The 70858-nt window shown below is 47.4% G+C and overlaps 2 protein-coding genes across 3 annotated transcripts; one reads left to right on the forward strand and one right to left on the reverse strand.

The window, feature by feature from the left end:
- Positions 1-18975: 18975 nt before the first annotated feature.
- On the forward strand, positions 18976-34437 carry Dnaja4 (DnaJ heat shock protein family (Hsp40) member A4). Its single transcript, XM_038322771.1, has 8 exons — positions 18976-19430; positions 19753-19891; positions 26036-26216; positions 28744-28848; positions 29439-29666; positions 30683-30913; positions 33314-33414; positions 33504-34437. Exons 1-8 carry the CDS (start codon positions 18976-18978, stop codon positions 33717-33719), a joined length of 1656 nt encoding a protein of 551 aa, XP_038178699.1. The 3' UTR covers positions 33720-34437.
- Positions 34438-36185: 1748 nt separating this feature from the next.
- Positions 36186-52557, reverse strand: Wdr61 (WD repeat domain 61). 2 transcript variants are annotated; one of them, XM_038322516.1, is made up of 11 exons: positions 52479-52557; positions 49780-49830; positions 48939-48966; positions 46602-46707; positions 46064-46236; positions 42704-42852; positions 42424-42517; positions 41199-41292; positions 39222-39314; positions 38359-38437; positions 36186-36478 (listed from the first exon to the last, which is right to left on the reverse strand). In XM_038322516.1, the coding sequence occupies exons 2-11, from the start codon at positions 49789-49791 to the stop codon at positions 36389-36391; spliced, it is 918 nt and encodes a 305-aa protein (XP_038178444.1). In that variant the 5' UTR covers positions 49792-49830; positions 52479-52557; the 3' UTR covers positions 36186-36388. The 2 variants fall into 2 exon arrangements, with proteins under 2 accessions (XP_038178444.1, XP_038178445.1); XM_038322517.1 differs by lacking the exon at positions 52479-52557 and adding an exon at positions 52376-52476.
- Between the last annotated feature and the right edge of the window lie 18301 nt (positions 52558-70858).

Below are 70858 nucleotides of genomic sequence, written 5' to 3' on the forward strand. Positions count from 1 at the left end.
AAGCCTATTCCCCATTTGGGCCAGGCTCAATAGAGATAGCAAAGCTTTCCTCCCAGATCTGAGTGTGTGGGAGGAGTCACTGTGTGTGGGAGTGGTCAATGTGCGCAGAAACTAGCAATTGCAGCTTTCTCCTTCCCACCCTCAGACATTTACAGCCTAAGAATGCTCACCTACAGAAGCCTTCTACTGAGACTAGCTAGGCCTACCCTTATGCTCCTCTGTCAGTGAGTACAACCCCACCTGATTCCGGCTTTCCTGTATACATGTCTCTGTGTCTGTTCTTTCTTTATTCTCTCACTGCTCCCATTGAGGGTTCCAGGACCAAGCTGCAAGACACAAGGCAGAAGCCTCTGATACAATGGAAATGGTGGTGGTGGTGTGTGTGTATGTGTGTGTGTGTGTGTGTGTGTGTTACTGGGGATGAACCAAGGGTCTCCTGCATTTTGGGCAGTCATTTTACCATTGAGCTATATTCCCAGCTCCAGACAATGCTGTTTTAAACTCCTGCTTTTCCTGTACATAGGACTCTGTGCTACAACATTTAAAAAATTATTTTTATGGGTTATGCATGTTTTGTATCTGTGTATGTTTCTGCACTGAGTACTTGCCAGTAGAGGCCAGAAGAAGGCATCAGATTCCTTGGAATTGGAGTTACAGAAAGTTGTAAGCTGCCATATGGGTGCTGGGAATTGAACCCAGGTCCTCTGCAAAAGCAGTAAGCACTCTTAACCACTGAGCCATCTCTCTAGTCCTGTGCTATAGCACTTTATGCACATTCTTTCACCTTACACACACCCACGTGGCCTTACACAATTTTATCCAATCACTATTATTACAGCTTTGTAGAGGAAGACAGGACAACACAGGCACCAGTTTGTCTAAAACTTTGCATGGGCTGCACACAACAGATTCAGACAGTTGACAGGGACATCTGTCAGAGCCACCAGTCACACGTGAGACAAGAGAGGAGGCCACTTTCATGTGGGGGCAAGAGTGGCTTCCTGGTGCAGGCGACTTTTCAGGGAACTTTGAAGGAAGTGCATGATTGAAGGCACCGAATGTGGGGAAAGTGTAATGGATAAATAAAAACGCTGCAGGTCCGCAAGTGGTGCCAGTGGGCAGCGGGTCATGTGGCGGCAAGCAGTGGGCAGCGGGTCATGTGGCGGCAAGCAGTGGGCAGCGGGTCATGTGGCGGCAAGCAGTGGGCAGCGGGTCATGTGGCGGCAAGCAGTGGGCAGCGGGTCATGTGGCGGCAAGCAGTGGGCAGCGGGTCATGTGGCGGCAAGCAGTGGGCAGCGGGTCATGTGGCGGCAAGCAGTGGGCAGCGGGTCATGTGGCGGCAAGCAGTGGGCAGCGGGTCATGTGGCGGCAAGCAGTGGGCAGCGGGTCTTGAGAGCAGCCAGTCCCAGGCAGGGACAGCACAGTTCCTTGAGTGGCTGCAGCAGGCTATGAGGAGACACAGACAGATGGGCACGCCGCGAGACCACGCCACTGGTCTCTGAAGGTGGCTGGTCCTGGGCAGGGAGCCTGCAGCAGGGGAGAGACAGACAGATAGGCACACCATGCAGAGTGAGGTTGGATATTTTTTATTTAGTGGGTTATAGAGGGGAAAGAAGAGAAGGGGAGAGAGAGGGGAGGAGAAGGGAAGAAGGAAGAAGTGGGGAGAGGCAGAAGCTGCCTCTTCGAGAGGGAGACAGAAAAGGAAGGAACTCAGGCTGCAAGCTGGAAGGAAGAGCTGCCTGTCTCAGCAGACTGGGGGGGAGGGAGTGGGCAAGGCTTGTCTCTTAAAGGGACAGGACAGATCGTTACATTCCCATCTCTTTTTTTATAATAAAAAGGAGGGAGGTTAGGCACCACAGGTTAAAGGAATTGGGGTGACGGATTCTCAAGACTGCTTCCTGCTTATTTGTAGGTGTCATCTTTTTGGGGGGAACCTGAGAAAGCTGGGTGTTGGTCACATCCTGGGGTAGCTGATCTCTTTGCTCCTGTCCCGTGTCTGTGGTATGAAAATGTCTGGTGTCTCTTACACTTGTTTAAGGTGTTGACAGAACAGAGGACAAAGTTAAGTAAAAAAAAAATTAGGACCAGGCGGGTGGTGGTGGCACACGCCTTTAATCCCAGCACTCAGGAGGCAGAGGCAGGTGGATCTCTGTGAGTTCGAGGCCACCCTGGTCTACAAGAGCTAGTTCCAGGATAGGCTCCAAAGCCACAGAGAAACCCTGTCTCGAAAAATCAAAAAAAAAAAAAATTAGGACCAGGGAATTGAGAGAGGTATATCTCACCTGTTTAAGGTGGATCCTTCAATTCAGCTCCCTGGAACTCACAAGAATTTTGGGGTTTGTGAAAACAGAAATTTTAGACATATACATTGTACAAACAGTAGCACATTTATGTCAGAATGACTGTGGCAGATGTTTTTGCACAATGAAAAGTATCTTTAAGACTATGAAAGGCAGTGGGAGAGAGAAATTTGATAACTTGCATTTGTCCTCACACCTTTATAACTTGAAGGTACACACCTTAATAACTTGTATTTGTATTTTACTGAAATTTGTTTGGTGAGGCTGCCCTTTTAAACTGACAAAACATCTCAGCTGTCAAACTGCATCAGAGATCTTTGAGGAGAACAAAATTTTACTTGAGTTATTGATTAAAAACGACAGAGAACTTACTTGGTTGGCACCTAGAGCTACTCTTCGGGGCCCTCCATGGTCACTGAAGGTCGTATTTGCCTTTTTCTGTTTAGCTCTGGGCCTGCCAGTCTCCAGAAGGTCTAAGAAATCTGTGGGATAAGAAATCTGTAGGAAGACAAGCCTACCTTGACCTAAGCAGCTAGGCTGTCGATTACAGCAATTCTTTCCATTGTCTGGAGATCTTCAGTTTAGATGAAAGGCAGTTTTTCCCAGTGGTCAGCGCTTGGCAGTTGAAGCAAATTGCAGATGGATGTTGTTCTGTGCCCATCTGTCTTCCATCTTCTTTGGAGGAAGTAGAGAGCTTCTCTTTTTGTTATGAAAAGTTTTTAATAATTAAAATATTTAAATGCCATATTCCCCAGATCTCTGAGCAGTTGAGGGCTGCTTATCAGGTACAGCTACAGTATCTGAATCTGCCTGGAGTGCTGGGTCCAAGCTTGACTGTACTGGCTCTCAACAGGTAAAGAAGGGTTGGATTAAATATAAAATATTTTTGTAAGAGACTTAAAAGTACATACCAGTTTAAAACATGAGACTTATTGATTTGTAGTCTGGAATGAGATACAATGAACAGACAATTACAACATTTAACAGTAAACATAGGTGCATTTAAGTTACATGTATGAATACACACACACAGAGTGAACAGGAATTGGGTGAAGTGGATGCTCTTGGTGGGCCCTACCAAAGGCATGCCACTGCACAAAACACACATGCAACAGAGTTAACAAGAGGAATTTAGAGACAAAAAAGGAAGTAAATCGGGGGACCAGTATACCTCAGTAAAGATGGCAGGACTTGACCTGGCTCTCAGTTAAGATGATGGTAAAGTCACCTGACCTCAGTTAAAGTGGCAGTAAGGTCACCCATGTAACAGGGTTAACACTGGGGAACCAGGCAGGAAATACCTCAGTAAAGATGGTAGAACTTGGTCACCTGACCTAGTTCTCAGCCAAGATGACAGTGAAGTCACACCACCTCAGTTAAGGTGGTAGTAAGGTCAACTGACCTCAGTCAAAATGGCAGTGGTCACATGTTGTATGGAAAAGTAATAATTTTTGAGCAGCAGGGGAGAAGTGGGGAGAAACAGAAACTGCCTTTTCAAGGGGGAGACAAAAAAGGAAGGAACTTAGGCTGCAAGCAGGAAGAAAGATCTGCCTGCCTCAGCAGATGGGGGAGTGAGTAGGCGGGGCTTGTCTCTTAAAGGGACAGGACAGACCATTACAGAAAGAAATTCTAAAAACAAGGTATAAAAGTACAAGGGTAGCCAAGAAGCCATGTGTTGGTTGGGGGAAGGCAGAATGAGTATGGAATGACAAGAGCAAGGGACAGACTCGTGGATGTCTTAGTTACTTTTCTATCACTGTGAGAAAATACCATGACCAAAACAACTCCTAAAAGGAAGGGTTTGTTTTGTGCTTACAGTTCCAGAGGGACAGGAGTCCCTCACGATCATGGCAGGGAACACAGCAGCAGGCTGGAGGGCATGGCACTGGAGCAGCAGCTGAGAGCTGGCATCCTGACCCACAAATGGGAAGAGAGAGTGCACTGGGGATGGTGGGAGGCTTCTAAAAACTTAAACTTTCCTTGAAAGACAGCCTCCTCCAACAATGTTACACTTCCTAATCCTTCCCAAAAGCCACCAGCTGGAGACCAAATATTCAAATGCCTGAGATTTAGGAGGGACAGATATGTCAGTCAAACCACTGCGATAAGTCTGAAGCCTTTCAGTCAGTCTAATGCTTCCAGAGGGTGGTAGATGTGACTGTAGTCTGTAAAGATGTCCCAGAGTGTGGGAAGATATTAGTCTGTTTCTCAAAGTAGACTTTGCATGTAGTATTAAGGATTTTAATCACTGTGACATTGCAAGGCAGAGGCAGGAGGATCAGAATGAGACTTGGGATTTGAGACTTAAAGACGTGACTCTGCCAGTTCTGCAAATAGCGGAGGGGCCATGAGTCAAGGAATGCAAATGCAGGAGGCTTCTAGTTGCTGAAAAAGATACAGTTTTCATAATCCTTGTACCCTCCAGAAGGGCACAGACTGTGAACACCTTGATTTGGACCCAGTGAGATTTAGTTTGGGTTTCTTTTGCTTTTTTAAAAAAAAAAACATCTATTTATTCAGTCTCTACCCCATCCCCTATCGTGTGTGTGTGTGTGTGTGTGTGTGTGTGTGTGTTTGGGGAGGCATGCACAGAATTCATATGAAGGTCAAGGAACAACAGCAGGAGTTGGTTCTCTCCTACCAAGTAGGTCTTGGGGATTAAACTCAGCTCATAAGGCTTGGGAAACACCTTTACCCACTGAGCTATCTCACCAACCCTTTCCTTAGGCTTCTGACATCTAGAACAGTGTGACTGTCGGTCCAGCCTTGATGGGTTTGGACATTCCAGGGTGGGGCGTGTGGATTAGAAATATTAGTCAGACAAAACAGAGATACAGAAGAAATACATAGAGACACAGACTAGAGTTGGGAGGGCAACCAAGTGAATTCTGAATTTACCCATATTTATCTTCCATATTCTTATCTACCCCAATACAAAAGGGGGAAGAAGGCAAAAGGCAGATTTACCATGATACAAAGAGCAAACAGAGCAATTACCTCTTCAATACCTGAAACATCAAGTAACTATATCCTGAGTTTAGTATTCTGATGTTTAGGCAGGACTTGTAGTCACCACACATTGGGCCAAGCATCTGTAGGCAGCCATACCCTGGATCAAACCTCTTGTCATACCCTAAAGGAGCAGGAATAGGCCTGAATTCTCAGACCCTTTGGTCAAGGTGGAATGAATCCACATCCATGGGGCCTGACATGTCATAACCAGGATATATCAGGTTAAGTGTTGTAGGAAACCAGCTTCAACAAAATACCACTTACCAGGGTAGGGGCATGAAGATTAGAAAAATAATAAAGAGAATGAGGACACATGTAAAAGTAATAACACAGAAAACAGGATAGTACCAGGAGGGAGTGCCAGTGAATACTGAAATTACCTGCATTTAATTTTCCATACACTTTTATACCCCAATACAAAAAGGGGAAGAAGACAAAAGACTGCTTTAACATGATACAAAGGACAATTAGAACAGTTATTTGCTTCAATACTTTGAGACACCAATTCATTAGCATTCTGTTGTTGAGGTAGTGAACCCACCCTAGACCAAGTATCCTGAAGGCAGCCACTCCCAAGGTCAAACCTCCTATTTCAAAAGAAGGAGTAGAAGTACGCTTGACTATGCTGACCATTGGTCAGAGTGGACCTATAAGGGCCATCTGAATGTCAAAAAGACCAAGTAACCACACCCTAGGTCAGGATGTGTAGCCACACTTGTCAACAACTTTGAACAAGCTAAAACTTTCTGACCTTCAGACAAGGTGGAAACAGGCTCACAGTTTTGGGCTTCCACAAGGTGTGTATGACTGTTAACAATAGTCACAAGAAACTGATACATGTAGGCACTGGGGCTTCAAGCAGCATTCTCCAATTGGCATTTCAGAATGCTAGGTTTACTCTACAAATATTTACCAAGCACCTTCTATATATCAGGCTAGAGGTTAGGCCAGGGGAATATGTGGCAAGAAAAGATGCAGTTCTTCCTCTAGGAGGGATCACGGTGTCATTGTGGGCATGCCAGCTGCCACAGAGGACTAGGGCTGTAAGCTGGGAGACTAGCAGTGACTAGCAGCCTGAACAGAGCTTGGGCCCTCCCAGCAGCACAGGGCCTTATGTAGTCCGAAGGCGGCTTATCTGACACAAACAGAGGGAAGCACTTCACAGATGTGCCAGAGTCTGTTAGCAGCCATTTACTGTGACAAATTTGTGTCCTGGCTGTCCTCTGCCCTTTCTCAACTGGACAGTCTGAGAGCTTCTGGACAGCATAGGGCAGGGAGCTGGGGATTTCCTCAAGGCTCCAAGCAGGGGGCTTCACTGCTAAGGGGAAGTACACTGGAAGAGAACAAGAAGAGCATTGAAGTGTCATCCCCAAACCATCCAGCAGTTTCAGTCCTGGGGCAGGCATCCAGGAGAAGACATACAAGCATTGGCTGTTCTTTCAGAGGATCCAGGTTCAATTTCCAGCACCCATATGGCATCTCAGAAGCATTTGTAACTCCAGTCCTAGGGAATCTGATGCCCTCCAGGCACTGGGCATGCATGCAGTGCACAGACATACATGTAGGCAAAACACTCAGGCACATAAAATAAAATTAAAATCCCCAATGTCACATACACAGAAAAGAGTCAGCATCCAAGTCCCTTGGGGTGAGTGGAGAGAACAGTGGTCAAGAGGAGCACAGGAGATCTGTGGCACTGGCAATGTCCTCTTCCCATCTCATGGTGGAGTTAAATAGGAGCAGTCATTCCTTGATGGTTTGCTACAATGTATGCCTACAATCTGTGTGTTTCCTTTGTGTACCGCATATAACGTACATCATCTACTGAGAACATTTTCTCTTTCTGCAGGGGGAGAGATTGAACCTAGGGCTTGTACTTGCTTAGTAGGTGCTCTACTACTACCAGGACCCCCGAGTGCCCACAAAGTGCTACTGAAGGTACTTGGGCATTTTTAGGTGTCTGTGTGATGTGGGTGACATTGTCTTGGAGTTAGGAAGCCCAGGTTTGTTGTGTTAATCTGTCGAGGCTAAGATGCTGGGTGACACCAGGCAAACTCTCATTCCCCTTTAGATCCCAGTTTCTTGTGCATATTGAGAATGAACATTCGCTAAAGAGGCTGTGTCTGTGGGCCTGGGGATGTCGTTCAGTGGTAGAATGCTTACCTGGCATGCATGAAGCCCTGGGTTCCATCCCAGTGGTGAAGGTAAACAGAGAGGAACTTCATTTGCATCAAAGATTCTCGAGCAGCTGGCCCTTGACTGACTAGGACATCATGGTTACAGAGAGAGGACAGGCTCCAGAGCCAGAACCAAAATTATCTTGGGCCATTTAACAGCTATTAATTTTTGTGTCTGATTAAGACCATGACTACTAGGTAAATGTCCCAGAACGCATCACAAAAGCAGACCTCTGGTCTCTACCTACCTAAAGCTGCATGGTAGCGTCTGAAACCTGGGAAGAGATTTGTCTACCTTGCTGTATCTGCCCCATATTCCCCCTCACCCCCATCACCAATGTAACTGATAGGTGGATTGATCTGTTTTTGTTCTGTTGCTATGGAAATTCATGTGACCACTCCCACAGCAGACATGCTACTCAGGATAACCTGAATGTGCTTGCCGGCCATGATTACTCATATTTTGCCAAGAACAAACTGATTTTAAATTTTTCTTTTAAAACAGAATGAGAGCCGGGCAGTGGTGGCGCACGCCTTTAATCCCAGCACTTGGGAGGCAGAGGCAGGCGGATCTCTGTGAGTTTGAGACCAGCCTGGTCTACAAGAGCTAGTTCCAGGACAGGCTCCAAAGCCACAGAGAAACCCTGTCTCGAAAAACAAAAACAAAAACAAACAAACAAACAAACAAACAAAAAAAAACAGAATGAGAGGCTGGTGAGGCTGCCACCAAGCCAGACGATCTGTTTGCTATCTGGGACCCAACTCCCGAAGGCTACCCTCTGACTTCCCTGAGCAGTATCATCTGGGTACCTAAGTAAGCATGCACACACACGTCATGAAATATTTTTTCAAATATTTATTTATTTATTATGTATACAATATTCTGTCTGTATGCCTGCAGGCCAGAAGAGGGCACCAGACCCCATTACAGATGGTTGTAAGCCACCATGTGGTTGCTGGGAATTGAACTCAGGACCTTTGGAAGATCAGGCAATGCTCTTAACCTCTGAGCCATCTCTCCAGCCCCATGAAATATTTTTTTAAGAAATATTTTACACTGCATATGGATCGTAGGACTTTTGCAGAAGTTCAACAAAATGCTGATGCTATGGCTAACTTGACTAAAGAAAAGGAAGGGGGAGAAAGGAGGGATGGAGGGAGAGCGCTGTTGGAGCAGGAACTGCTTTCCTGCTTCCCCGTTAAAGGGGTCACAGGGCAAATTGGCTCCATTACTGTTGACTGGACGCCTGGCCCTTGGCCATGGAGACAGGTGTGTGGTGAAGTGGAAAGAACAGGGTGGGCTTTAGGATCCTTTTGTCTGCGTTAGAAGTCTGGTGGGGTCTCATTTCAACTGTGTGTGAACTTGGGCAAGTTTCTGTCTCCTAATAACTCAACTGTCGTGACCATGGCCACGGTACTGGCAGGCATGCTAGTTACCAGAAAAGTGACCAGACACCTTCATGGTGAGGCCTCTGAGCTATGTGACTTCCCTGCTGGGAGAGGGGCAATGAATACGTTTGATCTCTGTCCAAACTAAACAAAGATGCTGCCTACTGCCTCTTCTGAGGCTGGAGGACCTCCAGAGAGCAGATGTCTCCTTTATAGTCACCAAGACTTTGCTCCAGCGGTCCAGTCCCACCCTACTGTGGGAGACTCTGTCCCACCCTACTGTGGGAGCCTGCCACCGCTGCCAGTCTCTGGAGGGCAGGAACAGAGGCCTCACAGGGTGAAAAGCTGCTCTGAAAACCAGGAAAGGCCTGGGCAGTACTCTGGGAGCCTGTCTTCCAGTCCAGTGTCTGCTGACACACAGCGGGATGGTCTGAGTGGGAGCAGGGCAGCTCAGAGGAGACTCAAGACTCCTGGGACACTGCTTTTCACAAATCCAATTGATTCTGAGTTTCTTGGCCTTTTATATAGCATCTAATGTTTCTCTGATCCTGACTCTCAAAATATCCAAAGCTGTTATAATTTGTGTAGTACAAAATGTTATGTATACTAATTGTGACATATATATATATATACATATATATATGCAAAAAACCTGAAGCCCATGAAAAAGCAGAATCAGAATATTCAATGCATCATTCCTCTAATGTTTCTGTGTGTGTCCTCCAGATTCACAGACATTGGTCACCATGCAGATTTGGTTCTTCCGGTCTTGACTGAAGGCACAATAAACTGGCTCTAGCTGACTATCACTTAAGGCATAATTAGCTGCTCTATTGGGAAAACCCTCAAATGATGACAGTTTTTTGTTTTGTTTTGTTTTTCGAGACAGGGTTTCTCTGCAGCTTTTTTAGAGCCTGGCCTGGAACTAGCTCTTGTAGACCAGGCTGGCCTCAAACTCACAGAGATCCGCCTGCCTCTGCCTCCCGAGTGCTGGGATTAAAGGCGTGCGCCACCACCGCCCGGCTAAATGATGACAGTTTTATGCCACGCAAATGTATTTCTTGCTCATGTGATGCTCATAACAGTCATCATTGCTGGGAAGCGAGATGAGCTGTGGTGTATAGGTTCCCCCCAAAAGTGCACATGATGGAAACTGAATCCCCCAATTCCCATGTTAGTAGTTTGTGGAGGTGGGGCCTTCGGGGCGTACTTAGTACCAGATGAAAAGTTATAAGAGTAGGCCCCCAAGATGACATTAACTCCAGCCCCACCTCCTGATTGCCAGGAAGAGGTCTAAAGGCAAGTTCATTGCCAATGATGGAATCAATACTGCCCACTTATCAAAGCCTCCATGAGACCCAAGAACAAGATTCTGAGTGTTCCTGGAGAGCCAAGCCTGTGAAGGACCTGGAAGGTGACACTCCCAGAGGGCACATTAGCTTGTTGCCTTCCCCAGATGTGGGGCCCAGCCAATCTCTTCCATCTATGGATTCAGCTGCGTCCTTTGCACTGCCCATCTTACTGAATTGCATGAGCAGCTCTCAGCAACTCGTGGGCCAACCCAAGGAAGGTATCCTCTGCTTACAGCCAGTGGGTCAGATGTACTGCTCATAAACCCATGCCTGGAACCTCAAGTGAAGGGTGGTCTCATGGGACTGAGTCCCTCCCCTGTAGGGTATTAGCTGTCTCCAAGTGGACAGGGTCAGGGCATGAAACAGGGCACTCAGTAGCACCACTGCTTGCTAGGCTGTTGGTAGGGAGAACGCCCCTCCACACACATGCACACACCACCATCACAGTTGTAAGCACTCAGCCGATGAACCATTAAGTTCACAGGCAGGTGGGGGACCTGATAACTCAGGCCTGTAATCCCAGTTACTCCAGAGGCTGAGACTGGAGGATCAAAATGTCAAGGCTAAGTTGGGCAATGTAGTGAGACCTTGTCAAAAAACAACCAAAAACCAAAACCAAAACCAAAAAAAAAAAAAAAAAATGTTTAGTGGTAGAGTGTTTGCCTAGCAGACATGCAGACATGATCCCTAACATCAAGTGGAACTGTTCTATACCAGACTCATCTGACCACATGGCTATGTATATACATGTGCAAAAAGCCACCAAGTTTTGTGTATTTTACCCTTATGCTGTAATCAAGCGCTGAGAAATTTAAAAGTTAAAAAAGTATGTTCCCCCGGTCAGAGGAGCTACACCAAGTCCTTGGGCAATGTTCACCTCCATGTCATTCACTAGCTTCTAGGGATGTGGAGAATTTCCTCCTCCTTGCTAGATGCTGGACCCATGGTGCCTGTTGTCCAGTGCGCTCAAGCCCTGAGGACTTCCTCCTTGAGAACTGTGGTGGGCAGGCATTCTCTCTACTGCGCAGGAGCTGACTGACCCAATTTCTCATTATTCCTTACTGACAAAACCAAATCTCAAAAACCAAACAAAAGCCCTCAGCATCTCATCACTTAACATGTATTTCTCATAGTGTTATGAACCTTTTCAATTTCTTTGTTCAGAGTCTGACATTCGCTTGGAGACAGCTAATACCCTACAGGGGAGGGACTCAGTCCCATGAGACCACCCTTCACTTGAGGTTCCAGGCATGGGTTTATGAGCAGTACATCTGACCCACTGGCTGTAAGCAGAGGATACCTTCCTTGGGTTGGCCCACGAGTTGCTGAGAGCTGCTCATGCAATTCAGTAAGATGGGCAGTGCAAAGGACGCCAGCTGATCAGGAGGGAGAATGTAACTTTTGTCATTGCTATGACAAGAGGTTACGTCACAAGGAGAGCTTATTTGGCTCATAATTTGAAGGCACAGTCCAGCAGGGGCCAGGAAGGCATCTCAACAGGAGCACAAGGCAGCTAGCTGCTCACAGGGCCCACTACCTGGGAGCATAGGAGAGGCGAACAAAGATGCTCAAATGGCTCTTTTCCTCTCTTATTCAGCCCAGGATCCCAGTTCACTCAGGGGAGCCTTCCCTCTCTGGAAGCACCCTCAGAGATCTGTGCAGAGGTGTCTCAAGTGACTGACAAGATGACCAACCATCTGGACATACACATTTCCCATCCTAGGACAGTGGGAGAATGTAGGTGATAAGAGGTTGATTCCCCTGGAGAAGGGAGTGGTTTTCCAAACTTCTGTCCTATTTGGTTTTGTGTAAGTGTACATGTATGTGTATGCACACACATTCCTGTGGGCAAATGTGGGTGTGCACATGTCACAGCATGTGTGTGGGGTTGTCTTGGTTCTTACCTTCTACCTTTTTTGTTTCGAGACAGGGTTTCTCTGTGTAATCCTGGCTGTCCAGGAACTTACCTCTATACACAAGGCTGGCCTCGATCTCAGAGATCCACCTGCCTCTGCCTCTGCCTCTGCCTCTGCCTCTGCCTCTGCCTACTGCAACTAAAGGCATGAGCCACCATGTCAAGCCTTACCTTCTCCATCTTTGTTGTTCCTTTCTTCCACCAGGCTGGCTAGTCTTTGAGCTTCCAGCGACAGACTCCTGTGTTTGCTTCTCATCTTCCCAGACATTACACATGCTTTTGCCACACCTCTGGCTTTTAGGAGAATCCTCGGGACTTAGAGCAGCAAACACTTTTACCTACTGAACTACCTATTACTTGCACCCCATCCCCCCCATATGGCTTTTTTACATCTAGGTCCAGTGCTTTGTAGCGAGTAACAATGGACAGCTTTGGCTGGCTTTATTATCTACCGGCATTTCTTACAACCCTGTGAGGCAGGTACTTTTTCACAGATCAAAACAAAACAACCCAGCAATGAAGTAACTTGGTTACCCAGCCAGGAGCTGACAGAGTCAACACAGCACCCCAAGTACCGAGGGATTTATTCTTCAAAGACTAAAACAGGGTGTGGCTCCAGTTCAGTGACAAGTTCGGGCAGACCATCTTGAAACCACACAGGAGGAGATTTTGGAAGTTGTGACTATGTTCACTATCTCACTTAAAGGGATGGTTTAATGGGGGGTATTTAAGGATATCCAAATGTATTAGGTGGTGTATTTTATGTGCAACTTGTTGTGTGCCAATTATTCCTCAATAAAGGCATTTTAAAAATAAAATCACAAGTGTATAACAGAAGAAAAATATTTGTAGTTTTTCTATAGTGACTGTCATTTTTTTGTATGTGATTTTATTACAATGCAAGTCCGTTGCATAAAATCCATGGTCATTTTGAATCTAATGTTTCCTTGGACAATTGAAAAATCTTGCTACATTTTGGAAGAACAAACTGTCTCCAAATTAGAAACTAAAAGACACAATGACTCAAAAAATGTTTTATAGTTGGGCAGTGGTGGCACAGCCTTGCTGTAGGACAATGGTCTTATACCCTGTAAAGATTTCTCATTTGTACTGTTTTAATAAAACACTGATTGGCCAGTAGCCAGGCAGCAAGTATAGGCAGGGGAACCAGAATAGGAGAACTCTGGGAAGAGGAAAGGCTCAATCTGCAGTCATCACCCAGACACAGAGAGTGCAAGATGAGAATGCCTCACTGATAAAAGGTACCAAGCCACGTGGCTAACACAGATAGAATTAAGGACTAGTTTAAGATGTAAGAGTTAGTTAATAAGAAAGCCTGAGCTAATAGACCAACCAGTTTATAATTAATATAGACCTCTGTGTGTTTCTTTGGGACTGAAAGAAACCATGTGGGACAAAAACCTCTGTCAGTAAAGCCTTGTCTATGAAGTGAGTTCCAGGATAGCCAGGACTGTTTCACAGAGAAACCCTGTCTTGGGAAAAAGCAAACAAAACAATCATACTCCTTGCCAGGTGATGGTGGTATACACCTTTAATCCCAGTACTTGGGAGGTGGAAGCAGGCATCTCTCCATGAGTTCTAGGCCAGTCAGGTCTATAGAGTGAGTTCCAGGACTGTCAGGGCTACCCACAGAAACCCTGTCTTGTGGGGAAAAACAAAACAAAACAAAACAAAACAAAAACAAGAATAAAATGTTTTATAATTTCTCATTTCTAAAATTAGAACAAAGAATGAAAAGATGATGCTTATGACAACATGGTGAGTTTCCTGAAGTTAAAATTTAACCTAGAAGTAAAACGTGGCTCACACCTTTAATTTCAGTACTTTGGAGACAGAGGTGGGTGGATGGCTGAGGCCAGTCTGGTTGACATAGTGAGTTCCAGACAAAGATACATAATGAAAACCTGTCTCTAAAAAAAATAAAATAAATTTTATAAACTAAATATGAAACAATCTCATCCTTGAAACCTTTTAGAGGCATCTCAGTTCCCCAAAACACACAACCTCTCAACAAAGGTCCATATCCCTAATTTATCTGTTCCAGACACAATGGTCTATTTCTGTTTCTTTGAAACCAAGTTCTTCCCACCTAGGGCCTTCACTCTTTTTTGGCACTTCCCTCCCCAGCCCTGCAGGACCCACCACAAAGCCCACCAATGCCAGGACACCTCTTGACCACCCAGAGTCCTAGAGAAAACGTTTTCTTCCCTACCCTTATCACAGCACACAGTAGAAACTTTATTTCTGACTTATTCTTGCCCAATGTGAGGGTGAGAACAGTACCTGATTCCCACTGTGTCCTATACCTTCTTTAGCTAGGACACAAAATGTGTCACAAACACTTGGGTGTCACATCACTTCAATAGTCTGTATCCCCAAATAAAGATGACATCAACTCTGGGTGAAGGCCACCTTCCAGAAGGAAGTATCTATCCTCTCAGAGACCAGGCTCTATAACTCACAGAAACATCAGAGGACTCTTGGGCTATGCTTGTTCAAGCAAGATGACAGTGGGCAATGAGCTCTTCCAATGAGGTCTTTTAAATTTCTATGGTGTGAGCGCTCCACAGGTTACCCAGATACTCAGGCATTGTGAGCCTGTGAGCTACTCAAGGACCCAGGTGTCACCACAGAGCAAGAACACACAACTATGGCACGGTCACCTGCTCCACCTACTGTGTATGCTGAGCCCTTTATACACTCTCTTCAATTCATAACAGCCATGGAGACAGCCGCCTCTGGCCTTCCCCTTCACCCTTTCAGTCTTCCCTCTTCCTCCCCTTTCTCTTCTTTCTCCTTCCTCTTCTATTCATTCCCCCATTCTTCCTTCCCTTCCTTCCATACTTAATGCTGAGGATTGAACCTAGGGCATCACAAATGCTAGCCAAACACTTTGCCACCCTTGCAGCTCTTTTTATGCTGGTTGGAGGTGGACATAAAGGGTCTTCCTCAATCGCTCTCCATCTCATTTTTTGAGACAAGGCGTCTTTTGAACCTGGAAGCTCACTGGTTAGTGTTTGGCCAGCATGCCCCAGGGATCCTCCTATCTGTGTCTTTCTTGCGCTAGAATCACTGGCTGGTGTTGACATGCCCAGCTTTCATGTGGGTGCTGGGAGTCAAACTCAGGTCTTCACGCTTGCATAGAAGGATGTTGCAGTCCAAGCCCTCTTCTTACTTTTGGAGACAGGGATGCACCAAGTTGTCCAGGTCGGCCTTGGACGTACTCTGTAGAGCCGTAGGCAGGATTCTCAGCCTCTGGAGTAGGAGTCTGCCATCAGGCCTGGCTGAAGGAGGTGCTCCTAAACTAGGGGCTCTTCTTATTTGGTTAGGGAGAGAAAGGAGTGGCCCAGGCAGAGATGAGTTCATTGCTTGCCCAGAGTCACATGCTAACACAAGTTCCTTGTGATAGTGAGACAATGGTGTGGATGACGACTACTGTGTAAGTCGATGAGTGAACACCCCCGTCGTTGGAAAGGCCCTGGTCTTTCCCTGCCAAGTACCAGCCCTGCTGCCCTAGGTTCTGGAGGACCAAGCGGCCCTCTCTGCCCTTCTCACTGCACCTCAGCTGCTTTCCATTTTCTGGTGTGTGAGTGTGTGTGTGTGTGTGTGTGTGTGTGTGTGTGTGTGTGTGTGTGTGTTCCTGCCTCACAATGGCTATTCATCCTCTTTTCGTCATCTCCTCCAGGGAAGTGCTCCCCAAGGCCTTTCCTTGACCCACACTTTCTCTGAGCCAGCCACTCAAACCTGTTTGCCAAGCTCAGCCTTCTCCAGGAGGGGGCACACCCAGCTCTCATGGCTGCTGCTTGTTGTTACTCCACCCAGAATGTAACCCTTCTTCCCCAGGGCCCATCAGGGGAGAAGTGATGAGCTCCCTAAGACACCTAGGGATCTGTTTTCTCTGAGCTCTGGGCTGCCTTTGTAAAGCATGGCTCCTTCCTTCCCACCTCTCTTCAAGATACTTCCTACTCCTTGGTGTCTGACCTTTGCCCCTTCTCCACCAAGTCCTTCTTGCCCCTTTCCCTACCAGACATGGCTCTTCCTTGTCAGTCTATAGAAAACTCAGGCCAGATTCCCTGGATGAGAAAGCTACCATGCTTGACTCCCCTCCTGCCTGGTCAGATACCCCAGCATCAGGAGTGGGGAGCAAGGCTCATCCTGTGCCTTCCGCTTGGACCTGTTTAAAAATTTCCTCATTTGGAAGAGAAGGTAGTAGAACTGGGCCCACATTTCCCAAATTGTACTGCTTTATGTACCACCAGGCTCACTTTATTCTTGCAAGTCAGTACTATCATCCTTATTATCGCTAAGGAAACTATTTTCCCTGAGACTGGGAAACCAATGCCATTGGCAATAGTTTGGGGTGGGGCAGGGGGAGAAACCATGAAGATAAACATGTAACTGATAAAAGTTTGCATCTGTAGCCTCAAATCCTCATAGGTGGAATTCTAGGAAACAGTTCAGATCATCAAAGTCTTTGTCAAAGACAAAAGCAGAGGCAGAAGGATCAGGGTGTTCAATGTCATTTCTGGTATTACAGCCAGTTTCGGCTGGACTCCATGAGACCTCGTCTCAAAAGACAAAGGCCAAAATAAACAAAGCTAACGTTCAAAGAAGTGCTAAGGACAGATTTTGGTCAGTAATAATTTTTGCAAGAATCCTGTGGGAATAGATTTCAACTTCTATTTGCATGAAAGTACCTGGACTTTTACAGAAAGGATGAGGGTGGAGGGAGAGGGATGAGAAGGGCTTCTACAGGGCCAGGGAGTAAGAGATTTTAAAGGGTTGGATGGTGTAAAGGAGCCTGGGTGGCTGTGTGCACAGGGACCAGTCAGGAGTCCACCCTCTAATGGACACTGGGAGTCCCTAATTGCAGATGTGGGCTAATGCTTCTCTGCCAGCCTGAGTTTTTCAGGAAGGAATTTTAAGGGAGGCTGGGGTCATCTTAGAGACACAGCCTTTTCAGATCAGAGGAAAGTCTAGAGGTTCGTAAAGAACATTTTTATCTGCATTTAGCTTAGATTTAAAAAAAAAAGTCCAAGTTTTAAACGAAAAACCTTGTCAAAAAAAAAAAAAAAAGGAGCATCAGCACGTAATGGCTGAAGCAGGTGGGTGGTAAGCTCAGAAAGACTCACCTGCTAAGAACACAGTTGGGAAGGTGCTGGACAGCCAGCAAGGCAGCACACACCTGTAACCTCAACACTTGGAAGCTTAAGAACATAAGTTTGGGGGCTGGAGAGATGGCTCAGTGGTTAAGAGTACCGCCTGCTCTTCCAAAGGTCCTGAGTTCAATTCCCAGCAACCACATGGTGGCTCACAACCATCTGTAATGAGATCTGGTGCCCTCTTCTGCCCTGTAGGCATACACACAGACAGAATATTGTATACATAATAAATAAATAAGTTTAAAAACTTCTAAAAAAAAAGAACATAAGTTTGAGGTCAGTCCGGGCTATAAACTAAGATTAACTAAGACCCTGTCTTAAAAAAGACAAAAAAAGTAGTGCTGGATTTGTAACCAGGCCTCCCTGCTACCCGAATTCACAGTCCAGTTCCGTGCCCAAGTTCTGCTCAGTAAGACACCTTCCACCCATGCCCATCCTACCAGCGCCATTCGTCCACACTAGAATGGGAGGCTGTCTGTTCTCAGCTCTGGCATCAACCCTGGGCCCACCTGACAGGGCACCTGCACTCTGCCTGGAAGCTCTGCAATGTCTGGGATGTAGGTTAGAGTTTTAGAAGTTTTCAGATGAGCTAACATAATGCCTCATGCCTGTAATCCCAGCACTGGAGACTGAGGATGGAGGATCCTGAGTTTAAGGGTGGTCTAGGCTATGTTGTAAGACCCTGTCTCAAAAGCAACAGCAGTAACAAAAAACAGGAAAAAAGACAAGAGGAAAAAAGTTTCCAAGTGATCCCTATGAGCAAGGCAGGTTCTGGCTAGCTCTATAGACATCATCCTCTTTGATCCTGTAGATGTCCTTGAGGGATTTGAGTACTCCACAATGAACACGTCTCGGTAGTGGAGAACTAAGCCCAGAGGCAGAGGTTCGTGTAGGAGAGAAGATATGGGACTGGGTCCCCACATTCCTGACCTCCAGCTCTGAGTCTGGCCAAGGCTACTGCTTTCCAGGAGCAAGATCGAGAGGGAGAAAAGCCATGTTCCTGGGAACAGAAGCTAGAGTCCTGGCTTAATTTCTCATGGGTATTAAGTCATTTGTATTCCTATGGCACGCATGAGAGAGGAGCTTCAGCCGCCCGATCAAAACCTAGGTCAGAGGATTCCAGGGAACTGGCAGGGCGGCTTCCTCTCCTAAGTAGTGTCGCACCAACAGAACCCTAGGTAGTTTAGGCCAGAGGGGCCTGCAGTCTTCTGATAGCGCTGCAACGGCCTTTCCACGCCCACAAATTTCAGTAGTTACGATCATGACACCCGTTGAGAGCAGCCTAGAGAAGTTGAAGATTGGACCGCCTGGCCTTCCTGTCCGCTTCGGCACACGTTAGATCCGCACTACTAGACCCACTAAGTGTGGTTCTACCTCGGTTGTTTTGTGCACGGATATGTTGGGGAGGGGGAATACCCACTCCTGAGAAAAGAAGGATCACTGCCCATCCTTGAGAGACTTGGCAGATGTCATTGCTCACACGTGACAGACGTCAACACTGCTCACAGCTGGGAGACGTCACTCCTCACCCTTGGGGTACTTATGAGGTTTCCAGCTGTGGGCAGTAGAAAGACCAGTGCCCAAACTCAGGCCACTTGAAGACCACTGTTCACACCTGCAAAGGCTAAAAGTCATCCAGCCTTCAAGATGCCTAGGGGGAAACAGCAACCGCAGGATCTCGACACCACCACAGAGGGCAGCCATTCCCAACCCCCTCAAAAATGCAACAATCCGAGGCAGACCCCAGAGCACACCCCTGCAGTGACCGAACAGAAGGCAGCCACACCCCGGGGCAGAGGCCGGGTGGGGCCGGCGGCACTCTCACATCCCTTCGAGCCCAAGCTCCCCGCCCAGGGTTCGCGCACACGAGGTCCTCCTGCGGGCCAGCGGATCCCAGAGCGGGTCAACCCCGCGGACCCACGCAAGGGCAAGGGGCCGGCCTCGGGGCGGCGTGACAGTCGGCAGCGGGCACCCTCCACCCCGAAACCGGAGCCCTCCGCCACGAAGCCCGAGACCCCCACCATGGCCCGCGGCGGCAGTCAGAACTGGAGCTCCGGGGAGTCGGACGGCCAGCCGGAGGAGCAGACATCCGAGGAGAGCGGGTGAGCGCGCGCGCGCCGGGCTGGCCCGAGAACCGAGCCCAGGAGCCGCCGGAACCTCCGCGAAGGTTCTGGGTCTTTGTGGCGTCACGCCTCCTAGCGGAACCTTCCGCCGGCGCCGAATAAAAGCCCGCGGCGGAGGCGCCGGCGGCTCGAGTGCGGCTGTGCCGGGCGCGCAAGTGGGTCCCGGGCGCACGCTCGGGACAGAGCCCCGGGAGCGGCGGCGACCGAGACGGTGACGCGCAGGCCGGCGGCGGGGGCGCGGGCCGGGGGCCCCGGGGGCGTCGGGGACGCGCTGACCCGCCTCGCCCGCCCCACCCCGCAGAAACAAGATGGTGAAGGAAACCGAGTACTATGACATCCTGGGGGTGAAGCCCAGCGCGTCCCCGGAGGAGATCAAGAAGGCCTATAGGAAGCTGGCGCTCAAGTACCACCCGGACAAGAACCCGGATGAGGGCGAGAAGGTGCGGGGCTGCGCGGGGCGCCGGGGTCACGGGAGGACCCGGGCTGTGAATTATTGACGGCGGCGCGGAGGCTGTCTGCAGGCGCCGCGCCAGTCCGAGGGAGGCCGCGGGGCGCGGTCAGTGGGGGACACCTAGCCGGGTGCGACTGATGCGGGCTGCGAGCCCCAGCAGCCACTCTACAAGTGTTTTTGGAGCCTCTGCCTCCCGGCTTTGAGGACCCTGGTGGGCTCCGGCACCGACCTGTGCAAGCCCAGCTCTCACAGCTCCTGCTGGCATTCCTGTGGGAGAGGACGCCAGCAAACCAGAAACCCGGCATGAGTGAACAGAAGCTGCGTGCTTGGTGGGCACCGCTGGCAGCGAACTACTTTTGTGTTTATATTCCATTTGTTGCCTAAGCCCTAGGGATGTTTCTGTGATCTCAGTTGTACCCTAGACAAACGCAGTGTCCCTTTTGAGAGGAAATGAGTGGATGTGATCTGTGAGGCCACCTCCTGCCTGTATCCAGTTTTAGGACACTGAATTGTCACTTTTTTGGTTGTTTTAAACAGGGGTGCAGAAGTCTGAAACCTGACACATCTGTTTATAGTGAGAACTCCGGGTTTCCTGTGACAAATGACCCGCAGTTGACCATAAGTACCTACAGATAATAGGCTGAAAAGCTCTGCGTATTAGTGACCTAAATTAAACCTTTCATCCTGTTTACAGAAATAAAACATTCATTTTGTTCCCAAAGAGGACATGCCCCACCTGAATAGGCGACTAAGTGTACCAGCCATTGTAAGGAGAGCTGGCTAGCTATCCCGTTTTTCCCCCCTTCATGTCTGCCATTTAAAAAACAAAACAAACCAAAAGGGGGAGCAAAAAACTTTTGGATGTCCCAGATGAGTTTGGGGGTGAGTGCCGTGGTAGAAGCTGATAGCAGTGGCGTCTGGACCGCTTTTGGGGCCACTGATCATCCATCCCATCCAGCATTTAGACCTGTGGAAATGACACTTGGATCAAAATGCCTGTCTGTCTTTGTAATTCCAAGCTGGAGCAGGCAAGCTACTTAAGGAAGGCTGGCTGGTGGCGGCAATGATAGAATATTTATATTTAGCCACATGTGCCGAATGTGGCTGTCACAAGTTTCAAGCACTTCGCTGTAAGCCCGCTCTACCCGTTTGTGTGCTTTGGTCTATATTTAGGTGGCTTACTGTAGCTTTTAACATCACCGGCTTCTGCATTGTGTCGGTGATTCGCACATGTATTCCCTCAGTTCCTGGTCTGTCGCTGACATTCTGTTTTTGATATTTCTGTGTGTATGGGTGCTTTGCCTGAGTGTGTATTTGTGCACCATGTGCCTGCCTGTGGTGCCCTTGGAGGTCAGAAGGTGTTAGGTCCTCTGGAACTGGAATTATAGACGGTTGTGAGCTACCATATTGGTGCTGGGAATTGAACCCTAGTTCTCTGCAAGAGTAGCCAGTGCTCTTAACTATTGAACCATCTCTCCAGCCCTGCTGGCATTCTCCTTTAAGGAGAGCTTCTAGGCTTCTGACATCATGTTCAGCAGGCAGCTTGGGGGCTCCACTCTGGGCTCCAGTCACATCATGTTCACCAAGCAGTTCCCCATTTGCGTACTGTTTGAGATGTGGGTGAATTGGGTGTGGTTACATTTGCCCTCTTCACATAGTACCTACCTGCCTGGGCAGGTCATTTGCCCTTTGTTTGAAACGAATATTTGTTTATAGCCAGGTATCCAAGTTAGTATTAAATAAATCTTTTACACAGTGAGATGGGGCAGGTCCCTCTTTTTTGCGGAGAGTGGGGCAGTGTGTTCCCACTTTTGGAAATGCATCTCCCTCTCTATTTCCCACGAGGGGGTGATCCATTTCTTTGGCTTCTTTTCTAAGACATCTTGGCAGAGGTTGCTCCTGACCCCAGACTGGCGGACCAACCCTCATCCCTATCCTACTGTGATGGACCTTATTAGTCTAGTGCCTGTTCCACATGAGTGGGTGGGTGGGGGGTCTATTCATGCCTGAGGTCAGGAGAAGAAACAGACTTTAATTCTGTAATTCCACATGTATGCAGGAGCGTTTCCAGAAGTGTGGGGAGAGCCAGAATGGAGGAGGACTGGGGGAACTGTGGATTGCAGAGCAGCGGGGGTGGGGAGACTGGGGACGCCATCTGTAGAAAGTGCTAGAGAGATCCCCAGAAGGCTCCTTCACTCCGTCACTCATCACACAGCTTCTCCTGTCCTGGGATGTGCTGGGCACACCATGCCGACTTTTCCAGGTTTTTTTTTTTTTTTCCCAAGTTTTTGTGAGGATTTGTGTGTAGTTTTGGACTACTTTATATGCTGTGGGTGGGGATTTGCTGGGTTTTTTTCACCTAAGATTGTCACTGGATTACTAAGGTTGTCCTCACAACTAGACAGAGTCTGTGCTTCCCCACCTTGTCCTGGGACAGTTGGGAAGCCCTCAGTGTTGGTCTTTGTTTTCTGCTCTGTTGTCCTGTGTTGCTAAGCAGTGGGCAGCCTGTGTTTGTCGTCACTCTGCCCTGCATAGAGTCTGTGCTTGTTCTAGCTGCAGTTGGTTTTCTGCAAGACCCAGAGGGGCAGGCCAGCAATAGTCCCTTTCAGGGATGGCGAGAGAACATCATTTATTGAGATGTGTCTGGTCCTTTGGCCAGTTCCATTGTAAATTTTAGTTTGAGTGACAGGTTTTCAAGATAAAGCTCTTGGCAGACTGTAACAGTACAGAGTTTCAGAGTATGAGCTGGACCTATAGCTCAGTTGGTAAAGTGCTTACCCAGCATGCACAGGGCCCCAGGATTTGGTCCCCAGTGCCACATAGCCAGGTGTCATGGTATGTGCCTGCAATCCTAGTATTTGGGAGATAAAAGCAAGTGGATCTGAAGTTCAAGGCTATTTTTTGCTATATAGTAAGTTCTTGGGCAACCTGGGATTTGTTAGACCCTGTCTTAAAGAAAAAGGAAAAGCTAGAAAGTTTCAGAGTATAGAAGAAAAGCCACTCAAAGCATGCCTGGTCTGACCATGTGTCTCTCCAGTCACTCCCACCCACCTTTCCTTCCTTCTGTTTCTGTTTTCACGTTGTTACAGTCTTATCCAGTAGTGCAGGTGCCTCAGCCTCCTCGGGTGCAGGGACTATAGGATGAGCTAATATACCTGGCTTTCCTTTTTCTTCACTTAATAACTTATCATAAGCTATGTGGCTCTCAGAGCCATTTCTTAGCTGAATTCCACGAAGGGTCTATGGTAAAGATCAGAGAACCCTAATCCCAACTGGGAAGAAAGGAGATCTTCATAGGATGTAAATTTGACCCTGGAGTATGGGGTCCCCAGAGGTAGGAGGACCTGTTACCAACATTTGGGGCCTCTGTCCCATCAGGTCTGGCCTACAGTTGAGTCCACCAAGTGACAGGGCAGTTCTGTTCATTCTTCAGTCTGTCTGTTAGGTCCAAGCCTCTTTGGGGCATTCTGGGTGTTTGAGTGTTTTTGTAGGCCCTCTCCTGGAGCATCCTTACTTTCAAAGAGACCAGAAGCCCCAGGGGCAGGTGTTTCAGGTTGGTATGTTTTTATGGTTTTGTTTTGCTGAAGAAAGCAATGGTAGTGGGTGATACTCTCTTCCTTGAAAAAAAATTATAGGAACTTTTCAAAAGATCTAATAACTGCCAGGTGTATGATGCTGATGGCTTTGTGTGTGTTAGCATGGAGGTGCAAGCATGCCACAGCCTCTGGTGGAGGGGAGACAACTTTTGGAGTCTGCCTTGCTTTTGAAGCCGCATCTTTCTTGTTTCTGCTACTCCACAGAGTACTCCAGGCTAGTTGGGCCTAGAGCAACCCCTGTCTCCTCCCATCGCCCTGGAGGATTACAGATGCACACCACAACAGCTTTTGTGTGTGTTCTGGGGATCTGAACTTGGGTGATCAGGTTTGCATGGTAAGCACTCCCTCCTGGGGGCTGCAGAAATGGCTGGGAGGTTAAGAGTGTGCTCACCATGCACGGGTCCCTGGCACCCAGGTCAGGTGGCTCACGGCCCCCTGTAACTCCAGCGCCAGGGGGATCCTTATGTCCCCTTCTGTCCTCCAGGGGAACCTACATGCACATATGGATATGTACACACACACACAGAGTAAAAATCAGCCTCAGGAGGGCCAAGAGCCAACCTCATTTATTCATATCTGAACATCCAGAATTGAGCTCTTCATTTATAATATCATCCAAATGGCAGACACAGTTGTAGGCTTAGGGATGCCCTTAGTACTCCAAGTTGACAGAAACCCTGTCTTCATGGGGCTTCTCTCACAGTGGGCCATAGCACGAGTAGTAGATGGTACAGCGAGGCTGGGCGGTGGTGGCGCACGCCTTTAATCCCAGCACTCAGGAGGCAGAGGCAGTGGATCTCTGTGAGTTAGAGGCCAGCCTGGTCTACAAAGAGAGTTCCAGGATATTCAGAACTGTTACACCGAGAAACCCAGTCTCAAAAAAAACCAAATCAAAATAAAACAAAACAAAAAATAGATGGTACAGCTTGATAGAAAATATTGTCCTTGGGCTTGCAGTTTAAAAGCTGGGACTTGTGGGGTTGAGCTGGGAAAGGAGGTTTCCAGCAGAGACAGGAAGACCTGCGCTTGTCACAGGGACCCCTGGGGCACATGGTACAGTTTCAGAAAGAGCAATGAGGCTGTGGACTAGAGCCAGAATTGGGATCAGGAACTTGGAAGATGGAGGCAGGAAGACTTGTGAGTTTGAAGTCAACCTGGGTGACATAGTGAGTTCTAGGCCAGCCTGTGCTACAAAGTGAGACCATATATAAAAACAAAACAAAAACATCAGAGGCCAGAGAGGAGAGGAAGGCAGAGTTGGGTTGTAGATGTCAGCAAGGATGGTGGCCTGGGAGGGTCACAGTTCACAGGCTTGGTGCGGAACAGCTGAAAGGAGCGAGGTTACTGGAGTGAGCCAGGCCACAAGGTGGCAGAGGACAGGACTGCATGTTTTAGCGTATGTCTTATTTTAGGAAGGTGCGTATACTTAAGAGAAGAGCGTGACAGGAAACATGCCCTCCACAACAACAAATAGATGGTCACAAAGTCGTCCTATTTGCTAGAGCTTTTGTGAATAACATGCAGTTAAATACCGCATGCAGCATGCTCTCCCTGGGAGAAAGGGACACCATAGTAATTAGCAAAGTATGATTTTCACATGGTGACATATTTACTATTTCCCCATTTGTTCCAATAGCATCCTTTATAACCATTTTTTCCTGTGCATAATACACCCCAGAATGAACCTCTGTGTTTGGTTTATTTAGTTGTCCTGTCTTCTAGACAATGTCTCTCCCTCAATTTGGGTTTCCTAGTTCTTTTTGTTATTTTTGGGGTTTTGAGACAGGGTTTCTCTGTGTAGCCCTGGCTGTCCTGGAACTCACTCTGTAGACCAGGTTGGCCTCAAACTTAGAGATCCGCCTGCCTCTGCCTCCCTAGTGCTGGGATTAAAGGCGTGTGCCACCACTGCCCAGCTACTAGTTCTTTTCTACAATTGGCTTCTGGTGATAAATTTTTGGCAGGTGTGCCACACATGGGGTACTATGTCACCGAGTTCAGGAGTGGCGGCTGGGGGAATAGCGCCAGAGAATTTGTTGACAGGTAAGGCAGGTGGACATTGCCCCCATGCCCGCCAGGATGGTCAGGCAGGACCGCGAGGGGCAGTGCAGGTCTGCACGCAGCAGCTGGCATGCCAGCAGGTGTTCACAGATGGCTGTGGTTGAATTTCACACCTGTAAACTAGTAACGTGGTCCCTCTAGCTGGAAACTCTGGGGGCACCTGGAGCCCTGGGCTGCAGCCGTTTATAGGTGAAGCCTTGCTGGGTCTCCTATCTCCAGGGGGACCCCATGTCTTCTAGCTGGTTTTGCCTGCGTGGAGATAAGCCTTTTTCCCCTTCCTATTTCTAGAGCTGTTCTCAGAACAAATTTCTTTATGATGTTTGTCCCTTATGTCCCACTTAAAAATGCCAGCAAATATGTAGACTACTGGCTGGAAGGACTGGCTTTTGTGATTACATTTGGAGGTAAGCTTGCATATAGGAAAATATCTCAAACCTTTCTGGGACTCATTTTAAATCTCTCATTTTTTTCCCCCAAAGTTTAAACTTATATCCCAGGCATATGAAGTACTTTCAGATCCAAAGAAAAGAGACATCTATGACCAAGGTGGAGAACAGGCAATTAAAGAAGGGGGCTCGGGTAGCCCCAGCTTCTCTTCACCCATGGACATCTTTGACATGTTCTTTGGTGGTGGAGGACGGATGACTAGAGAGAGAAGAGGTAAATGGTTTTAACTTAATTTTTCTCATTTATTTGTGTGTGTGTGTTTGTGCGTGCGTGCGTGCATGCACGAGCAGCGGTGTGTGTAAAACAGACAACTTGCAACAGTTGCTTCTCTCCTTCGGAACTCAGGTTCTCAGGCTTGGTGGTGAATGCCCTTACCCTCTGAGCTATCTTCCCAGCCTGTAATGTTTGTAAAAAATGTAAGAAAGCTTTCTATTGTACATGTTGCAGGAGTCGAGATGTATGCTCTAAAAGGGTGTGGTTGTGGTATTTGGGTTTTTTTTTTAATAGTTCTGAATTTTAGTATTCAGGCTGCTGGAAGCTCTTGTGTGTACCATTCTAGTGTTCCACATAAAAAGAGCGGATGGGATTATAGACAGAATAGAGGAACATGCGTACTACTAGCATCCAGGAGGCCGGGGTAGGAGTTTTACTGAGTTCTAGGCCAGCTGGAGTTGCATAGTGATACCCTTGGAAGGTCAAGCCAGTTTGTTTTGGATCAGGCACCAAAGTGTCCAAAGGGACATAATTGACACCTCAGTGCTTAGCAAATGTATCAAGAGTGTGCCTCTACCCTCTACCCACCCTCCCCCCATCACTTCACACCAACTCTTGAGCCCCATCTGGGCCAGGGCCTGTAGGCTCTCTCATTACTGTGATGGGGACACTGCCGTGTTCAGAATGGCCTCATCCCCAGCCAATATCAGATTTTCTAAGAGACAGAGTTGACCTCTGTTTTAAAATCTATGTAAAATAAATAGCCTTTTTAAAATCCATTCTGGCTAACAGCTTCAACCCCAGGAGGTAAATGAGCCCAACCCCCTGCTGCCTTGGGTTCATCTTCCCCTTACCCTCTTCCTCCCCACCTTCTTTTTTTTGAGTTAGGGTTCCATGTGTCCTAGGCTGCCCTCAAATTCCCTATGTAGCTGGGGGATGATCTTGAACTTGTGATCCTCCTGCTTCTGCCTGCCAGAGCTTGGTGCACGCTAGATAAATCACCCTGCCCACTGTGCTCCATCCTCAGGCTCATTCTCTCCTCCTCACCCGCTGCCTGCCAGTGGTGACTGCTGTTACCGAATTCTCCCTGGCCCACAGCCCCTCCCCTGCCAGCTCACTGCTGATAATCCACTTTGGATCCTAAAGCCATATAGGCAGCCAGGCTGACTACACTGCTAGATAAAATCAGGAGAAATGTGTCCTTCATTAGTTTTAAGATGTGTGACTTTGGTCCGTGAGAAACCCTGGGTGAGTGTATTTGTTCTCACATTATAATTGGCCTTGAACTTTAAAAAGCATGGGTGTTGATTCTGTGCACACAGTGTTCTGAAAATCACAGTGTTTATGAGGGAAAATCTGTCCCGCTTCTGGGTGTTCTGCCTGCTCATGTAATTGACATTGTGGACATGATTAAAACTCCAGGCATTCTCTCGCCCAGCTCTCTAGCTGTCCTGAAATAAAAAGCTTCACGCCCTTAATTAAGTCATCTCTCAAAGTTGGCAGCTAATAAACCAGGACACCTTGTGCTGGTGACGCCCAGAACACCTGGGCAGCAGGGAAGGTGTTGCTGTGTTGGTCCCCAGGAGCTGGGAGCTGGTGTACTGCACCCTATGGGCTAGACCCCCTCCCCATCCTGCATGCAGGTAGAAGATTTGGTCAGAGAAAGCGTTGCTGCTGGCCATGTATGCAGAAGGGCTTGGGGAGTAAGCGGCCTGCTGCCCATGCAAGAGTCAGTGGAGGAGACTCAGACCTTCATCTGAGGAAAGGGCTTGTGTCCTGTGGAGGACTTCATGACTCCCTGCCCTCAGAGGTGCTCTCAGAAAATAGGTGGAGCTTTTTGACAGGTTGAATTTCTCCACCTTGGCAGGGCACCTGCAGGATGGGTTGGTTTGTAGCCTTACTTCAGAGGAGGGGCTTGGCCCCAGCTCTGAGTATTAGGGACTTGGTTTTACTCTCTGGGCTCTCTTCGGGCCTACCACCCAGGTCCCAAATAAATCACACACACAGTCTGTTTCTTTCTTATGAATGCCTGGCCTTAGCTTGGTTTGTTTCTAGCCAGCTTTTTTTTTTCTTTTTTTTTTTAACTTAAATTATCCCATCTACCTTTTTGCCTCCGGACTTTTCCTTTCCTCTATTTCTGTTTATCCTGTTTTACTTCTTACTCCGAGGCTGGCTGGGTAGCCGACCTCCTCTTTTCTTGCTCCTTGATCTTCTCTTCTCATAGTTCTTCTATTTATTTCTCTGCCCACTAGCCCCGCCTATCCTTTCTCCTGCCTCACTATTGGCCATTCAGCTCTTTATTAGACCAATCAGTGTTAGGCAAAATAACACAGCTTCACTGAGTTAAACAAATACAGCATAAAGAATGCAACACATCTTTGCATCATTAAACAAATGTTCCACAGCATAAACAAGTATAAGACATATTTAACTAATATTGTACAATAGGGACTCCGCAAGGGTCATGATGTATAGTGTACGGCAGTGGTCGGATCAGTCCGGTAACTAGCTCTCTTTCCCTCGGCAGGCAAGAATGTCGTACACCAGCTGTCAGTCACTCTGGAAGACTTATATAATGGAATCACTAAGAAACTGGCCCTCCAGAAAAATATAATCTGTGAGAAATGTGAAGGTAAAAACTAATTTTGGAACCACTCTCATGCTCAGATCTCTTGTTTCTACTTGTTTCCTAGCTCAGAGAAAAATAATCGATCTTTTCAAATGTGGGGGCCACGCAGGGTTTGGAAACAGGGAACCCTGCAGTCCCACCTGTTTGAATGTTTCTATTTTTCTGGGTTGAACAGCTACTCAGTGTGTTGATATTTTTCCTAAAAGTTTCAAAATCTGGACATTTCTCCTAATGTGGGGGTTGTCGCTTTCCCTGTGAAGGGTGCAGCAGCAAACATCGTCAGCTTTCTTCTGCCATCACAGCGTGTGAGGGAATGTGCCTGTGTCCCAGTAAAGCCTTATTTAGGTCAATATAAATCACACAAATGTCGTCCCACAGAGAGCTCATCCAACTGTGACAGCCAGCACTGATGACTTGGGTCCTGTAGTTCCCAGCATGCCATGCACCTGTGGCGTGGGTGTGAGCGCCCTGGGGTTTAGACGTTAACATCTGGAGAGGCTCTGCCTGCCTGTTCCCTTCCACACAGCCCCCGGTGGCACCCCCCTGAAAGGAGCGCAGATCTCCCACTTGTTGTCTCCCACCTCCCTCCGCAGGCATTGGCGGGAAGAAGGGGTCCGTGGAGAAGTGTCCTCTGTGCAAGGGGCGGGGGATGCAGATCCATATTCAGCAGATTGGGCCGGGCATGGTGCAGCAGATCCAGACTGTGTGCATCGAGTGCAAGGGCCAGGGCGAGCGCATCAACCCCAAGGACCGTTGCGAGAACTGCAGCGGTGCCAAAGTTGTCCGTGAGAAGAAGATTATCGAGGTACACGTGGAGAAAGGTGAGGCTGCGCGCTTAGCGCTGATCATGGCATCCATGGGGTGTCAGGGATGCGGCTCTGTGGCAGCATGTTTATCACACAGGACTGCCAGGGGTCCCTTTTCAGGTCATCTTCCTATGACCTTTCCTGGCCTGAGGAAGGACCAACGAGGTCACAGAAAAACTTTAAAGTTTTCCCAATGAAGCCTTGATTTCAGGGCTGTCAAACTACCCTCACCTGTCCTTCTCAGTGTTCTTTGGAACATTTTGAAGTATTCTTCCCAACAGTTTTTATTGCTCACTACGTGCCAGAGCTTTTTAAAGGTTTCTGGACCTGTCTCCCCCTACACACACACACACACACACCTTCCCTCTGCTGCTCCAGATTCTCGCTAATGCAGTGCCTCTCCTTGCTGTCTTTTTTTTTTTTTTTTGGTTTTTTCGAGACAGGGTTTCCCTGTAGTTACTAGAGCCTGTCCTGGAACTAGCTCTTGTAGACCAGGCTGGCCTCGAACTCAGAGATCCGCCTGCCTCTGCCTCCCGAGTGCTGGGATTAAAGGCGTGCGCCACCACCGCCCGGCTTCCTTGCTGTCTTATCTGGTACCATCACCTTAAGGCACATTTCAGACCCTTCTGTTTCCCCAAAGATCCTGATTCTGAATTTCTGATCCAACAAATACGTCATATATCAGATGAGATCAAAAGTCAAGCCATGAGCCGCTACAAGACCTTAAACCTGCCTTGACCTTGTGTCTGTAACCAGAATTCTCTTGGCTTCAGGCCACAGAGCCTGAAGTGGGTTGTGACCTCCACACCCTTGTGTGCATGTGGCGTAGGAGTGTGATCTGGTCAGATGTGGGATCAGCCAGTGGTGGAAGTAAAACCTTTGCTAGGCAGTTATCCCAGCTACTCCTCCAACACTGTGCCCACGGGAGCTGAGAGGTTTAATGGGTTAGGAGCCCCCAAAGATCTCAGTCCCTTCAACAGCGCTGAGCTCTGCTGTGAGAAGTGGCTAATCCAAAGGGTGATGTTTCATAGGTATGAAGGATGGGCAAAAGATACTGTTTCATGGAGAAGGAGATCAGGAGCCTGAGCTGGAGCCTGGTGATGTCATAATTGTGCTTGATCAGAAGGATCATAGTGTCTTTCAGAGACGAGGCCATGATTTGATCATGAAAATGAAAATTCAGCTTTCTGAAGCTCTTTGTGGCTTCAAGAAGACAATAAAAACGCTGGATGATCGAGTCCTTGTTATCACATCCAGGTCAGGTAGGTACCGCCCTCCCCATACTCTAAATATTTTAAAATAATGAAGTCACCTTATTCTTTTAAAGATATATTTTATTTTTAACTATGCATACGTGTATATGTCCTTGTGTGGGTGTGTGCGCTAGTGTAAATGTACCCGTGGAGGCCAGAGGATCTTCCTGGAGCTGGCGTTACACAAGCAGTCACCTGCCATGGGCCTGAACTCTGCTTCTGAGCTATAAGAACAGAACCTATTCTTAATTGCTAAACCATCTTTCAAGCCCCTAAATTTAATTTCTTACAATATACTGTATGTGTGTGTGTAGGTCAGAGGTCAACTTTGGGGAGTCGATCTGTCCTCTGCTGTGGGTTCTGGGGGTCCCAATCGGGTCGTCGTCTGTGCAGCCAGAGCCTTTACCTGCTGCGCATCTCGTTGGCCTCACGCTATGAAGTTACCACGCATGACTGGAGAATGTGACGAATTTCTTTACTATTCTCCTGCAGTAGGAAGGAGGCTCTTAAGTAAGAATCTTCTGAGCCTGAAATTTTATCTAGACTCTTCCAGATACACTTATCTGTACACATTTGGTAGCTGACCACAAGCCTTTTCTGTCAAGTAGGGTCTGTGCTGATTCTTGTATGTTCCTCTGGTTTCTGAGCTGCTACATATGAGAATGTTTTCAAATAGCATTTTCCTGGGGAGTGGGGAGACATTAGCTGTGGGCATATCTTCAGAGGCTTCCACAGGAACTGACCGCACACACCCATGGGAGCTGTCTCTGGGCTGAAAAGGGGTCCCAGGACCCCAGGCTCTCAGCATCCAGGAAGGCTGATTTACACACGTCATGGATCCATGCAGGCTCTAGAGCACCTGCCTAGAAGGGACTGAGGTTGAGGCTGGGTGAGTGGCAAAGGCAGCTCTGCACAGCCAAGGTGTCTGCATAATATGGAGGAAGCTGAGCAATCTAGGTGCTCTGGAGTCTTGGCACAGGCAGGGTTTTCCAGTAAGGAGGCTGGGGTTTGTAACTGGCTGATAAGCCTGCAGCACAGGCGGTGGGAGCTGGCGATAAGATTGACGTCTGTGGGGGCAGGCGAGCACCTGCGTCTGTGGCCAGCCTCCAGGACCGCTCCTACCTCTGCCCATTTCCCTTCCTGCCTTCCCTTCTTCCCTGTCTTGTCCGCTGCCCACCTCTGACTCCTCCTTTGCTGGAGATGATGGGAAATGAGATTGCATTTCTAAACTCATCAATTTATGGTGACTTTTAACTTATATGCATGATGGTATATGCACATAATCCTAGTACTCAGTATGCTGGAGCCAGAGATTGCAAGACTGAAGCCAGCCTGGGCTGAGTCTGAAAGATGCTGTTTCGCTGGAGACGATGTGTGTATGTGTGGGGATGTAGCTCAGTGGATAGAGTAAAGCTCTAGGTTCAGTCCCCAGCTCCACACAGACCAGGTATGCCGGTGTAGGCTCGTAAGCTCAGCAGGTAGAGCTTGAACAAAGGATCAGACTTAGAAAAAGCTGTAAGAATGAAGCTGTCTCAAAAACAAAACGTTTCTCAAGCTTACAAAAAGGTGTAGAGATAAAAACATACATGGTCCACCAGTATGAGATTTGTCACTAACCTTTTACCCCATTTGCTCTTGGGTTTGTGGTGCGCATGCATACGTGCATGTACTTACATATACTTAACCAAGGGTCAGTGGGAAGCACTGCACTGTGATGCAGTCTGTACAGTTTTAAAAGCTGATGCCTTTCTACAGGCTCCGCGCCACAACCCTCCCAGCTGCCCAGTCCCTCCTGCCACTTGAAGTAGAAAGTTTAAAGACTGTGGTTCATACAAGGCCTTAGGTCATTGCTATGAACAGAACCAGCCTGGTTGTGTGTCTCAGACCCCAAACGTTGTCTCAACCTAGACTGTAGCCATTCTTAGAGCCAGGGCTTGCAGCATTTGAATGGTTTCTTTGGAAAAGTCTGTTCTTGACCAAGGGTGGAGAATATGACGAGTTCAGGGCATCCTGGCAGAATTCCCTGAGGCAGGGCCTCATTACAGGGGGAGCACTCCCTCTGCCTTTCCTGCCCCCAGCCTGGGGAAGGTGGGAGTCAAGGATAGAAGTAGGGTTTTGGGGAAGGAATCCCAAAGGGAGGGAACACAAGCCCTTAGAAATCCATTTCCTTGCTCAGGTAGGAAAAAGGGAGGACATCTAAAAAACCTGATAGGGATTTCTTTGGGGGATTTTGTGTGTGCATGTGTGTGTCTTGCTCTTTTCCTTTCCCCTTTGGTACTGGTTTCTCTCTCATCTTCTCTCCCCTTCCTTCACTGTTGAACCTCTTGAGGACTCACCGTCACTGTCCTGAGGAATTAACCTCTCCAGGCTCCTGTCTTCCCTTCTCATAAAAGAATCTTCTCTGTGCAGGTGAGGTGGTAAAGCATGGAGACCTCAAGTGTGTGCGCAACGAGGGAATGCCCATCTACAAGGCCCCACTGGAGAAAGGGATGCTGATCATACAGTTTTTAGTAAGTGCAGCCTTTTCTCTGAGTCATACCATCAACTGCCTTGACGGAAAGCCAAGAAACCCCATGTCCCTGTGTGCTCACCTCCGCAGGTCGTCTTCCCTGAAAAACACTGGCTTCCTCAGGAGAAGCTTTCTCAGCTGGAGGCTCTGCTCCCTGCGCGGCAGAAGGTGAGGATCACGGAGGACATGGATCAGGTGGAGCTGAAGGAGTTCAATCCCAATGAGCAGAGCTGGCGCCAGCACAGGGAGGCCTATGAGGAGGATGACGACGGGCCACGCGCTGGTGTGCAGTGCCAGACGGCATGATGGCGCAGTGTGGCATGGCCTGCTCGGACTAGTACACGATGAATGTAAACGTGGCACAATGAAAATGGCATCGCTTTAATAGCCTCGTGTTTGGGGTGTCCTGTGTATGTGTTCAGCAGTCTTCATTGCTGAGTTGTCTTTGGGTTTTCTTGTTTCTCTTCTAGTTGTAACTTAAGTTATAGCTTGATTTATATTTAAATGTTTTAAGTTCAATCATGTCTAGTCTGCCTATGGAATCTGTTCATTTGTACTTTCAGGACATACTCTGGAGATGCTAGTACCACATTGACCCTTTGTGCTTCTTAGTGGCTTTGCCATGGTTCAGTTCCACAGTCGGCCCAGATAGCAACCCTTGGCCCCTAACAGGCCAAGAAGGTCTGGTCCATCTCTAATCTGTGGTTTTTGTCCCTTTCCTCCCTTGGCAAAGTCACCAAAGTATGAGCTCAGGACTGCTAATATTTCTGAATCTAGACTCTAGAACTCTTAGACAATAAAAAGCACATACATGGCTTGCACTTGGCCCAGCATGCCTGTTCATACTGAGTAGGCTGCACTCAAAAGCTGCAGGGCCAGTCTAGCTCCCACTGTCTGTCCCATGAGTGGTTAAAAAGGGGTTTGTCTAACCATCTGTCTGGGAAGTTTTCTGAACTTTCCAAGCCTTGTGATGACAAACCCATTTTAAATGATAAGCCAATAAAGCCATCTGCCTGTGACCCCACACCTTGTTCGTTGTGGTTTTAGTGAGTATCTGCTGACGACCTTTGCAATGTTGTCCTACCAAAGCGCTTACCCTCAGAAGGCTAAACCCTCCCGTGTTCCTGGCAGCCTCTGTGTAGAAGCACCCAAGGGATAATGCTGAAGGCTCCGCCCCCAGCACAGCCGCCTGGTGTCTCCGGATGACATAAGGGTGTGCAATAGCACAGAACCCCTCAGTACGTTCACCTTGCTCTCCAGACAGCTCCTTCCTCGAGGCCCGTTCCACTCTGCACAGCCATACTACAAAGGGCTTCCTGCTTGTGATGCTTGGTGAGAAGGGAACTAACCAAGTTCTTCTAGTTAGCTGGCATGAATACCACTGACAGTGACAGCTGCTTGGGACAGGTACTAGTTACTCCTTTGTTCCTGGCAGGCAGACTGTACTTTAAATAAGGCTACCTCAGCCTCTAGCCGTTACTACACCTTTCTTTTCTACAAACGAAGTTAAACACCCTGCTTCTGAAGCTGCTGGGCTAACCTGTCAGATCCACCCTTATTTTGTTTCTATGTCACCAGAGAGTTGGATGCAGACCAGGCACCTCCCCTAGGAGGGTCAAACGACAGACCAGACCTGTGGCTGGTTGGGAAGCCAGCTAGCCGGACCAGGCTCCCCAAAACATTGCTGGCTAGGGGAACATAATTTGTTCAAAGCACAGAAAGTCCACCTGTGCCCACTTTGGCCACTGGCTAGGACAGACTTAAAATTGAATTCAGCTAATCCAGTTTATAACCGGACCACAACTCCGGCTGCTGTTCCTGTGCTGTGAAGCCCTAGTCACTGCTAGAGAGCTTGTTTAGCTTGTGATGGACACAGCTGTCTTCAGCTCTCCCTTGTTCAGATCTGCAGGGTGTTGCTTAACCTTCCCACCTGTACATTTGTCACCTTAAAATTAAAATTGAGCTACTATGAGAGACAAATGGCTTTGCTTTTTCTTTTCTGACTATCAATAGTGCTAAGTGCCAGCCTGTCTCACACTGGTAGACAGAAAGGATGATCTTTCTCCTGGGGAACTTTCATTTGGGGAATGGGATGAGTGCAGAAGTTGGGGTAAACTGCAATGGAGGGCTAGAGAAGTGGGGAAGAGCAGAAGGGAATGGGGGACAAGGGCTCTGAGGAGCCTCTGAACCGTGAGGGTGAAGAGCTGTCTGAGGAGACGCTGACACAGAGGAAACAGGACAGTACCTATAAGAGGGTGAGCAAGGTGGAGGTGGGAATAACCCAGCAATATAATAATAATAATAGAATAATAGACTGGTCTAGAGAGCTGGGCCTGACCAGGCCATTTCACCAGGATGTTCACACTTAGGCCTTCCCCGTCTGGAGGCAACTGCAGAAGCGGCAAAGGCGCTGGAACTCTAGTCTGAGGCAGGGCAGCGTCCAGCCTTCTGCCAGTCTCAAGCCTGCAATGGTTAAGGCAGACTGCCAGTAGGGCAGAACGGGGAAATGAGGGTGTGGCCAAGAGAACATTTTAAATCTGTCACACAGAAGGATCCCCAGGCAGGCAGAACGCCAGAATGCTTCCTTCAGAACTCCATTCTGATGTAGGGTGGTGTGTTTAGGAAGCCTGAGGGAGCTCGTGGCACATCATGAGTCACCCAGGAACTGAGCCCTTCTAACCCAGTGAGCACCTGGATCTCTGCTCCCTTCACTAACAATGCCGGTTCACACTGTTCTCCAGGGACAAGGGCAGGAAAAGAGCAAGCAGCGTGTTCACAAATGCAGGTGCTTGCATTAAGAATGCTTTATTTACATTAAAATATGAGCAACATTTCCAATAAAACAGGAAAAACTTTATACTGTAGCTACAAAATTTACTACAATATATGTTGTATTTTAAGTGTGCCTAAGAAGGCAAGGAATGTCACAATCAACCCTGCATACTCTGTGGCACTGGCCCTGAAGATGCTGGTGTTTAAATTGGGCAGTCATAAACGTGAATTTCCTGGTCATCTCCAACAGACACAATTTTTGATCCATTTCCACTATATTTTACTCCCCAAACCTGCAAATAGAAACAAAAGCAAAAAGCATTCTAATTCCTGTAACTTTGGTAAGGGATGCTAAAAGGATGGACATAGTTCTGTTCTTCTCCTGCATCTAGACTAGCACGAGGCCAGCAGTGATGGCGCCTAGCCTAGCCTCTGGCTGTTGTGGAACAGCATCCCTCTCTAAAATGCAACAATCTGCTATCCTTCCAAAGGCTACCTAATGCCATGAAGTAATTCCTGCCTGGGCCAAGCACTATGCTCCCAGGAGAAGCCTGTAGGCAAAACTGTAAACCACTCACCTACCTCCTGTGCCCGCCCCCACCTGGTCACCCATTACCCCTTGCTCAAAGACCTGGGAACCAGACAACATGGTGCTGAGCGTCACTGATTGTTTTTTTGAGTGTTGCTTGAATCAGCTTCATATTTCCTCTTAGAATGGATGTGATGAGTTAACTTTGTGATTACTAGGAATCACAGTCTGTGTGGTCAGACTGTCACCCTCACCTTGAGATTGGAGGCTAGCCTTGGTTTCAGTCCATAGAAGGGCCTCATTTCCATTCCAAACATCTTTCTTAGAAACACCATAACAAGAACCTCACACAATAAGCAACAGAGGACTTAAAATGCTTAAAGCCAATAGTGGACTACTGAGACTCAACTCTTTAACCTCACTGAGATTATATATATATATATATATATATATATATATATATATATATATATATATATATATATAAAATAAATGTATGTATGTATTGATATAGATATATGTATATGTATATATAGGGGTTTTTTTTTGAGACAAGGCTTCTCTGTAGCTTTGGAGCCTGTCCTGGAAACTAGCTCTGTAGACCAGGCTGGCCTCGAACTCACAGAGATCCGCCTGCCTCTGCCTCCCAGGTGCTGGTATTAAGGGCATGAGCCACCACCGCCTGGCTTCACTGCAATAATTTAAGATAAATACAAAGCAGCATGAATAATTGTTAGTTAACAGTAAGATGTATTCAAAAAGAAAGAATGTGTAAAACCTCTAAAAGCATTCAAATATATTAATGGCTGATTTGTTGCTCAGAGCATTTGATTCTCATGCTGCCTAGTTCCTCTTTCCTCTAGAGTCTAAACCCTTGCTACTTGGAGCTGCTGAGACAGCAATGACGACATGCAGGAGAGAAGTACTCTTAGCCAGGCAAGGTGGTTCTCACCTGTAATCCCAGCAGAACTGCAGAAAGTTCAAGGCCAGTCTGGGCTAAAGTGCAATATTGTTTTAAAAATTCCTTCCCCTTGTTCAAGAAAGGGAAAAAAGGAAAGGAGTCTCAGGCCCATGTGACACTGACTAAATCAGAATCCACTTCTTTCACAGTTGAGACTGTGACCAGGCAAGGAAGCTGCCACTGTGGATGACAGGCACAGATCACGGCCCTCAGCTCACTGGTGGCACTTTAAGTTTCCCCAGGGCAGTCTTAGGAACAATAATGATCAAGAAGGACCTACAGCAATGTTACTATTTCCCATTCACCTTACAAAGATAAAGACAGTCTTCTTAATATGGAAACCAGGCTTAACACTATCATTACAAGCTGTAGCCTCTATATTAAAAAAAAAATTACATCCCTGGATAATTCCAAAAATGTAAATGATTATGTTAAGCAATGGAACTTTCCAAAGAGATAGGCTCTTTTAGAAGCACCCAAAAAAGGGTTCCAGGCTTAGGTGTATAATTTCAAAGAAGGGTTGTGGTCAGTTGTGTGTTTACCATGTGTAGCAGACATGCCTCATGGTCACAAGGCTAATATGTCCCAGGGTTCTACCAGTCTTAACTCCAACAGAAAGGCTAGTAAAGGAATGTGGCCAGTAAGCTGAACACAAAGGCACAGACACGCTTCTTATTCCATACCTGATCCTGGTGATCAAAGAAGGTGTGAACACAGGTCCTTGTTCCAACATCCCAAACCTTTACACTTTTGTCAGATGAACTGTTTGGAAAGCAAACGTCAGAATCAGAAACTGACATAGTCTGCACTCTTTTGCAGACCCATACCTCTGTCCTTATTGCTAGACAAGAGCTTGGTACAGGAGTCACCAGATGACTGTCTCTTCACCATTGTTAGGCGCTTCAAGCTTTTCTACCCTTTTCTGGATAAGAGGGAGGTCTGGTGAAGTGTCAAATACCCTTCTGAACCTCCTCAGCCTCCATAAACACATTTTATAGGCAGATCAGCAGAATCTGGACTTTTAAAAAAATCTAAGATTTCAATAGTTTAAAAGAATATCTTTATTCATTGCTTAAAAACAACAGTGAAGCCCTTTAAAAGATAAAGTAAACAAAGATGACTTTTGGACAGTACCTTACTACATAATTCTAGCTGTCTATGAGCTTACTATGTACACTAGCCTTGAATTCACCAAGACAGATCCACCTGCCTCTGGCCTCTCCAGGGCTGGGATTAAGGATTGTGCCTCCATGCCTGGCCTGGGCAACTTGAATTTTATTTTATTACTTTAAATAGGTTTTAATTTTCTTTGTGTATTCTGTCTGAATGTATGTTAGTAGGCCAGAACAGGGCATGGGATCCCTTGGAACTGGAGTTTCAGATTGTTGTGAGCTGGAAACCAAAGGGTGAGCACTCAAACTGCTGAGTCATCTCTCCAGCCCTGATGTTAAAAAGTCATGTAATGTATTCTCTCAGTGTTAAGATACATTACCAGAAGACTGCCTTCCCCTGGCAAGCGTTTTAGAAACATAAGACTCCTACGTACCTGGAGACAAAGTGAGTGTCATCAGGGCAGAATGCAACGTTCAGCACCCAGGATGCGTGGCCACTCAGTGTGCCAGCCAAGTTGGCATGTTGTCTGGAAGAAGAAAGAGTCAAACAGAATGGAGATGTTAATTTGCTCTAATTGCTGAGTTGGTTAGTGAACTATTAGCTCTGTTCACATGGCTGGGTGTGATAGCAGGATGACCATATGTAATAAATTCCATTTTCAGTGAAGTAGCATCAAACACCAGACACATTTTTATAGCAGCATTAAGTTAAAAATATCTAGAGCTTGGAGGCTAGAAATGGCTCAGCCAATTCCCAGACACGGACTCTGAGCAGAGCAGCAGAGGTGATCAGCCAGCTAGACCCTCTGCAATAGGACCTTTCCCATGTGACAGGAAAGCAGCAAGCACATAATGCATGTGGCTCAATAGAACACTTGTGACCTAGTCAAGAACAAGGCAGCCAGCTGTGCATGGTGGCACATGCCTTTAATCCCAGCATTCGAGAGGCAGAAAAAGGTAGATCTCTGTGATTTAGAGGCTAGTAAGGACTATATAGTGAGACCCTGTCAAAACCAAAAATAAGATGACAAAACCCCATCAAAACAAAACAAACAAACAAATAAAAAAAACTTAAAAAGACAAACAAACAAAATCCAAGCTAGGCCCAATTCCTACAACCATCTTTATGTTTCTTTTATTTTGAAAAAAAATTATGTGTGTGTTCCATCTGTGTGCAGGTGCCCATGGAGTCCAAAAGGGGACATAAACCCCTGGGGCTGGAGTTAGAAGGAACCGTGAACACCAGCATAGGTGCTGGGAACAAATTCTGGAAGACTGGCAAGTGCTCTTAACTGCTGAGCCATCCATCTCTCCTAGGAAACCAATGCCTATGACAGGAGAGGCACCCTGAGCCTGAGGTCAGCAATTCTGCCCCTAGAAACATGCCTTGGTTACAGAGAGCAGAGGCGGCCCTTGCAGGATTCAGTGGACCCCCCAAGAGCGTAAGAAATCCTGAGGTTCATTATTACTAGTTAGGTACTATGTCCTGTTGCCTCAACAGCTCTTGGGAGGTCATGGAAGAGCAGCAATGAAAGCTAGCAGAGGGAGATACCCCAAAAGTGCTGCTCCTATGCTGACTCTATTGCCAACAAGCACATGTGACTTTCAGTCTCTTCTCATGGCCCTAGTGTTCTCCCACCAGTAATGTCAAAAGCAGCATGCTCTTCTGATCAAACAGCTCGTGGCGGCCCACAAAAGGACACAGATATACAGTTAAGGGCAAAGTACATGTTGGGGACAGAAGTGTGTAAGACAGATTAGAAAAGAACTGGAGAACGATCAACTAGAGGCACACTTAGCAGGAAGCTAATTGTGAAACCCAGGACAATACAAGGCACATACTGGCAACAACCATGGGATAAGAATGGGGGGGGGGGGGGGACACAACAGACAGGCATGCAGGCCCTCAACGTGGAGCTGGGCACACGAGCAATCTGCCCACTCCTATGCCATCAGTCCAGAACATATCTCAAAGGCTCCCCACCTAGACCTATGGGACAGCTGGGGGCTTCCCTAAGCAGAAGCCAGTCTGCATCTCTGCTGAAAGCAGGACCATCACTCTAGGCCAGCTACAGCCAGAGCTCCATTTCCTCAGCTGTATACTACATATCTACCCAGAAAAGTGTATCCCAGGGAGCCAGAACATCTGCTGCCTGACAAAGAGCAGCAGTGTCTAGTCTTGCCGGGATTAAACAGATGCATGCTTCATCCACACAAACCTTGGGGACACACTCTAAGCTTCAGCAGGAGGGGCTTGCTGGGGGAGGAATGACTGGGAAGTCCAAAGCATCAGAGCTGACTTATGGCCATGAGAGCAGGCAGCAAATTCCTACAGTGGCTCCTATCAGTAGGGGACAGGAGTGGCTCCTGTCACTGTTGCTGAGATCTTTACTCTTGAAAAGGTAACTCACACATCATAGATCTTGATGTAGCCATCATCTGAAGCCGTGACGAGGAGCTGGGAGTCGGGGGAAAAGGTCAAGGAGCGAATGGGCATCGCATGGCCTGAAATTCAGAAAAGCTGTTAAGCTGGCAGCTCCGCCGCACAAGCTTCCTGCTAACTGTGCCCTCTTAATGACCACTGCTCACTGGGCTGGAGTGACCCTGAGGCTCCAGTCACAGAAGGTACTGACTAGACCCTTCTCCCACTCCCACAGGACTCCAACCTCTTTCCTGGAGCCATCTCTTCTTAGTTCCCTTCTCTAATCAACTGGGCCTCAATATACACTGCTAAAAATCAGAACAAAAATCCTTGGGGGACTGGAGGGAGGTCTCTGTGGTTACGAGCATGTATGCTCATGTACTCTCGGAGAACCTAGCACCCACAGCCAGCAGTTCACAACTACCTGTAACTCTGGCTCCAAGGGATCTGAAATCTTGCCACGGTAAGTATGTACGCTTGTACATACACAAGTGTGTGGTGCACACTCACACACACACATACACACCTTAAAAAACAAAACTAGCTGGGTGGTGGTGGCTCGTGCCTTTAGTCCCAGCACTGGGAGGCAGAGGCAGGCAGATCTCCGAATTCGAGGCCAGCCTGGTCTACAGAGTAAATTTTTGGACATTCAGGGCCACACAGAGAAACCCTGTCTCAAAACAGAACAAAACAACAGAAACCCTCTGCTACAAATATGGCCATATATGGAAATACAGGCTGCATCTGATTTGTAAGGTCCAACAAATAAAAGTAACATTATTTCTCTACCAAATCTTTGCCGTTGGGTAAAAGGTAATTGAGGCAATAAATGCACTTGGTTATAATTCAAGATCAGACACGAGAGGAGCAGTCTCTGTCTCCTGCTCTGTCCTCCTCGCAGTGTGGAGATGGGCACGTGTTGTCATCATGACATCATACGAGCACAAAAAAGCTGCAGCCTTCCAATCACAAAGCTCATAAGGAAAAAAAGAGAACACACACACGCATAAATAAAAAGTAACCTACGTCACTAAAAAAGTATTAAGAACTATTGTTTCCAGATTAAAACCATAGTGCTAAGTCTAACCTGTGGTGGCACTTCATTTTGCCAACAGAGATCAAAATAATTTAGATTAATATTTTAACAAAAGGAGCATTCTTGCTTCGTGACCTGATCATCCATCCAGTGAGTGCAAAAGAGGAATTGTGGATACCTTCCAGCGTATGCAGAAGCTTTCCAGTTGCAATATCAAAAATATTGATGATTCCGTCTATGGCTCCGCTGGCCAGGTATTTTCCATCAGGACTCTGTTGAGGAGAGATGGGTGGTTTGAGACGATTCGGTTAGCCTGTCCCTTCTACACACAAGCCATCCTGCCGGTCTCAGTTCTCACCAGCTGCCAGCAAAGCCCAGCAATAGACAGCAGCCTAGCGGGCACGGCAGGGTCTGCGCAGAGCACCACCGCTAAAGACCCAACAGTGAGTTTTCCTTACATATGCAATACTGAGGATGAATTTTCCTCTAGTGTCCAAAGAATATTCTTTTTTCCCACTTTCCACACCAAAAATGTTCACTTTTCCCACGTGCGTTCCGGTGGCCAGATACTGGGAGTCAGGGGAGAAGGCCAAAGTCCAGGCATCCACTAGAAAGGAAGCAAAGGAGAGTGCCTGGTGAGAAAGAATTCGACTTGAGTTTCACAAACTATAGTGGGATCAAATGCCACAGTCTTTAAATTTGAGAAAGTGTCCTGCGTCAGGAAACCATGCTGTAAAGATTCTAATTCTTTTACCAAGTTTAAGAGACTCTTAAATTTTTTTTAAAAATATAAAACTAGCTGAACAACATCCACAATTGACAAGGATGTGAGAAATCAGACCCTCCATACTCTGATGGCAACGGAAAATGGGACAGCCACTCTGAAAACCAGTCTGGCGGTTTCTTAGGAAAAAACAAACAGCACAATACTCAAGTCACTCTTGGGAGCTCCCCAGGAGGAGTGAAAGCACGCACACAGACCACACACCTCCACAGTCATACACAGCTCCGACTGTAAACAGTCAAACAACGTCAACTGGCCAACGCAGAGGAATGTGGTACATCCTTATAAAAGAATACTGCTTGTCAACAAAAGGGAACAATCTCTGCTACAACATGGATGAAACTCCAAACACTTTAAAAACAATAAAGATTACATTTATTCTATCAGGTCTGTTCCTTTAGAGAACCCTAACACACCAGCTTTTGCCAGTCCTCATATATGCCAGGTCCAAAAAGAAGTATAGTTTAAAAAAGATAATTTTTAAAAATGTATTTTTATTTTATGTGTATTGATGTTTGTCTGCATGTATGTCTGTGTAAGGGTGTCAGGTCCCCTGGAACTGGAGTTACAGACAGTTGTGAGCCACCATATGGGTGCCAAGTAGGTCCTCTGGAAGAGCAGTCAGTGCTCTTACCACAAGAAGTATGCTTTAAAAAATCCAATTATAATTAGCTATTTACAGAGAAAATGGTTAGTAGAAACCCCAACTTTTATTTCTCAAAGCTTAATAAAATGATTCTTTCAAGTTATCTGGACACATTTCTATTAACTGCTTTGCAATACAGATCCTTTACTACCAGATATCTTCAGACACAAAACAGGAACCATGTTTATCCCACATCAAAACCTGCACTCTAAGACTTAACCTTAATACTTGCAGAGTGAATGTTTATTCCAAACTCTGAGTTCCTTCTCCTCACCAAGGGTTGCTTTCTTCTTCCCGTGGGCATTTTGGGTGTGATGCACAGGGCCTCTACACTCTCACCTTTGCTCTTCCTCGCGTCAGTGACTGAACAGCCACAGCTTGGTGGAATGCCAATCACGGGGTCCTTTCTCCAGCTTCACTTTTTCCACTTTCACTTTCTTCTTCAAGATCAGGACTTCCTCTCTCCACTCTTTCTGTATCTTTTGTGGTGGTACATTTTCAAGGAAGTCTGCTTTCCCTAGGTTCAGTAAACCCAGACTTACCTGAGGAACTCAGCTAGTTTTGACTAGAACTAGTTTTGACTAGATCCCCCCACCCCAAAGCACATCCACCGAACTTTATTCTTTTCAATATCTGTCATAACAGTTATCTTATGCTTGTCACTCTGGCACTTGGGAAGCTGAGCAGAAGCAGCAGCCATGCCTTTGAGGCTAGTCTGAACTACATGGTAAAACTTTGTCTCAAAAACGTGAAACACCAAAACGCAAAAAAAGGCAGCACCTAAGACATAACAAAAACAACCCAGTAGAAGAAAAAGCAAGCTGGACACATATAGAACATTTTACTTGGAACTGATGCAGACTCATTTCTTCACATGTGATGTACATAAGGACACAGCAATTACACATTAACCAGCGTCACTGTCCTGAGAGGGTGCAGGCACCCAAGATGAGAAAGTGGCAGCAGAACAAAGGCACCCACCACAAAACTCAAGTCCCAGGCCCACATGCAAGAACTGACTCCCACAAGTAGGCCTCTGACTTTCACACATACATGCGGTCACACACACAAAATAAATAACGTAATAAAAATATTCTTTAAAAGCAGCAATAGATCCAATTTTCTCTTTCTAATGCTCCCTATGTTCAGGGTGCTAACAGGTTTTGCAGGATCCCTGTTCTCCACAAATACTGTAAGCAGAGAAGAGTATAGACAGCCATCTTGGAAATCAGAAAGTATCTGAGTGGCTTTTTCCAGGTACACATTTTAATCTCACACTCTTATTTTTTTAAGATTTATTTATTTGTTATATATACAGTACTCTGTATACATGTTTGCCTGCACACCAGAAGAGGGCACCAGATCTCATTACAGATGACTGTGAGCCACCATGCTGCTGGGAATCGAACTCAGGACCTCTGGAAGAACAGTCAGTGCTCTTAACCTCTGAGCCATCTCTCCAGCCCCCCAGCCTCACACTCTTATATTTGTGGTTGTAAGCCTAGCCTTTAACAGCTGAACCATCCCTCCAGCTCCAGCCTCACACTCTTACACCGCGATGCAGTGAGGGGAAAGGTATCCAGTCCCTAGACTGCAGTGCCTCCTTACGAGCCCAGGAGCCTTCATTCTATGCAATATAAGGGTCTACAGCAGTTGGGAGATGAACTGGAAGGAGGCAAGTCTGTTGGGAAATCAGTCCCCCCAAGAACCTGAGCAGCTCTTTCATAATCCACCCACAAAGGAGTGCGTGGAGCGATGCCAAGCTCTCTACATGTCTGGAGATCACTGCCCACCACACAGAACAGGCTCTGCTATGAGAACCACACGGGCATTTTAAGTGAACAGAAGGCTAAAAAGAATCCTGAAATGTCATACTGTTTGTTCTTCCCAAATCTAGTCCAGTAGAACTGCCCCTTACCAACTCAGATAATGCTCAAAAAGGCTGAGAACAAGAGCTCTACAGTACTTTAAAAAAACAAACAAAACTTGTTTCTCCCTCTCTATGTACCACCCTTGAGCCCAGGCACTCTGACCATAATTGACAGAGATAACTACTCTTCAGACCTGAGGCTTCCAAAAGGCAGTAAGAAGCACTGGCAGAGCCACCACAGCTCCACAACCCCAAACTGTCAATTCTGAAATCCAGAAAGCGGGTTTCGTTTGGTTTTTCCCTAAGTAAAGCACTACAATTCATCTGGCAGCAAAACCTGGCCTGAAATAATGTAAGGTTGTTTTCGGCATATGCTTATCACTTAGTATTAATACCCCTGCGTGATTACAATGACACTAGGGTTGGGAATTAGAGTGACTACAGTCCTGAACTAGAGATACTCTCTCCCTAAAAGGTCTGAAAAGGGACCGTGGATTTCCCTAAAGTAAAGTTCTTACCAGGTCCTGCATCTATAGACTTTATCTGTTTGCCATTTTCCAAGTCCCAGAGACGAATATGAGCATCAAGAGAGCTGGATGCAGCAATGGGAAGGGTGTGACTGATGTCCACAGACACCACACCCAGCTGATGTCCCTCCAGGCTCCACTGTAGCTCCAGCCTCTCATCACGCCTAGAGAGGGACAGAAATGATTCTTTACACACAACATACTATACTGGTATCAGAACTTCTACGTCCTTGGACATTACCAACAAATGGTCAATCTTTCACTGGTAACTCAGGTTGGCCTTGAGCTCACTGCCTAGCCTCATGATTCTCCCGCCTCTGTCTAAGTGCTGCAGTTATGGTCAGCAGAAACCTGAGAATTAACACAGAAGGTCATCGGATTTAACTCTGGGGACCCCCACCACACAGAGTTTTAAAGTTATTGTGTTGCTATTGCTTTCTTGCCCAGAAAACCAATGCTTTCCTTATAGAAATTGGGAGCCCAGAAGCAAAATCCTTGTCCCAAATTTTGAAAGGAGAGAGGTGCTCACCATTTCCAAACCTTCACCAGGTCATCCAGGGATCCTGTGACCACAGTTTCAGTGTTTTCCTTCTTGTTTGTCCCCCAGGCAACTGACCAAATGGCATCATCATGGGCTAGAATGGAAAGGGCTTCAGTTAAAGTTTCTATGCACACAACTTCTACATTCAATGTGATAAAGCAAGCTAACAGCGCTGAAGCAAGGTCCACTTCTGCCTTTCTCTTCACGGTCCCACCAGGCACTCCCCATAGAGTGTTTACTGTCTTGTGAGGGAAACTATGAAAACTAGTGGTTCTTGTTTCGCTTTGGCCTCTTACCCTAAAACACAAGTTTTCAAGAAGGAAAGCAGGATGAGACTCCAAACACATCAGTCTGACTCATCAATCAGACTAGAACAGCAATCAGTTGACCAAAGTGCCTAAGTGAGTAGGGAATCTCCCCTTCCCAAGGACCTCAATTTGACTGGAGCTGTGCTCAGAGGCCTTTGAAAACCAAGACAGTTCTACAAACAGTACTCGTCTAAAAATGTATGAGGTGTCACTACCATAAACTTAATGAATCACTTATTGCATTAATCCTTCCCTAGGTGTTGTCTTAATTACAGCTGCCTTTATGAAGTCCTGCCAAGCTCATGCCTGTGGTGACCTATGACCATAACTGCAGCACTTAGACAGAGGCGGGAGAATCATGAGGCTAGGCAGTGAGCTCAATGCCAACCTGAGTTACCAGTGAAATCCTTTTTCAAAATACAAGAGCTTTGGACACAGCTCAATGGTGTAGTACTTGCCTAGAATGGGCAAGGCCCTGGACTTGATCCCCAGTATTGAAATCCCCCCCACCAGAAGATAATTTTCATTTCACAAATAAGGAATGGGAGGCTTGGAGTTGCCTTGTAGCTCACCCAAAGGCAAGAAGCCAAGAGGGGGCAGGGCTAGGATTCAAACTCAAGATATTAACTGAAGTCCATATTCAGTCTAAGTCTGGGAGCTACATAGTTTGTGAGCTATACTGTGGAATCTGCAAAGCTGGAATGCATCTATTAAACAGGATAAGTATACACAGAAGCTTTATCTATATGCCTGGTTACAATTCTTTTTTTTTTTTTTTTTGGTTTTTCGAGACAGGGTTTCTCTGTGGCTTTGGAGCCTGTCCTGGAACTAGCTCTTGTAGACCAGGCTGGTCTCGAACTCACAGAGATCCGCCTGCCTCTGCCTCCCGAGTGCTGGGATTAAAGGCGTGCGCCACCACCGCCCGGCGCCTGGTTACAATTCTTAAAGGCTACCTTTCCAAACCACAAATCTAAAGGGATTAAATTTAAACATCTGCTGAGATACACATGTTGTCACAACTTCCTTATAATCCTCACTAGACCCAAGCCTGCTAAGATTGCCACCTGGATGACGCCAGCTTCATGCAGAGCTATTGCCTGACACACCTCAACAGCTGATTGGTTAACTAGCGGGGAATGCTTTGGGCTGAAACTTCGGACTACCTAAAAAGCTTTTCTATTAGATACTTACAAGCCCCCAAGGCTGTGTCGGCCCATCGGATTGGACAGGGTCACCTCGTCCATGCTGCTCCTGTGCAGGTCTGTCTCACTAGGGAGCCAGTCCTCAAGCTGGCCTCCGACCTGCCTCCTACCTGCCTCCTGCCTGCCTCCTGCCCCCATTTCTACCACCGCCTCATCACGCACTCTGGACAGAGCTGTCACTGTCTCACCCTCTGCTCACAGAGAGACAAATGCCCTCTAAAAGAGCTCCTGCACCTGTAGTGGAGGAAGCTATGCAGAGGCTCCATACTGAATTCTGAGTTAGAGCCAGGTTCAAGCCTAGCTCCCTAGCAGGGTAGACACCAACAGGGTTCTGAGGTTCAAAATATTGCCTCTTTCTACCCTGGCAGCCGGGAAGCTCAGCATCACACCATGCACAGTTGGAAGTTTTCCAATTATGCCCTCGACTCCTCCCTTTCTTTGCAGCTCCTCTTCATATATTTAGTTATTTCTTTATGCTGGGATTGGCCTGTACATGTGAGGCAAGTGCTGTACCATTAAGCCGTACTCCAGCTCTCTTTCTCACTTTTTATGTTAGGACAAGGTCTCACTACACTGTCTAGAATGGCCTTGAACTCACAATCCTCCTATCTAACTTCCTTAGTATCTGGGATTACAGGCCCGCTCCAACAGAGCCAAATAATTATTTTACTTTTTGATTGAGTGTATTTGTTTTTGGCTACCATAGCAAATTCTGCAAAGATCTGTGTGTCTAGCTGGTATGATAAAATCTTAAACCAAAAAGAATTCATTTTTTTTTTCCACAATGGAATTTGCTTGAAGAGGTGACCTCTTACCTTGCTCTTGCTTGAAGAGAATACTGTACTACAAAAGAACAGAACAGGGACAGTCAGACTTCCGTTATCTTGCAGCCCCTCCCTCCCGCACTCCAAGTGAGACTGTCACTACTTCCCCGACCATCCTACACAATCCTTGGTGCTACTCATGAAAGACTTGTATAGCTACAGCAGAGAAAAATCAGCTCTTCGTCTTGTTTGAGGTGGGGGCTTTCTAGGTAGCCAGGGTCGGCTTCAAACTCCAGGTAGCCAAAGCTCACAGTAAACTTGCATCAATCTTCCTGCTTCAGCCTCCTTAGTGTTGACACTATAGGTGTGCAGTATCATACCCAATGACAACAGACCAACCCCTCCTTAGTGTTGACACTATAGGTGTGCAGTATCATACCCAACGACAACAGACCAACCCCTCCCCAGCCCAAACCCAATGTAAGACCAGTAAGTTACGCTTTCTTCAGCTCTGATCAGGAGGGAGCCGAGTTCTGTTTTCAGCCCGCTTTTCACAGTTGTAGGAGACTACAACTCATACATGTAGTTAGCTTTGTCCCTAATCCTAACGGTGCTTACTGACTGTGCTAGCTCCTATTTCAACTTTTACTTTTATGTATAAATTCTGTTAAACTTCCTCAGTCCCCTCTAAACTGTGGCAAAGGCACATAAACTAATCTTAATGTGGTGCATTTTACTAATGCACCAACCCTGAGAGGAGCAGGTACTCAAAGTCATCCGCGTCTTTAGGAACAGAACAAGAATTAAACACTAGTTTCCCTAACCATATACCCAGGTAATCTACTGGGCTTGAATTTGCCAGTGACTGACTGTTTTTCCTCTTAGACCTTACCTGGTTGGTCATTTCCTTAACCAAGGATGAAGATCTAAAGGCCAGTCAGCCCTGTAAAAAGAATACCAGGGTTTTGGTAAGATGATGCTATGAGCACAAGGAGGCTACAAGGGGGTTCTTCTTCACCAACGTTGTGACACCTCTCTATGGATCAGTCCCTGGGTCCCATCACAAGCACTAACATGTGGTGTGTGATCTTTCTCCCAGGGAGCCAAGTAATATGCATTGCCTCCAGCCATGGATTCTTTCCCCCAACTCTGACTACAGAGGGTGACCAATATGTTCCTTTCTACTTCTCAGAGACAGAATTATTGGCTCACTTCATTTTAAATTTTGCTCAACATAGAAAGCAAACACAGAAGTCCAACGTTCTTACATGCATAGACACAGAGTAGTCTCAATCAAAACTGCCTCTAAGAGCCTACAGATGTAAATAACACTGGAACAAGATGAACAGGTCAGAGTTCTCAAAGACTTAGCTCTAAACATGGGCCTAACTTACCGTATGAAGATTTAATTTCATTAAAGTTCTAAAGTTTTAAAGATTAAACATTATATACACACATTGTATCTGCATGTATGTGTGCATGTGTGCATTTGCCTGTAGAGGACAAGGGACAAAAGAACTGAAATCAGGTTCTTTCTCAGGTATTGCGCTCAGGTGTCAGGCTTAGCAGTAGTGCATTTACTCATTGAGCTGCCTGCCCAAGGTTTGAACAATTTTTGAGCACTAAGGGTAGCAGACTTGTTAAACCTGTAAATCCTCTCTCTGGCTGTTTTCCAGGAGAAAACCCAGCATGTTCTCACTCTCTGTAGCAGCTGTGCTCCCGATCACCACTAATGGAACAAGCCATCAAACGGGCAATAACGAACCATTCCTTTAGAGACACAGAAGCAGGCCACTGAAAGCCCCTGGGGCACATTTTTGTCAATTGCTCAATATGTAGCCATGTTTTCTGTGTGATTCTGTTTGAATGACCATACTTTAATAATTCACTAATATTGAACTCAGTCTAAAGAAAGACTACCAAACATCCATATTTTCTCTGTAGGACTCATCACAGCTTTCCTGCACTGGACAACACTGGATAACACAACATGCCAGAAGGTTACCTTCACCAGACAGACAGAGAAACACAGAAACAGAAGGCATGGCACCAAAGCCCGCTTGCTTGTAGACTGAGAGTAAAAACTAGGCTGAGCGTAGATGGAAAACTGAGTGTCAGGGGACTCGAGACTGAATGCCCCACACAAGTCCTCTGAAGGTTACACACAGACATTATTGAGTGAGGAGGTTACAACAGAGCCCAGGCGGAGTCTATATGTGGAAAATAACCCCGTCAAAACATGAAAATGAAACTTGTGACAGCAAAACACACATGTCTCTTTATCAGTTCATTATGTGATAAGAGTTAGCACAGTCTGAGAGACGCTGTAATGCCAGACAGTGACAAACTTAAACAATACCCTGCTGTATGTGATGCAATCCTAGTTTTGGAGGTACAAATCCTGGCATGTGACAAAACCCTGTTTCAAAACAAAGAATAACAACAAAAGAAAATCCCCTCACAACACCCTGACATGGAAATGCCATGATCTTTAAAGCTTAATGTTGTATGTTCACTGTGTGCACTCACAATGAGATTATATGCTAAATTTCAATGAGAAGTTAAGAAAGTCAAGGGTGCAAGTTTTCATCTAATCCAAATTCACCATCCCTTTGGCTCCATTCACAGATAGCTTAACAGGCCATACCCCTCAGGCATCCGAGCTCAAACTGGCAAACCAAAAAGGCTGACAAAGGCTTTTCAAGAAAGGAAAACACGATTCCTAAACAGTCCTAAGAGACCCGAATCAGGTGGCCTAGCTTGTGAATCAAGAACAGACTTTGCTCAGCCTAGGGAACCAACTTTCGAAAAGCTGCCCTCCAAACAGGGTGTGCAACTCTGTCAGGCTGAGTCTTTGAGGATGTACTGCACAGAGTCCATTTTAAATATTATACAGATTAGCTCGCGGAACCTCCGTTAACCTAGTCGGCATTCTTACCAGCTTCCTTCCCCTGGCAAGGTAAGAGAGGCTTAGAGCAGTTGCGGGAAGAGTCCCTAAGAAGGTCAATACAAGCTATATAGTTCATGCTAAGACACATCTCATGACAGGTAATTTCAGAATTAAGAGACCCCAAGAGGCGTCTTATGCCACCTTCTCTCTTTAGGAAAAATTCCCATAATTCAATGCTCATTCCCCGGTGTTCCCAGAGACTACCCTTTATCTCTATGAAAGTTCCTCAGGCATGTTAGAACGCACAATACTGTGCGGTACTTGAAATAAAAAGAACTCAGACTCTACTTCTAAGTGTTCCTTGACTACCAAAGAGCGGGGAAGAACTTGTGTTAAGACAGTCCTCTATCTAGAGGAAAACAGCCTCCCCCGCAAAGAAGCCGGCCCTCATTTCCGGGATGCACAAAACATTATCTGGATGCGAAAGGAGTTCACCAACGGGCCTTCGGTTTGCCCTCGGGACTCGAGCATCGCAGGATAGCCAGGGTAAATAGACACGGAAGTGACCCCGGGGCCACTGGAGCCTCCGTGAACAAACCTGCTGCAGTGGCCTCCAAGCCTCCCTTGTTCACCCGTCTTCCCGCCCCGGGAGGCAGCAGCCCCAACGACCACCATCCCAACTGCCGAGCACACCAACTCACCACTGCACAGCCGGCGGAACAGCACGTCTGACGTCAGTGGGGCGCGACCGCGGCGCTCAAGGATGAGCTACTGAAGGGGCGTGGCCTCTCCGCTGAGCCAGGCCCTGCAGGCTCAGCGCCCCCACTCTGCTATCTTTGCGCTCGGGCAGGGGTTTAGAGAGTGGGCGGAGAGAGGAGAAGCCACGCCCCGTTCGCGTATCCAGGATGGCCGCCTGCTAATCTGCTTCAGAAAGTTTCTCTGATGCCTTCATGAGGTTTTTTCCCCCTTTCTTTTTCTGCTTGTTCTTTCCTTCTTTGTTTTTCTTCTTCCTCTATTTTCTGTTTTCCCTTCCCTTTCTGGTCCCCCTCCTTCCCTCTCCTTTCTTCTTGAGACAAGATCTTACTATGTAGCCTCAAGTTGGCCCTAAACTGCTGTCGGTTCTCCTGCCTCAACCTCCCAAGTACTGGGATTACAGGTCATCACCCGGCTGTGCTGGTTCTTAAACTCCATTTAGGACCTATGAATGAGCCGTGTTAAACTAGTGGGTCATGAGCAACACTGTTAAGAGATGCAAGGGAGTACTTGACCTACTGAGTATCTACAATCCTAATGTTGTTTTTCTATGAGTAGAGGGTGTCCATAAGGTGCAAGTTCTTCAGGTAGGCCAGTGGGAACTGGTTCTATCTGAGCTGGCTCAGAAAGACAGCAAGACTAATTCTACCTTTATTGTAATTCCATCTGCGTGCTAAGTGTAACCCTACACCATGACAGTTGGCAATTGCATGCTGAGTACGGAAGAGAACCGTAAAAGGAACAAGAAGAGTCAGGACCCAAATTCCTGGGGAAATTCTCTGTCCAATCCCAGAAAACATGTGAGTGTCCCTGAAGTATTATGAGCCCCTGCTTCCCCTTTTACAAGGTGTGTAGAGCCTGCTGGCTCTCAACAGCTGAAGAAGTTAGGGCTTGTCTCCTATTTCCTCTATTTTTGGGCAGGAATCAGTACTTTTCAGTGTTCACTTGGTACCTGGTCTTGCTGGTTCCTCAATTCCAAGAGGGGAAATGGACACACTCAAAGGCTGGTAGCAATTTCAAAAAGTTATTAGATGGCTAGATAACTTCGTTAAGCAACTGGATAAATTTTCCCAACATAATCACAAATCTCCCAGGCCCATCCCGTGGTCCTTAGTAAGGGGAGGGGGGTTTAGGGGGATGTAACTCAGTGCTGGATTCCTTGCTTAACATATGCAAAGTTCTGAATTTGAACACCAGTGCTATGCAAAAAGGGAAACAAAACAGCCAACCCCCATCCTCCCCAAAAAACTCTCAAGCCGAAAATAAAATCCAAAAAAAAAAAAAGGAAAACAAAACACTTGTGGCAAGGCGAGCGGACTGGATTGTCACAATTCTAACCATTTTGAATGTATTTGGTCCTGATAAATTATGCTCTTTCTTTCTTTCTTTCTTTCTTTCTTTCTTTCTTTCTTTCTTTCTTTCTTTCTTTCTTTCGTTTGTTTCTGAGAAAGGGCCTTACTGCATAGCCCTGACTGACCAGGAACTTGCTTATGTAGACCATGTTGTTTTCAAACAGATATCTGCTTGCCTTTGCCTCCAGAAGCACTCAGATTCATACACCACTACTTCTCGCTCTTTAAATGTTTTTGTTTATTACATTCATTGTGTGTGTTTCATGTGCAGCACAGCAAGAATGTGAAGGCAGTTGGTTCTCTACTCCATCAGGCTGGTAGGGATTGAACTCAGATGGTCAGGTATGTGAATGTGGAGGTCAGAGGACGGCTTGCGGGAGTTCATTCTTTCCTTCCATCATGTGGGTCCTGGGGTCAAATTTAGGCCATCAGGCATGGCAGCAAGCACCTTTATCCTCTGAGTGGTTCTCAGGGGTCCCATATCAAATATTTACATAACGATTCGCAACAGTAGCAAAATTACAGTTAGGAAGTAGCAACTAAAATAATTTTATGGTTGGGGTCACCACAGCATGAGGAGCAATTAAGGGTCACAGCGTGAGGAAGGCTGAGAACCGCTGCTCAGCCACCTCACTGACCCCCACCCTTCTGTCTTTTCTTTGTTTTCTTCCTTTTTTAAATGTGTGTTCTAGACATCTGTAGCAGGCTTTCTTGGGCCGCTCTTGCTTCCAAATCAACTTCTATTAATTTCCAAATTAACTTGTGAGATGACTAAAAATAAAAGCGGAATAGATTGAATTCAGAAAATAGAAGAAGATAGAGAAGCATGGATTGTGCCTTGTAAATTACAGAATGTTTTTATGAAACTGTGTTTTAACCACGTAGAGATTAATGTTTCCTGCTGCGAGTCATGGCCAGAAGTTTGAACATCGTTACAATAAAGGTTTTCCAAAATCTTTCTAGCTCTATAATTTTTCAAATGCTACATTTTTAATTTAAAAAATCTAGCCAGACAGCGGTGGCGCACACCTTTAATCCCAGCACTCGGGAGGCAGAGACGGGGATCTCTGTGAGTTCCAGGACAGCCAGGGCTGCACAGAGAAACCCTGTCTCGAAAAAAAAAAAAAAGTGTGCATGTATGGGTGCACACACATGCCATAGTGTGGGAGCAGAGGTAAGAAGACAACTTGAGGGTCTCGGCTCTCTTTCTATCCTGTGGGACCCCAGAATGGAACCCAGGTCAGCAGACTTGGAGGCAGGCACTCGGATCCACTAAGCCATCCACTATCTGAAAATCAAGCCCAGGACCTTGCATATGCTAGGCAAGCATTCTACCATTGACCTACATCCCCAGCCATCTACTTATTTATTTAGAAACAAGGTCTCATTGAGTTGCCTAGGCTGATCTTTAACTTACTTTGTAGCATAGTCCTTGAATTCCTGTTTCTCTTGCCTAGGCCTCCAGTATAGCTAGAATGGCAGGTATGCACTACCAGGCCTGGCTATAACTCTGTTATTCAAACACAAAGCCTAAGGAAAACCCCAGAATGTTGTTTTAAGATGCCAAAGAAAGAACCCAGAGAAATGCAGTGGAGTCTGAACATTTGGCTACTCATGTGCTGTTCGGTGATTGACTGGGAAGCAAGGCTCCCTACAATTATGAGAATTCCAGATCTCAGGGCTGGAAAGACGGCTCAGCAGTTAAGAGCACATTGACTGCTCTTCCAGAGGACCCGGGTTCAATTCCCAGCACACACATGGCAGCTAACAACTGTCTATAACTTCAAGATCTGACACCCTCACACAGACATATATGCAGGCAATTATATTGGTGAATACAAATAAAATAAGTTATTTTTTAAAAAAGAATTCTGGATCTGCATTTTCAAAGGGTATATTAACCCCCTGATTTGCCTCTCCCCGAGCACCAAGCACATGAGATCGTTAGCATGGTCTTAGCATGGGGACTGTGAACCAAGAATAACTGGGCTCTTATGGGCCATGATGTCTTTGACATACCATCAAGACTATGAATCCTGCCTCAGCATAGTATTTTATAAGTGGCTCAAAATCCACATCGGATTAAAGGAAAAGAATTTCATCAAAATAGCCATAAAAATTGTGAAATAATAACACATGCACCTTTATGAACTCAGCAGATCTAATACCTTCTATGATTTCAAAGTAGCAATGAGCATATACAGTGTTTTGAATTATCTTCAATGGCTGTAACAGGATAGGAAAAAAATTGTGGTTACAGTTACTGCTAATACTTCCTGATTTATTGTGTACACATGTGATCCAGAAAAGCATTAAATTTCTACTAGTAGTTAAGAGAAATAAAAACATAATTATTTTTCTTCTAAGTTTTCAGGTCCCCTGTGTATGTACTGTGGAGAATTCTGGGAGACGGAGTAACTGTCATTGAGACATCTGTAGGAAGCATTGTGATCTTGAAGGTCAGGGGGCAATGAAATAGTTTCACAATCACATCGAGCAAAACTGAAGACAACTGAGTGGCAGAGCTGTGGGCCTGATCTGAAAGGCTCTGAAAGAATAACTAGCCTTGGTTTGGAAGGTCCTGGCTTACAGGGGTACACTTCAGAAGAATGGCTTATTGCCTTCCCAATGAGCATGGGTGGAGCAAATCCAGAAAACAAATGAAGTAAGCAGGTTGACACAGGACCACAGTATCCCAGAACTGGTCTCAGGCCAGAGTCACATGGCCAAGCATTTCAGGTTCAAGTCACCCCTGATTCCCTCTTACATACTCACCGTGTGGTCACAGCCTCAGCCAACACACCTCCAAGGGCAGGGATGTCACCATGTCCCGAGGAGAAAGGGCTGCCTATGCTCTGTCAAAAGGCTGACCATGTAAGTGACCTCCCAGAGAAGGGCCAAAATCACCAGTCCAAGAGCAGTACCCAGGTGCAGGTCCCGTTTTCTACTCAACAAACAGAAGAGAAGGAAACATGGGCCACATGTGTCCTGCAGGAGGCAGTCAAGGTCCTCTGGGCTGTCTGTGTAGAACACTGTGCTGTAAAGCCTCATGTCAGGGTTCCAGTTCACCATTCTAGTGTTTGTTCCAGGTGCTCTCCTTTGTCCCATGGCTAACTTTATGTTCTTCACACACACAACTGATGCAACAAATGTAAGAGAACGTTGTCTCTGTTGTTGTAGAAATAAAATCTGAGACTAATTCATCAACTCTCAGACAACAATCTTAATTTGAAAGATATAGCAGTTAAAGGAGAGGTGACATCACCTATTGGAGGAGAGTCTGCCTACTCCTGAGAGGAGGAAAGAACAGGCATTTTATCAGGTTCTTGAGATTGTCGGGTGTCTCTTACTAGTCAGGAGGAGGAGATATATGGGAGTTGATTCTCTCCCCCCACTATATGGGTCCTGGGGATTGATGTCCAGATGTGGTAGGCACCTGTGCCTGCTTAACCATCTTGCTGCCAAAGAGGATTTCTCTACATAGGGTATAGGTCCAACTGGTTAGTGGTGGTGCACGCTTTAATCCCAGCACTCAGAAAGCGAAGGCAGTCAGGTCTCTGAGTTCAAAGCCAGCCTGGTCTATGGAGTGAGTTCAAGGACAGCCAGAGCTGTTACACAGAGAAACCCTGTCTTGAACCACACCAATCCCCCAAGGAAGGAAGGGAAATCAATGGGCAGGTAGTTCCTGGAGATGCACCGATGTTATTTTTGCTACTAGTGAGATAAGGTGGCATGAGATGGGCGGGGATAAGGGTCAGGCATATTCATACCTTTCTGGTAAGTAGGAGCGATGTATACAGTGGGCAGGAGACCTCAGCTGCCCCTCCAAGGAATTTCTCTGTGCTTGCCTTCTCTGTAACTCACTACCAGGACCACTGGGATTATGTATAGCTGAGACCCCTACCACTGACCTCTAGGATCTTACAGAAAGGATTTACCATCTCTTGTCTTCAGGAGCGTGTTCACTTCTCATTGTAATGCTGGAGAAAGGGAGATCGTAGATAGGAAGGGAATGGATGAAGTTGAGAACATGTCTGTCATGGAGCTAGGGAAAAGGGTCTGGGCACAAATCCAAGTCCATAAAAATACATCTTTTTTTTTTTTTTTTTCTCTAGGGAACCTCCTATGGCTGGCTTCCTAGTTTGCTGCCAGGATCCCTGGACTGCAGGACTTAGTCTGGGGATCATTTCCAGGAGTTTTGCCACCATTTGCCAGAGGGTGGCAGTAACTGCCTGTGCAAAGCCAGTGAGTGCTAGCGGAGTAGCAGGGAATCTGCCCTTTTCAGCTTCCCCCATGACAGACAACGAGGGCCTCCTACCACGTCATCGTGAACCATGAGCAGAGCCTCTCAGGCTTCAGTTCCCCACTTTCAAAGGAAGATCATTATCCCATAGCTTAGCTCCTGGGGGTTTCCTAGACCAAAGTATAAACATCACCCCAGGCCCAACTCTCAGGTGGTGTTCAAGACCTGGAAGAAGACGCAGGGGCAGGCCCAGTCATCTGTGTTGGAGGGCCCTATGAGGAGAATATGATACAGGCCAATATGTGAGGACCATTTCTCTGGACCAAAGGAGGAAGAGAGCCAGGCACCACTGAGAAGTTTTGCTCAGCTCTGGAATGTGGAGGACCCTCCACGAAGCCTGAAGTGAGGCAGATGGAAACCCCTCATTCTTTAGACTCATCGACTACTGGCCAGAGGCGCAAGGTTCACTGCTGCCCATGGCTGCTCTACCACTGTTTTCTAACTATGCCTATACAAGGCTAGCTGGGGACATTCAAAGGAATTAAAACGCCTGTCCCCAGGGAGTCCACGGTGGCTCTGCCTGTCCGGGACTCCAGGTTCTCAACAGACATCAACTGTTTGATCGAAAAGCCGCACTCACCTGATTCTCATTGTACCCAAGGTCTGTGAATTCTATATCCCTGCTCTATAGAAAAGAAAAGGAATGTGGTAAAACTGGAACACAACAGAAGGAAGTAAATCCAGCGCAGAGGGAGACTAGAACTCATGTCCCCAAGTATCCTTACAGTGTGGCTTTCTGTTCCTGGGCATGAAGTGGGCATAGCCCACTAAGACACGACAGGAAATTAAGATCTGTGCCCTTCCTCCGCAGCCTGCAATGTTCACACCCTTCCAAAATGAGCATCAGGGGCCCGAGAGATGGCTCAGTGGTTAAGAGCGCTGGTTGTTCTTCCAGAGGACCTGGTTTGATTCCTAGCATTCACATGCAAGCTCACAAAAGTCTGAGACTCCAGCTCCAGGGGACCAGATGCTCTCTTCTGACCTCTGCAGGTACCAGACATGCATGTGGTACACAAACACACAGTCAAAACACCTGCACACATAAAACACAAACATACCGACAAAACACCCATGCACGTAAAACTTAAACAAACAAGCAAAGAACAACAATCAGGAGTGGATTCACCCTTGCTGGGAGCCCAAGGGCAGCTAGAGGGACCAGGCCTTGTGTTGGCAGAAGGTGTCCCCCAAATGTATCAAGTTCTGCTGTAACAGGGCCCACACCATTTATCTATAAACACAGGAAGCAATAAAGCCAAGCTGCATAAGAATCTGAGACAAGGAAGATGGCCAAGGGAGCCAGCATGATGAGCCTGCCAGCCCGGAATCAGAGCTATGAACCTGTACCAGACTCTACCAGGGATGAGCTAGGAGACTTTGCTAGTTGCATCTGAAGAGGAAAGCAGAGAGGAATCTGTCTGGGTGATGAGAGTCACAAAGCTACAGAGAAAGAGGCAAAAGTTCCTGTGGTAGGCTGGCAGATGTTGAATAGGCTTTGTGGGAGGGGGCACCAGCAGCAATAATAACCACTTTTAAACCGGTTACTAGTATTTGCCCATTCTTGTGGTGTAAACACTGCTCCTTTGGATGAGTCTGCAGTGATGATGCTGATGGATTTCGACAGGGAGGTCCTGTCAGCTGTACGTGCTGGCTCGTGCACACCTCTGAGTGGTTCTCCCACACCCCCGGGGTGTTCCTGTTGACCCAGAGTGTTCAGATCCTGCTGCATCCCTCAGGAGCCTGCTGGGAAGTAGTGTTTTCTGAGGAGACTGGGTGTGATGACCCCCACAAGGTTGGGAAAAGAGATGGAGAGCTGGAAAATGTAGGATGTTTTATTCACAGAGTCTGGGTCAGTTGGGGAGGTAAGGACAGAGTGGGGACAACGGGGCTGAGACACTGAGCAGAGGAGCCTGAAACAAGCAACCGTGGGCAAAGCAAGCTCTGGGAAGAGAATCCATCTCCTGGGTAGTCCTTCCTGCCAGCCCCAAGCCAACAAGCCTGGGAAAGTTCCACAGCACCGTATCAAATGCACTCCTGAAAGACAAAGGGTATTTAAGACACCAAAGGTAGCTTTAAAAGAGCCGCACAAAGTTCCCCCAGCCCCACCCTAACCCAGGGGAGGCTGGTGGCAGGTGAGCTTAGCTGGTGCCATGAGCTGAAAGCCCCTCCCCTTCCCTCCTGGGCTGTTGTGGGGCTGAAATTGAGAGCCAGGGAATCCTGTGAGACTCAGTGACACCCAGCTAGCCCAGGAGGCTGTGTGGCAGGGCAGCCAGTCTCCTGTAAGAGCTGTCATCTATCACTCCACTTCTGAGCCCTAACTGTGAGCCCTGCATGGCTTTGGAAGGGAGCAGATCGCCTTAACGTGAGCCCTCTGTAGGCCTCAGCTTCCCCAGTTCTTTGTCTAGTGAGAGGCCCTGGGCTCTGAGCTCTTTTTGGTTTTCATCCAATTCACCTGAGCTGTATGTTTCCACTAGTGTGTCAATAGCCTGGCTAATGGTTTTATAATTTATTATTATTATTATTATTATTATTATTATTATTATTATTTTGAAACAGGGGCTCTCTATGTAGCCCTGGATATTCTGGAACTTGCTTTGTAGACCAGGCTGTCCTCAAAGTCACAGAGCTCCATCTGCATATGCCACCCCCACCTGGCTTTATTTTTTTCTCAGTTTGACACAACTTAGAGTCACTTGGGAAGAAAGAACCTCAGTTGAGGAATTGCTCAGATCAGATTAGCCTGTGGCCACATCTGTGATAGATTGTCTTGATGGGTGAAGGACATGGGTGAGAGAGGGCCCAGCCCACTGTGGGCAGCACTATCCCTCGGCAGGTGGGTTTGGCTATATAAGAAAGCTGGCTGGGAAGAACAGTGGTGGCATACACCTTAATCCTAACACTTGGCTGGCAGAAACAGGCAGATCTCTGAGCTCTAGACGAGCCTGGTCTCCAGGACAGTCAGGACTACACATGGGGAAATCCTGTCTTGAAAAACCAAGAAAGGGCTGGGGGCAGAGGGAGGGAAGGGAAGGGAAGGGGAAGGAAGGGAAGGAAAAGAAAGGGAAGGAAAAGAAAAAGGAAGAAAGCTGAGCGTGAACCTGTGAACAAACTAATAAGCAGCCGTGGTTTCTACTTCAGTTCCTGCCTGACTTCCCTGTGGTTGATTGTGACCGGACATAAGCCAAATACACCCTTTCCTCCTCAAGTTACTTTTGATCAGTCTTATCACAGCAATATAAACCAAACTAGAATAGTCACCCGGACCATGTAGCCTGCTAGTCAATTAGTTATTCTTCATGGTACAGGATGCTTTCTGTGTGTACCACACTGTGTCCTTTCAGCTTCATTTCTTGCCACTACAGTGGCAGCCTCTGTATCTGGGATGGCTGATCTTGATCTTCAACCTGACTCCATCTGAAATCAGCTGTTTTAGTTGCCCAGGATGCTGGGCACACCTGCAAGGGATTTTCTGCTTTGGATTAACTGAGGTGGGAAAGCAGATTAAGTGGGGCAGGCTGGCCCTGGTTTTCCCTGCTGTCACTGGTGACCTGCTGAACAAGTTCTCCTGAACAGAGCTGGATGTGAAGGGATAGACCTACGTCCTCCACTGGCCTTGTTCTAGACCTCTGCAGAGTTTATGGGGAACAGGGAATAGGGAGAGAGGCCCCCAGCCTGCAGGCATCTGCCCAGACTGCTCAATAAGGATATAAGACCCTGTCTGTATATGCCCAGAAGAAAGTCAGTATGTGGGCAAGACAGTTGAGTCCCAGGTAAGGACTGAAAAACCAAAACCAACCAGCTACAGTATCTCTGCTTCAGTAGCCTAGGAAGCAGGACTGAAAGGGTGCTGGAGAGATGTGGTACATGAGGGCTCTGACCTCAAAGCAGGCTAAGAACAAGGGACCAGCCACAGCAGGTCGTTGGCATACAGGAATACAGGCAGGAGCATTATCCAGGGTGGGGCTGCCTCATCCATACTTGGTCCTGATGAATGTGTGTGCTGCGTCTGAACAGTTAAGCACAGGACCAGCAGGGTGGACACTAGTACAGATGGCCTTCCTGCCACCTCACCACTTCCTGCCATGGCTTTCAGGTTGTCCTTATTGCTAAGCTGTTGTCTCGAGGACTGCAAAAGACAGCAGGAGCCTCAGAACCAGACAGGCTCTGGGATTTGGATTCCATCTTGGAACAGTCGCCAAGCCCACACCAGGCTCTCACCTATAACCTTCGCCATCGGCAACCAGCCCTGGGGCCTCCTGATGTGCACAACTGTTAAGATCAGGGAGCTACCCCTGGAGCGTGAGGACTGTGGCATACATATCCTTGGAGAACCACAGATGCATGTCTGTCCCTTGCCCCCACAAACAGACACCAGCAATAGATCCACCCCAGTGACACTTGGCAAACCAAAGAGTTTGTTTGGCTTACTTACATGAGCATGGGAGAGCGGTTACACATGGGTGTGAGTGACCCCCAAACAGCTGCATCATCAAGAAGTCTCATCCCAGTGTGGATGAGGCTCTCCCTATAACTGCATAAATAGAGTTCCCCTCAGTTTTCCTACCACACTTCATATACTTCAGTACTGAGACCACAAGACTTGTAACTGGGCAGAATTACATGCAGCCTGCAGAGAGGCATAGGAAGGAAGGGCTGGAACTTTGGGTAGGGTTTAATGACCCTCCCTAACCCCTGCTTCAACAGGTCAGATCAATCTTGAAGCTCCCTTGCATGTAGTCCTAGCTGCTCTGCCGAAGGTGGTTGTCTGTTTGTTCAGAGGACAACATTCCAGAGCCGAGACTATGGTCTGGAATGAGGCCCTTCTCTCTGGCTCCGCGTTCACAGACTTCATAACACGGCCCCTTCATGCTTGGCCTTCCTTCCGAGCCTCCAAATCCAGGCTGCTATTCTGCTCAGGCAGTGCCAGGAGTCCTTGAATCCCTAGCCCCAGTCTTCCATTTGAAGCCCTCATATGATAATCAGCAAGCGGTTTGGGTGCAGAAGGTCCCTAAGGTAGGCAACCTGGCCTCATGACATGGCTCCAAAACAAGCAACTAGGAAAGGACTCATGGGAAAAGTAGAGCAGGGCCAGAAAAGACTGGTCTCTGGGCCCAGCTCTGTTCAGTTTTCTATGGCAACCAGACAGAGGCTACCTGGAAAAGTCTAGCCCTTTAGGAGGTGCTTGCAGGGGGTGTGTGTCCCAGCAGGAAGTGAGTTTGGCAGTTCTGAATTGGTGAAGCTATGAGCTTCCTCTTTGCGTTGTATTCCACAGCCGGCTAACCAAATAGCATCTCCATTCTGGAACTCACCTGACTTTTCCTTCTCTTGCTGGACCTGGGCCCCTCTTCTCTGGTCTTCTGTAAGAAAAGCTGCCTTCTAACCTGCTGTCTTACAGGTGATTTCACCTCTTTGAGCCTGTTCCCTCCACTGTATAATGGAGAGCTCCTTTTCCTGGGGTGCTGATGAGATTTCGTTCCCCAGAATCCATAGCATGTCGCTCAGCACTTGGGTCACAGAAAGCGCTCCATGAAAGGAGGCTTAGTGATGGCGTCTTTGGCTCCTGTCTGGGATCTTTCATTTTGCTAAATGCAAACCCAGTTCTAAAGAGAAGGTGTGGCTGATGGGAGAGCCTGCCAACAACGGGGCAGGAATGTGACCAGGCATCTCTCCTTCCCTCTTTACCCTCCAGCCTGGGCCCTGGCTCAGTGACCTTCAATCTGTGATTTCCCAGTTGTTGGCGTTCCCTCTGCAAGCATTCTGGCAGGAGCGGAGAGTCTCCAGAAAGAGGTACTTGTATATCTGCAGCTTTCAGATATTGAGACAATGAACCTCAAGGGTTCCTTAAAATTCCCCCAAGAATCTTATGCTGGGAAAGAAAAACCAGGACCCTGGTGCCAAGCAGGACTAGCTTGTTCCCCAGGGAAAGGTTTTATACAGTTCTGACCACTTCCCAGACCACTTGCTGGAAAGACCGGAGCAGAGATAAGGATGGGTCACCGTGGCTGGGACCACACCTTCACCAGGACGGCTTAGCTAGGCACACCACTTCCTCTCTATTTAAAGCTAACCCTCATGTCAGAACCCCAAAGACAGACTCAAATGAAGCTAATATCTAGACCTCTTTAATTGTTTCTCCTCCCAATGAATGAACCTCCATTCTTTCGAATTCACAACTACGTTTTAATTGGGCACAGGTTGCCAGGGCCCAGGCCCTGACCCTAAAAACTCTGGAACACATCCATGGTTTCCCTACCTATCCTCCCTGAATCTACATCTTTTAAGAGGCCATTCCATGCCTGCACCAAGACCAGGGACTCGCTGCCTTTGCAGGATGGAATCAGCTGAAGATGATGGTACCTCCTCAGAGGATGGAGCAGCCCAGCCAGCTTGGCCACCAGGGGGTGAAAAAGCCTTGGACTTGGGCCTCATCTCCAAAGTCCAAGCCCTGTGCGCTTGAAGTGCATTGCGGTCCCTGGGATCCAGTTTTCTTGATCACACGTGTGAGGTCCCTGCAGTGACCACAGTCTCAGTTAGCTTAGGAGGGCCATGGGCTTTGGCCTGGCAAGTCATAATTTGGCCTTCCCAGGAAATGATGGCTCCTTGAGCCAGGCCTCTGGGCACAGGGGTTCCTGCCCTGTAAGCGCTGCTTCCAAGGGTCCCTTGTCAATTAATTTGGCAGCTAAGTGTCCAGGGGCAAGTGGTCTTTGAGAGGCCTAATGTATCCAAGTCAGAAATGAGTTATGGGATCCGCCATGGGGTTGTGATCATCCTTCCCTTCTCCCTCCCCTCCCTTCCCCCGAGACTCGCTTTGTCAACCAGTCCCTGAGTTTGCCTGCCTCGTTGCCTGGCCAACCCTTGGACAGGCAGTGGCCACGTGGGACTCATTGAAGGCACATTATCGACTCCTGGTTGTAAGGGATGATGGAGGGGCAGGCCCATCTGCACACACATCGGGCCCTTTGTCTATGGGGTGAGTGGGGAAGATGAATGAGGCTTGTCGCTAGGCCTCTGCGGCCTGGGGGACATGTGGGCCCCAGAACAGACTTTGGGCTGGGTGTTGGGAAGAAAGCAGCCTGTGCCCACCTGTGCAGATAGGTCCAGAACAAACAGGCTTAACTAGAGCAGCTGGGGGGAAGCAGCAGGGATGAGCAGTCCCAGAAAGTCGTACAAGTCAGGTGGGTCTCAACCTGCCCTGTGAGAGTGGCTGCCCCGCTAAAGCTGATGCTTGTTTGCCGTGTGTAAATGCAGGTGAAAGCTGCTCAGACTGGCTCATTCAGACTCAGCCTATGCTACCGTCAGTTCCAGATAGTAGCAGGGCCAGGCTGAGAACTGACGTGATGAACTCCATGGACACCATACTCTCCTGGCACAGATCCAACTAAACACAGTGATAACTCTGAGACAAGGGGCAGGTTCCTGGCGCGGGGGGGGGGGGGGGGGGGCGGGGTGTAAGAAAGGGCCAGAGAAGGCTCTTGTCCTTTTCTAGACTTGCAGAGTTGAGCCTGACGCCAAGCTGGATGCAGGAGGATGTCTTGTTACAGAGTGTCAGGTAGGTACAGTGGCACGCACACATGCCAGGCAGGCCCTCCATTTAGAGGAGCTGCTCCCAGCAGCCCCAGTTGGCATCTTATGGTGTGGTGAGAATTCATTCAGCAGCTCCTCCACTGTCTGTGGCTCACCATGGCCACAGGGCGCAGTTCTAGTTCCTTGGTCTGGCATTCAAGGCCTCTGTGATCTGCCTCTGCCCTCTTCCCGTGCCCACCTCTGAAAGGCAATCCGGTGGAAATGTCCCTGGCTCTAAGATGCCTTCCTTGGGACTCTGCTGACACTGGGGTCATCATTTCCAGGTCTCTCTGCTGATGAACTTTAAGTTCTATTCCTGACCTTGATCCCTAGCTCTAAAATGCAGCCTAGCACACGAGCTCAATGGAAGGAAGGAAAGAGGGAAGCAGGGAATGATGAAGGGGGGGAGGGACTCCTAGCCATGCCTTTGGGGGAGCAGTTCAGGGTTACTTGCTAAGAGCCTTTTCATGGCCCTACCCTCCGGCCCAGCAATCCCAGTTTTAAGGAAACAATCTAAAATCAGGTGTGGTGTGTGTGTGTGTGTGTGTGTGTGTGTGTGTGTGTGTGTGTGTGTGAGAGAGAGAGAGAGAGAGAGAGAGAGAGAGAGAGAGAGAGAGAGAGAGGTGGGGGAGTGGGGTGGGAGGTTCTTTAGAGGCATAGCTGCTCTATGCAAGGTCTTTAATAGTTTTTTATTTTGTTGTATAGGTAAATTGGGCTGGTGAGATGACTCAGCAGATCAGAGCACTTGCCTTGAAGCCTGATGACCTGATTTGATCCCAGAACACATGTAAAAGTGGAAAAAGAGGATTGGCTCTACAGATCTATCCTCTGACCTCTAAATGTATGGTATGACACATGCACTTCCACCCCCATCTCACACACATGCACACACACACACACACACAAATAATTAAATGGGAGACTCCTGAACATACAATAGCAGGGAACACTGGCTTTGTACCCATTCATAATAATGCCATGGTCCACACCTAAGCCAGCAGGAGAGGCAGAGGAATTAGTGTAGTTCTAGAATATTTGGCCATTCTATAAACACATTATTAATTTTGTATGTATATGTGGTACTGAATGCATGTGTGTGCATTTGCATATATGTGTACATGTGCACGAGCATGCATGTATATGTAAGGTGTCTTCCTCAATCTCTCTCCACCTCATCTATTGAGGCAAAATCCCTCACTTGACCCCAGAGCATCCTGTTTTGGCTAGTCTAGCTAGCTATCTCACTCCAGGGATCCTGTCTGTACCTGAGATTACAGGAGGACCATAATGCCCAGCCTGTGATCATGTGGGAGCTGGGGATCCAAACTCTGGTCCTCATTGCTCACACAGCAATCCATTTATCCTTCAAGCCATCTCTCTAGCCTCTAAATGAACTATTTCTGAATAGCTCCTTTTTATGCACTTCATTTTTACATATGTTTGCACGATACATCTCTGAACTCTTTATTCTATTGGTCTGTTTTGTCTTGTGTCAATTCCTATGGCTTTAAATTACTAAAATGTCTGGGCATGGTGGCACACACCCTTGATCCCAGCACTTGAGAGGCAGAGCAGATGGATCTCTGTGAGTTCAGGGCCAGCCTGGTCTACATAGTGAGTTCCAGGACATCCAGAACATAACAGAGAGCCCCTGACTCAAAAATAAATAAATAAAAATAAGCTACTAAACCATTAACACAGTTTTCCACATCTTGAGGCAATTTCCTTTTCTTTATTCTTCCTCTTCATAATTGCCTTAGCTATCCTTATGCATTTATTCACCCATAAAAATTTTAGTGCCAATCTACCAAATAGAAAAATCTTATTAGCATTTTGATTGGTTTTGAATTGAATTAATAGAGTGTTTTAGGAGAGAATGTGAAGTTTCACAATAGCGAGTTTTCTTAATCATCATAATGTGTTATTGTTATTGAAATGAAGACTCACCACTGTTGCCCAAACTGCTTCAGACTCTTGGGCTAACAAGATTCTTAAACTGCATCCCAAGAGCAGCTGGAAGAAGAGCTGTGCACTACCACAGCCTGTCCCAACGTATGATTTTTGAAATTTTATTTTAAAAAGTAAAGTTGGGGGAGGCTGCAGCCAGGATGTAAAATAAACAGATGAAAAAAAGGTGAAGTGAATATTATACAGCAGCCTAGAAACTGCTTATGTTATTAAACAGAGGAAAAATCTTCAGAAATATCTTACCATGTGAGCATCTGGAAAAGACATGGAAGAAGCCAGAGGGAAATATAAACATGCAAATAGTGGGTTCTTCTTTTGTTTAATTTTCTACAACATGTTTTTACTTAAAAAATACGTGTTTATGTTGGGCATGATGGCTCACACCTATAAGCCCAGCACTTAGACTGCTGAGGTAGAGAATGGCCCAGACTGAGGGCAGATTGGATTACAAGTGAATTCCAGGTCAGCCTGAGCTAGAGCTGGCTCTTCAGCATCCATATAAAAACCAGGCATGGTGGTGTGAGTCTGTAATTCCAGTACTGAGAGCCATGCACATATGCACACATAGAAACATGGACACACACATACACCAATTATACATGCAAGTAATAATCCTGGTGTCTTGAGGGTAGACAGCTCCCTTCCATTGTCTTACCTTACCTTAAAAACACCCGATCAAGGGATTAGATTGGTGTTCCAATTATACAAAGGCAGAAGCTGAAGTCCCATGAGAGGAGAAGTAGCTTGCCTAAGGTCCTACAGAAGGGGAGTGTTGCAGTTCACATCAAACCCAGCCCAGAGCATTCTGGGATTTCAAAGCGGGTGAAACAATAAGGAAATTTTCCAGATTCTTCCTTCTCTAGCTCACCGACCCCCACCCCTTCGCAGAGAGTAATGTGTCAGCTGCTGGGGCAATGGATGTGTCAGCACAGAGAGACAAGACAGATGGACCTTCGTTAATGAGTTAAGAAAGTCTGAACCCTCCTCCTTGGCTGGAGCGGAGGGCGCTAATGACCACTGGGTTTGACCTCCCTAAAGACTGGCAGCCCAACCATGGCTATCCTTCATCTGTGTTCCACACATGAGTGTGGCAGGGAGACCCCTCCCCTTGGACAGTGACTCTTCCCGTCTTGAGGAGCCCATGGCAGGTAGGAAAAGTCCTTGGAGCTTCTCCAGTAAGGTAAAGGTAGAGTCGATAATGGTGACATTACAAAGCAGGCAAAAGGCAGGGGACAGGGAGCGATCTCCTTAGTCAGTTATGGAGTTACCTATGCCCATAAGAGCCTCCCAGCGAAGGCAGGCACACCCTCAATATCTACTTCACCTCCCAAAGCCAGCTGCTTCCTCGCAGGACAATCATGGGATCATATTTTTTGCTTCCTATTCATGGTGGGGGAAGGACACACATTCTGATCAAAGACTTCAGACAAAAGCCCCTGCCCTACCCTCAGGGGAGAGGAAGATAAAGGGCCTGCTAAGCTGGTCAGGTCACAGGGCCTCCCATCGGACCCCCACGGAGCTCTGTTTATTAGACAGGCTACAGATGCATGGTGGCTTCAGCCTCAACCTCTCCTTCTCCTTCCCACTCCCATCTACTCCATCTGCCAGGGACTCCTGGCTCCTGGCCCCGTGGAGTAGTGAGACAAAGGCCTGGGGGAGGGAGAAAGAGCGCGGCCCTCCTAGACCAGCTGCTGTGTGGAGGGACGTGCATACGTGTGGGGCCAGCTGGCAAGCCTGTCTGGAAAATCTCGCCACTCACCATCTAGCCATTGACGTCACTGTGCCCACCCTGTGCCACCCCCTGAACACAGAGATGCACAGACTTGACCCCGAACCTAGTTCTGTGCTTGTGGCAGGTGAACCCCCACCTAGGGTGAATGTTGTGGGGAGGAGCCACAAGAAGATGGGGAACACTTCCAGGGTTGAGGATCTGTGAGCTGGATTCTGGATTATAGGAAGGGAACTTTGCCAGGCGCACAGGGAAGAGCGGTGCCAAGCAAAAGAAGTAGATGCTGTCTGTGGTCTAAGAAGGAAGCCGAAGGGGAAATAGATCATCACCGCCTTTGAAGCCGGAGAGAGTGAGACACAGATACTGGATCTCTGCACAAGAGCCTAGGCAGGGGAGGCCGTAGTCAAGGCTGTGAGCTTCCTAATGAAGGCTGGTGTTGAAACTGAGGGGCTCCAAAAGGGCCAGTCCTCTGCAGGCCTCCCAGGGCCTGTGGTGGACTTCAGGTGAACGCTTTTCAAGACCAGGCTTGCCTGGGCTGCGTGGGGGATGCAGGGCAGCTGGACATGGTCTCCTGTGGAAAACTCCCTGCATGGAGGATGGCCCAGTGGCTTGACCACCAGTGACAACAGCATGGCTCTAGGCTGCTGGCAAAACCCACTCTTGGCCCCAGCTCGCACTTTATCAGCGGGAGGAAAAGCCCTCTCGTGGCTCCCTGTGGTGATAACCACTGAGCAAACAAAAATGATTTAATAGCTCATTTTTAAAAACATGTTTTATTCATGGATCAATTAATTAAGAGGGAGAGAGCACGCGTGTGTTCTTGCAAGAATGCACAAGTGAGGTGTACGTGGTGCCCAGAGACAGCTCTCCGTCAGTGCCTTCCTTCCCCTCTGTGGGCCATGGGGATCGAACTTAGGAAGTCAGGCTCAGTGGCAAACACTGCTGAGTGACCTTGCTGGCTGGGAATAGCTCCTTTTCAACTTCTGCTGGAGAAGAATCTCTAGACAAGATACCTGCTGGTCTGTGCTTCTGAGCAGGGTTCTTTTCAACTCGGGGACTCAGTTTCCCCACCTGTGCAGCGAGAGAGTTCAGTTGATCCCTTCAACTGCGCCCACGTTCGGACCAGCACTTTCTTCAGTGTGCATGGTGGACCACAGTAGAAGCGACATCAGCATATCCACTAAGTAGGTGTTAAAGCTGAGGCCAGCTCACCTACCCAAACACCGTAGCAGCAGCGTAGGGACAAGAACTGGGTCCTGACCCCAACTCTAATGTCTTTCCCTCAGAGCCCCACGTGTGCCTTGGTCACACTGGGGCAAGGTGCCTCGTTGCTATGTGAGTTTGTCTCTAGGTGGAGAGTGGGGAGAAGTCAGGCCTTTTCCTGGGGTCCTTCCATGAACTACAGGGCTGCTG

Source organism: Arvicola amphibius, chromosome 3, assembly GCF_903992535.2.
Source record: "Arvicola amphibius chromosome 3, mArvAmp1.2, whole genome shotgun sequence".
Lineage (NCBI taxonomy): Eukaryota > Metazoa > Chordata > Mammalia > Rodentia > Cricetidae > Arvicola > Arvicola amphibius.

What these genes read in the sequence shown, in the direction of transcription:
- Wdr61 (XM_038322516.1), bottom strand. An exon ending in TCATCCTCAGTATTGCATAT is followed by an intron (nt 42,518 to 42,703) that starts GTAAGGAAAACT and finishes TCTCCTCAACAG; the next exon opens with AGTCCTGATGGAAAATACCT. An exon ending in GCTTCTGCATACGCTGGAAG is followed by an intron (nt 41,293 to 42,423) that starts GTATCCACAATT and finishes TCTGAATTTCAG; the next exon opens with GCCATGCGATGCCCATTCGC.
- Dnaja4 (XM_038322771.1), top strand. Translation starts at nt 18,976, where the DNA reads ATGCCTAGGGGGAAACAGCAACCGCAGGATCTCGACACCACCACAGAG. An exon ending in CAGACATCCGAGGAGAGCGG is followed by an intron (nt 19,431 to 19,752) that starts GTGAGCGCGCGC and finishes CCCACCCCGCAG; the next exon opens with AAACAAGATGGTGAAGGAAA. An exon ending in ACCCGGATGAGGGCGAGAAG is followed by an intron (nt 19,892 to 26,035) that starts GTGCGGGGCTGC and finishes TTTCCCCCAAAG; the next exon opens with TTTAAACTTATATCCCAGGC.